This window comes from Bufo gargarizans, chromosome 6, assembly GCF_014858855.1.
Source record: "Bufo gargarizans isolate SCDJY-AF-19 chromosome 6, ASM1485885v1, whole genome shotgun sequence".
Lineage (NCBI taxonomy): Eukaryota > Metazoa > Chordata > Amphibia > Anura > Bufonidae > Bufo > Bufo gargarizans.
The window spans coordinates 333608433-333680521 of NC_058085.1; the positions used below are offsets into that span (position 1 = coordinate 333608433).

Consider the following 72089-nt stretch of genomic DNA (forward strand, 5'->3'; position numbering starts at 1 on the left):
ATCCATCCAAATCTATAGGCCTATGCAAGAAGCACTGCTCATCAGAGAGAAATATGGCATATAGCATGGCTATCTGCTTGAGGCCATAGGGTGTATTTACAGATCCGAGTTTCGGCTGTATCACCACGGCTTTAACAAACCCAAACTCACAGCATCATAAATCCTTCAGATGTGAGCTTGGGTTAGTTAAACCTGTGGTCAGGCCATGACGCGATGAGGGGCCATGAGTTATACGGTTGTATAATACGTTCAGAGTGTGAACATGAGAATCCAGCCTTAAAGCCATGACCTGTAACTGTGCTATAGTAAAGCCAAAAAGCATACATACTAAATAAACACATCATATTAACAACCTATATCTGAATATTATATGCATTTTTTATATATAAAAAAAAAAAAAAAAAAACACAGGTGAATGTTTTTTGGGATATAATCGTTTGAAGTCGCTCCATGTATTATACTTCCTGTCCTGGCTCTTTAACTTCCTTTTTGTTTGGACTTTTACCACAGCAGACCATCACTGCGGCCATGGGAAGCCCTCCTTACCCCCTGTAGTGGCTCAATTTGAGTATCACACATTATACTAATAAATGCAATGGTCTTCTGCGGACATCTTTATCTGGGCCTGTCCAATAGAGCCGCCATACTGTTATACCAATTATACACCTACTATTCCCATGGGGATTACCCTGTAGACATACCTTTTCCCTGACAGTGGCAGTAAACGGTTACTGGAGTACCTATCTATATAAGATGTGTTGCCTGCTACAGAAGGACAATATTTTGTGTAAAGAAATACCCCTTCCTCATGCAAGTGCCCCTTTAAGTGAAAGGATCCTATCACAAAGTCTCTTTGCAAACGAAATCCCTTAATGAGCATCTGTCTCCTCTCCTGACATGTCTGTTTTAGGAACTACACGCATTCCCCATGTAATAAAAATTCTTATGACTATTGTGCCATTCCTTTATTATTCCTGCTAGAAGTTATAAATGCACTGGCAGTTTGTAATAAAGATCCGCTTGATCTAGTTGGGGGGGGGATCCCTGCAGTCCGACCCTCTACAATCAGTGCTGCCAGTGTCAGACTATAAGGAAGGAATAATAAAAGGAATGGCACATAATAGTCATACAATTCGCTGCTCCACAATTGTTATTACATGATGAATGCAAGCAGTTACTAAAACAGAGATGTCGGGGGAGGTGACCGGTAGAGATGAGCGAATTTCCGGTTATGAAACTCGTTTGCGATTTGTTTACTAGTAAAAGCAGAATTGCCTTATGGATTCCGTTACCACGGACCATAACGCAATTCTATGACTGAATGCCTTTAGGCTCCATTCACACATCCGCAATTCCATTCCGCATTTTGCAGAACGGAATTGCGGACCCATACATTTCTATGGGGCCGCACGACGAGCGGCGCCGATCCAGAATTGAGGACCTGCACTTCCGGGTCCACAATTTCAATCCTGAAAAAAAAAAAAAAAAACATGTCCTATTCTTGTCCGCTAATAGGCATATTCTCTTAGTGCCGGCAATGTGCGGTCCGCAAAATGTGGAACGCACATTGCCGCTGTCCGTGTTTTGCGGATCCGCAAAACACACACGGATGTGTGAATGGATCCTTAGAGACATTCCGTTATAATAGAAGTCTGTGGGCTGCATAACGGATCCGTTATGCAGGAGAGGACTCCCCTGCATAACGGAAATGGGACGGATCCGTTTTGCAGCCCACAGACTTCTATTATGACGGAATGAATAACGGAATGTCTCTAAAGGCATTCAGTCATAGAGGTAACTGAATACACAACGCAATTCACCTTTTATCAGTAAACGAAGCGTGAACGAATTTCAAAATATGAAATTTGCTCATCCCTAGTGACAGGTGCTCGGTGAAACAGGATCCACCAGAACGGAGGATTAGGATAGAGGTTATTGATATTTGCTTATTATATTATAACCTGTCCAACTCCACCCAAAACTTTCTTTTATATTCTGAGACAGAACAGCCTCTAAAAAAGAAGCTGCGGACGGGTAGATTTCACAGCTAACACTCGGTGACACAGGGCTGCCGACTGAACAAAACTGGAAATATAAGAATCCACATTATGCACGAGCGCGATAACGCCCAACGAGAAAATCCCGCTCTCCAGTGCCAGTATGTCTACCTTGTAGAGTGTAAGCCCTCGTGGGCAGGGCCGCTCTCCCTCTGTACCAGTCATCTCGTTCATGCTTAGTGCAATTGTCTGTACTATGTATGTGCACCTCTTAGCATATGTACAGCGCCATGGAGTTAATGGCGCTTTAATAATAATAAATAATTTTAAGGAGTACCATTACCCATCGCACACTTATGTGAGCAAAAAAACATTGCAATTAGAGCTCATACACACGGTCGTACTACGGATCGGTATGGCGCCTTAAGCCTCATTCACACGTCACGGACTAGTGCGGTACGTGTTCTTCACGGACAGCACACGTCCCCATTCATTTTAATGTTTGTATTCACACATCAGTGTTTTTAGCACGGATGCATGCTCTATTTTGTCTGTGTTCACGGATCCATCACGCCCATTATAGTCTATGGGTCCTTGAAAACCACGGATGCCACGAATCATTAAGAAGAGATGCTTTGAAAATTATTTTTCAGCTGTTCAGTGTCAGTGAAACACAGACTGCAAAAAATAGACACACGGACCCAACACGGGTCCTTCACTGACCACCTGCTCACGGATTTGAGCACGGACGTGTGAATGAGGCTTTAAAGGGGTTCTTCACTTTCATTTAACTGATGATCTATCCTCTGGATAGATCATCAGCTTCTGATCGGCGGGGGTCCGACACCCGGGACCCCCGCTGATCAGCCGTTTGAGAAGGCAGCGGCGCTCCAGCAGCGCCGCGGCCTTCTCACTGTTTACCGCCAGGCCGCCCGCCCACTGACGTCACGACTTGTATCAACTAGAGTGGGCGCGGCTAAGCTCCATTCAAGTGAACAGAGCTTAGCCGCGCCCACTCTAGTTGATACTAGTCGTGACGTCAGAGGGCGGGCGGCCCGGCGGTAAACAGTGAGTAGGCCGTGGCGCTGCTGGAGCGCCGCTGCCTTCTCAAACAGCTGATCAGCGGGGGTCCCGGGTGTCGGACCCCCGCCGATCAGAAGCTGATGATCTATCCAGAGGATAGATCTTCAGTTAAATGAAAGTGCAGAACCCCTTTAACGATCAGGCCCGAAAATGCCTTAGGGGGAAATTCTGGTTTCATGATATTGATGACTTTCAGGATAGGTCATCAATATCTATTCTGCGGGGGGTTCAACTCCCACCACCCCTGCCAATCAGCTGTTAGAAGGGGCCTCTATGGGAGGGGAAAAAAAAAAAAAAAAAGGAATTAATTTTTGAGTACATAACAATTGTGCAACTTATATCATTTTTGGAGTGGAAATATAGAAAAACAAAAGATTTTCAGCATTTTATTTATTTTTTTAATTCGTACGCTCACCCTGATGAGCTTATAAAAATAAATTCTTCAGGCTTTTATGATAGATAACCAATAAGTGTACGCTGTTTTTTTTTTTGGGGATGTATGCACAATAAGACGCGTTTTACACTAAACAATAGGATTTGTATATTATTTTTGCAGACGTTTTCTATTACTTTATTTTTATTACATTCCATGGATGGATTACTATTTGACATCTTTATTTTATACGGGGCAGCTGGTCAGGCACGTAATACGTTAACGGGCAGCACACGTTCGTGTGCAGGAGGCCTAACAAAGGCTTCTATAGAAATAAAAACATAAATAAAAAAAGTATGCCAAAAGTGCATAAGTTATGTCTAGTTTTTTTTGTACTGGATGGGAAAGCAAAGATGTTTGTGCTTTTCCATCCAGCGCTTTCAGTTGCAATTGGGCAAAAAAATAAATAGATAAATAATCAACTAAAAGTGAAAAGTTAAACTGACTGCATACAATAGTGTTGGTTTAACCAACAGGATTGAAAAAAAGGAAACAAGACTGTCCCCCCCACTGATACACCCCTTGTCCAAAAATTTAACCAATATGGTCCATTGCCTTGTTTCCAAGTATTTTTTTTTTAAATGTATCCATTTTCTCAAAAAAAAAAAAAAGTTTATGGCGAGTATCTACTAAATCTATTAAAATAGACGTTGGGCACATTTTCTAATGTATTTTTGGGCCACTATTCTTTTTAGCAAGAAAAGGCATGCGCGCCTGAGGCCGGCTGCACACACGTGCGGGTGAACAACACACAAGATCTGCACAAATTCCCGTGTGGATTTATCTGCGTTTCTACACAATGTCTACAATGTCTAATGGACGCGTTTCAGCATATTCAGTTTTCATCAGCAATGAAAGCTGAATATGCTGAAACGCGTCCATGTATTTATTGGACATAACATGTATTTATTGGATATACGGTAATATGAAATAATAAAACCTTGAAGTTTGCTTACAATCACCCGCTGGGATAGGTTTCACTAATATTGTGGTCTCGTGTCCACCCCGTGCAGGTGGGCCTTGTGTCCAGGTGCTGGCTATTCCTTGGATTAATGGCAGATTTAGGTGCGGATTACATGCAGTTTTGTCGCAGATCTCGCCCTTCCATTGAGTGAAATCTGCAACTAAAACCACAATCATAATTGGCGAGCTGCGGATTTGGAAATCTGCACGGCAAGTCAATTTCTGCACAGAAAAAAAAAAACTGCAAAGCTTACGTGAGATTTGTGTAATTTCATACACTTTGCTGGTACTGAATTACACTGCAAAAACGGTGTGTATTACGCAACGTGTCCAGGCGGCCCGATTCCGATTAGACAACATGGTGCACGCACAATGCAGCGCATGTCATCTTCTCATTAGCGCCCAAGTGGAGAAGGAGGGGAGAGCGCCACCAATGAAAATGTAGAGCGATGACCTCAGCAAGCCACAGTAGCAGGTGGTCAGTGAGCTGAGGTATACCACCGGCCTCCAGACACTGCCCGGTGGTATACCTCATATGTCCTCATATGCTTCCAGTGATGAGCTGCGCATGCAGACCCTGTCATAGGCGTGAGCACAATGGAAGAACTAGGTGTGCAGCAGTGTGAGGATGAACCCCAGTAGTGACATGTGCAGCATATCACCTGGAACAGTTTATTTCATACTTTCTTGAACCAGCTCTATCACCCGGTGACCCAGGGAGTAAGGGATGGCTCCATGGCAGTTGTATATATACAGTACAGACCAAAAGTTTGGACACACCTTCTCATTCAAAGAGTTTTCTTTATTTTCATGACTATGAAAATTGTAGATTCACACTGAAGGCATCAAAACTATGAATTAACACATGTGGAATTATATACATAACATAAAAGTGTGAAACAACTGAAAATATGTCATATTCTAGGTTCTTCAAAGTAGCCACCTTTTGCTTTGATTACTGCTTTGCACACTCTTGGCATTCTCTTGATGAGCTTCAAGAGGTAGTCACCTGAAATGGTCTTCCAACAGTCTTGAAGGAGTTCCCAGAGATGCTTAGCACTTGTTGGCCCTTTTGCCTTCACTCTGCGGTCCAGCTCACCCCAAACCATCTGGATTGGGTTCAGGTCCGGTGACTGTGGAGGCCAGGTCATCTGGCGCAGCACCTCATCACTCTCCTTCATGGTCAAATAGCCCTTACACAGTCTGGAGGTGTGTTTGGGGTCATTGTCCTGTTGAAAAATAAATGATGGTCCAACTAAACGCAAACCGGATGGAATAGCATGCCGCTGCAAGATGCTGTGGTAGCCATGCTGGTTCATTATGCCTTCAATTTTGAATAAATCCCCAACAGGGTCACCAGCAAAGCACTCCCACACCATCACACCTCCTCCTCCATGCTTCACGGTGGGAACCAGGCATGTAGAGTCCATCCGTTCACCTTTTCTGCGTTGCACAAAGACACGGTGGTTGGAACCAAAGATCTCAAATTTGGACTCATCAGACCAAAGCACAGATTTCCACTGGTCTAATGTCCATTCCTTGTGTTCTTTAGCCCAAACAAGTCTCTTCTGCTTGTTGCCTGTCCTTAGCAGTGGTTTCCTAGCAGATATTCTACCATGAAGGCCTGATTCAGTCTCCTCTTAACAGTTGTTCTAGAGATGTGTCTGCTGCTAGAACTCTGTGTGGCATTGACCTGGTCTCTAATCTGAGCTGCTGTTAACCTGCGATTTCTGAGGCTGGTGACTTGGATGAACTTATGCTCCGCAGCAGAGGTGACTCTTGGTCTTCCTTTCCTGGGGCGGTCCACATGTGAGCCAGTTTCTTTGTAGCGCTTGATGGTTTTTGTGGCTGCACTTGGGGACACTTTCAAAGTTTTCCCAATTTTTCGGACTGACTGACCTTCATTTCTTAAAGTAATGATGGCCACTCGTTTTTCTTTACTTAGCTGCTTTTTTCTTGCCATAATACAAATTCTAACAGTCTATTCAGTAGGACTATCAGCTGTGTATCCACCTGACTTCTCCATACCGCAACTGATGGTCCCAACCCCATTTATAAGGCAAGAAATCCCACTTATTAAACCTGACAGGGCACACCTGTGAAGTGAAAACCATTTCAGGTGACAACCTCTTGAAGCTCATCAAGAGAATGCCAAGAGTGTGCAAAGCAGTGATCAAAGCAAAAAGGTGGCTACTTTGAAGAACCTAGAATATGACATTTTCAGTTGTTTCATACTTTTTTGATAAGTATATAATTCCACATGTATTAATTCATAGTTTTGATGCCTTCAGTGTGAATCTACAATTTTCATAGTCATGAAAAGAAAGAAAACTCTTTGAATGAAAAGGCGTGTCCAAACTTTTGGTCTGTACTGTATATATCTGTGCATATTTTTATAACTGTCGTGTTTGGCCTGATGAAGGGACCTTCCACTTCAATAATTCTAATTTTCTATTGTCTAAACCTGGGGTGCGTCTTATAGTCTGAAAAACAGTGTTTTTTTGGCACTTTGTGGTATTAAAAAAAAAAGTTGCAAATTATGGAGCTCACCACATTTGCTGCATTATTTTCACTGTTCTTGCTACTTGTGAAAAATAGCCACAACAGCAGGAAGAGCCTGACGGGAGAGGCATGGCCTCCGCTGCCTAACATATTTACTATAGAAATTGGCGTAAATCTGAGCTGACAAGTCCTTGTTGCATATGTTACATTTACACCAGATTATGAAATGGAGAAAATTGGGGCAGATACTGACGTTACAAACACTGGTCTTAGGCTACATTCACACGAACATGTGACAGCCGTGGAACACAAACCGTGGATATGCAAAAAACACGGCCACTGGACGCTTGCAACCCGTATGGCGGTGATTGACTTCAATGGCTCTGCAATCCGCAAGATGCGGCGAATGATCGGACATGTCCTATCGTTTACAGCACAGAGGCACAAAGCCCGAAGCACACAAAAGGGCTTCTGAGTTTCCATGTGCTACCGGACATGTCCTATCTTTCACTGCATCCTAAGCATCGCAGACCTATTGAAGTCTATGGGTGCTCACCGTGATGCAGGGTGCAAACGGCCAGTGCCCGTATTTTGCAGACCCAAGGTTTGCTGTCCGCAACACGGGCATGACCGTCCTATGGTTGTGCGAATGCGGCCTTAGAATACATTCCCATCTTAATAAATTTAGCGCATTTTTAAGCAGTCTGTGCTCCAGAAACTAAAGTCTACAACAGCTACGAGCCACGGAGTAGATCTGAGCCATCACTTCCACCAATTTCTGACATAAAAGATAGTAAATCTGCTGGACTGTGGAAGGACGCACCTCCCTTGCTAACCTATGCACAATTCTCACCACATCTGAAAAGTGGCAAGGGAAGTAAAAAGTTGCAAATGACGGAGTGCTCCATGATTTGCAACCTTTTTACACCTCAATATAAACTATTTAAACTAGAAAATGACATAATAAAAAAAATATCCAAACCAAATAGCATTTAAAAATAAAATAGTTTACTAAGTTTGGGATAAAATCAGCCAACAGTCTGCAAAACATTCATGTACATTGAGTGAATCTATGAAATTCACATTAGGATTTTAAAAATAAGAAAAAAAAAAAATCCCTAAAACCGTATGTTAAATAAATACTTTGAAAAGACACTTTCCTTTGGTAGAGATTTCGGAAAAGAAACGTTTTGTGCAGAAAGAAACATACCGATGTAATGGAGGACACGTCTATCGAGTAACCTCATGATCCTTATTCCGTTTAGGTTTTTTTAGGCTTTGATTAAATACGTCTCTGTAGTGTTAGGTTTCATAGCTTTAGTCTATTACCTGTAAACTAAGCAGCAGCAAGATTCAAATTTTTTTTTTGTAATTTAAACAAAAAAATAAAAAATAAAAATGAATTTTAATAAATAAATAAAGTTGAATGTTCCTAAGCCCCCTCTATAAGGTAACAGAGCAGGTTTAATGTGTGGTCTGATGTCCAGGAGCGCTCCATGTGTCAGCTCTGTGACCAGGCTCCTAGTCCACGGTGACGACCACCATCCTTCACAGATGATTGGAAAGCTCATCTTGCAGACGAGCGGACGCTGTACGAGTCTCCAGGGAAGCTTGACAGGATGTTTATAGGCGTCGTGAAACTCCGGAACAGCTGTGTTCTGATCCGCTTATCTAAAAGGAAGGGAAACATAGGTAATATATGTGTGGTCATGCAATAACCATCGCAGTAAGACGCTGCCGATTATACATCCCCCAATAAATCAATGATTGGGTATGCCCCAGGGAGAGAGGTCATGGTAATGTCACTTTTGCACAGCAGTCCTTTTTTGAAGAGCGTGGTCAGGCCGATCTTGCGGATTAAAAAGGACACCTGTATGGCAAAAATTTGTTGCGCCGTTCCAGAGGTAACAAGATTTTTTTTTTTTTATATGCAAATTAGGGATTCAGTGCACCAAGGGGTGGACCCTAGCATCTGCCAGGCCCCCCATCCATCATCCCTGTCCTCTTGTGCGGCCCTGTAGATTGGCACCTGCTCAGTACATCCCCCCTTGGGGTTCCTCACTGCTGAGAGGATTACTGCGCATGCGCCGATGATAGAATCTCTGGTACATTAACGGGATTACAGAGCCAGGCAAGAGGATCATGATGGCACCTAGCCCCGTCAGTAAGGGGGATGGGAGTGGCAAATGTAGGAAAGTCGAGGAGCAGAGGTGCACCAAGGGCGTAGGGCCCGCGCCTCATTGGCATATAGAATAAAACTGCTGTTCTCTGGAAAGGGGCAACAGATTTTGCCACACTGGTATTGTTTTACTCAGCAGTTGTCAACCCTATAGCGGAAACATACACTGAGGTCTAAGCATTGTCTGCTTTGTGATGATTAAGGACACATTTAAATGTGCAGATTATGGAGACAATCACCGATTTGTGGCTGTTCACCTAACAAATGACCAAATCACTTATCTGCAGAGACGCATCATTTATGCAGCATATAAAACCATAGTTTGTGGGCCGCTCATTGCCCTGTGTCACCAGGGATTTGATGCCAACAATAAAACTCGATAGGGATGAATGATCGTAGTAACGATTATTCATTCCCATACCAAGGGGATTATTAGTGCAGGTGAGCAAGCTGCCAATGATCTAGAATGAACGGTTTCTTCCTGATAAATGCCCCTAGTATCAGCTCATGTAAACAGGCCCTAAACAAACACCTCAAAGGGGTTGCCCAGGTTTATAACCTCTTAAATTTGGCCAGTACTGCGCTGTAGCAAAGAAATAAATAAACTCATCTGCGCCCTGCCTCTCCGTTCCGGAGAACCAATCTGCGCTCCTTCTGGAAAGGGTCATATGCACCACTGGCCCCAGTGAAGTATCCCCAAGAATCACTTGAACTAATGGTGGCGCGCTGCTTGGGAACACGTCACAGCTGAGACCAGTGATAGGCGGCAGCAGTGCACTTGACCCTATCCAGAATGTTACAGGTTGCGACCAGATGGAACACGGATTGGACTACTGGCACTGGATCAGAGGAGTATGTTTTTGTATAGTTAAGGCGCAGGACTGGCTAAATGTAAAAGGGGTTATAAAGCTGGACATCCCCTTTAAAGCCAACTCTTTTGTAAGCTCAGTCTAAAATGCCACTTATAATGTGCCTATAGGCTCCTGAGATGCAAGTACAATGCCGCTAATGGATTATACATTAATCTGACGCAACAAAAATCCCTGATTGCAGTGCAGCATAGAGCCGGGCACTATAAGGACTGGTAAGGCTGTTAGGGATGTGTCAGTCCACCATAATTGAGCAACTGCAGACAGAAACAGGAGATAGTTTCCTGCAGCACAGATCGCTGCAAGATACGTAAAGCAACTTGCAAAATTGCTCAATTATTTATGCAAATTTGTATCATCAGGAAAACCCCCTTCATATGCCTTACCAGCATCCTGTCCATATTGCTTCACCGCTGCTGATGCAAGGTTGCTCCAGATGCAAGGTTGCTCCAGATAATAAAGTACATAATTTATAGCCTAATCTACATCCCTCTAAAAATATGAATAATCTCTAAAGGCCAAGTCTACACGACGACATGTGTCACGCAACACATAGGGGACAACTACACTGCAACATGGGTCGCACAACATTTGGCAATTTTTATAATAGTAGTCTATGGTGTCTCAATGCGACATTCTGCGACATCATAGACCATCATTATAAAAATTGTCTCGCAACAAATGTCGTCGTGTAGACCTAGCCTAAGGCCTAGGGACACGTCTAGTTCGGTCCACAAAAAATGTATCCGAAAAATACCTTCCCTGTGCATTTGTATTCTTCTCACTTCTATCACCAGAAAAGACTATTCTTGCTCACAATATGGACAACAACAGGACACGTTCTATAATTTGAGGAATGGCCAGGCAGATCCGAAAAAGATGCCCTATAGAAATGATTGGATCAGTGTGCTATCCGCAGATGTTACAGCTGGGCCTGTAGATCCTGCACACTCGTAGGTTGCTGAAGCTGATGTCCCAGCTGGTGCCCCAAATGCTTGATTGCCCATAAATATGGAGACCCGGCTGGCAAAGCTAGTGTTGTAATGTGGTGGAGACATTCTTGGAAAACCCTTGATGTGCAGGTGAGCATTATACTGCTGAAAAATGCCAGTTGGAAGCCCTGCCATGACAGGTAACATGTGGTGGCAGGATGTCCTGCATATATCGCTGAGCTGTTAGTGCCCCCCGTATCACTACTAGGGGTGACCTAATGTCGTGTGCGTTGGCTCCGCAGATCATCACACCAGCAGTGGGGGCAGTGTGTCGCTCCACAGCAAAGTTAGGGTTGAAGTGCTCACCATGAGGCCTCCAGACTAGAACCTTATTGTTGTCAGATCTCACACAGAACCTGGATTCATTGTTAAAGGGAGTAGTCACCACATTTGAGCATATTAGACTGATCAAATAGCGTTATATGTGCCACCGAGAACTTAAAAACGGTACCTACGAATTTGACCGCGCAGCCGCAGTGGAAAAGGAGAGAGGAGGAGAGTAAACGGGCGGGCAGAGGCGCACGGAGGGCGGGGTTATGAGCCGCTGAGGAGGTGCTGCCTGGGGCTCGGACGATTGAGACGCCGCCCTGGGCACTTGAGAGGGCGCATTTACAGAATCTTAAAAGTTCATTTTTGGCTGAAAGAAAACTCCATTAGATACAACAAAGGTACCGTTTTTAAGTTCTCGGTGGCACATAACGCTATTTGATCAGTCTAATATGCTCAAATGTGGTGACAGACTCCCTTTAAAGACAATACGTTCCAGTCCATAGCAGTCTAGGTTTTTCATTCATGACACCACTGCAAAAAAAGGCTACGTGTCCTGTCTGTCAGTAGCAGGACATTATGGGCGCCATGACACCAAATTTCCCCCTGATAAGCGCCTGGAAATGGTCTGGGCAGAAACATGGGAGTGTAAAGAAGGTGCCACCTGTGTCTGGATGGTAGACAACAAAACTGTGGGAGCTGCTCGTGGGCGGATCAAACGATCCACTCTATCGGTGGTCTGTCTGGAGCGTGTGGCCCATGTGTGCGTGCCCTTAGGCAACCACTGCTCTCAACACCTCCTAAAAGCTAGGTCGGAACTTGAAGAGCCTAGATGGCAGGTAATTCATAGAAATGACAACTCTGCTTCTCTCAGTCCAAAAAGTCACCTTCTCTCAGTCTGTCAACTGGGCAAAATGTCTTTGAGTGAGTCCTAGAGGCATGTCTAGCAGTCAACGATCTCCCACCAAGAGGTACAGTACTCAAAAGTAGCCTCTGTGAGACTTTTTATAGGGCAGTGGGGGAAGTACTTTTATGCCAAGACCCATTGTCTAATCAGACCAAACCTGCAATCATTTACATATCTGCCCGAGACATAGTTCTCTCTGGAGATGTTATTTAGATATACGTAATCCATCTATATATTTACACTCATGTTGTGCAAGTCTCAGTTTTTGCTGAACATAAACTTTAAATCACCACCCAAACATGACACGTGGCTGCGTCATAGAAGATCCCAGCATGACGACGATGAGGAAGAATGAGCAACTGGCTATAAAATCATCTCACGAGGTTGTGGAGCCATCTTTTAAAAGGGAATTGTTTAGATCCATAGTCTGCAGAGTGCAAAACATTAATTGGTTATAGATTTAAATAGAGTTAAAATAAAACTATAAGGGTCCATTCACACGTCCGTAATTTGGGTCCGCAATTTGCGAACCCGTTCACTTTCAATGGGGCTGGAACGGATGCAAATCCACATTTCCTGGATCCGCATCCGTTTTTTCGGGATCCGCAATTTCGTTCCTGAAAAAAATAGAACATGTCCTATTCTTTGCCCGCAATTGCGGACCAGAAAAGGCATTTTCTATTATAGTGTCTGTGATGTGCGGTCCACAAATTGCAGGTGTCCGTGTTTTGCGGATGCACAAAACACTTACGGACGTGTGAATGGACCCTTAATGTGATACAATAACATAAGAAGAGATACTTACCCCCTTGCTGCTCCCAGCAATGCGCTCCAGTCATGCATTGCTGACGTAATCTTCCTAAATACGGGTGTGACATGTCGTGCACACAGGCCACAGTGCAGCCAATTACTGGTCTCAGCAATATACGGGACATCACTGCTGAGGCCAACGATTGGCTGCAGCGGTGACCCAGGTGCATGGAACGTCACCACTGTAGCCAGGAAAACAAGAACAGTCGGGGAGGATAGGAAAACATTGGTAGAAGAAGCAGGGATAAAAAAGGGGAGTGTTGATTCTTTTTGCTATTTTGTCACATTTGGGGCTCATTCAGACGATGGGGCATGAAAGAGCCAGCATCCGTTCCGCAATTTTGCGGAACAGGTGCAGACCCATTCATTTCAATGGGGTCGCAAAACAGTCGTTCCGTGGCTCCGCAAAAAAAGATATAGAGCATATCCATGTGCAGTCCGCAAAATTAAGAAAACGCACATGGGCCGGTACCTGTGGTTTTGCGGACCACAAAATATTACGGCAGTCTGAAGTAACCCCTGAAGCTGCTGCCTGAGTTTCTATTTCACTGGGACAACCCCTTCAAGGGAAATTTCAGTCCGTGTGACAGAAGTATTTTTTCCGCACTGAAAACTGTTCTTGTGATCCGAAAACGTGGCATTATAACGATTTATAATGCTGTGCGTTTTCCTGCCCAAACTTAACTCTAATGAATTGTACTCGCATAATGTTGTCAGTACAATTCATTACAGTCGGGCAGGAACACCACATTATAAATCATTAACATGCCGTGGATTAAGGTCACAGGAGCTGCGTTCAGTCTGGGAAATACTGCACTTTTTACCCCCCCAACATATTCATCAAGTGGTTGGGGCTGAAAGGAAAGGTGGTGGTCCTGAGATGCGCCATTTTGAGCAAAAAGTTTGGCGTAAAAATCTCTCAATGCAAGCCAACCAATAGTTGGAACAGAGTCAGAGAAAAGGGTCTTTCCCTGCACCACAGGTCATCCTGAGCCCCTGTGATAAATCTGGTGCCACCTTTAGGACTAGGAAATCTGGCCGGTGTGTCTTACCACTAGCGGTTTCTTCATGACGCTTTTCCCCTAGAGAGAAGGTAATGTGAAAATGCTTGAAAAATGCCAAGAGCTGCAGCATGCTGGATTTTTGAACAGAAGCCAGAGAGATAAAAAATAAAATAAAATAAAAACTATAGACCTTCAGCTAACACCTGAGGGAGATTTTACGGCAAAAAAATAAATAAAAAATAAATGCTACAGTGCAGAATAATGCCAGAAAAAAAAACCTTATATAAGAAAATATTATAATAATATAATAATAATAATAATAAACAGATCAGTCACTAAATATATTGAAAGTCAATGGGTGACAGATCCGTTTTAAGGAACCTAAAAAAAAAAAAAAAAAAAAAAAAAAAATCATCGGGTCCGTCACCATTGACTTACGTTGTTTTCCGTTTTTTAACCAGACACAAAACAGCAGCTTGCAGCGGTTTTGTATCCGGTCACAAAGCGGAATGCTGCCGGAACGGAAGACGTCCTGATGCATCCTGGACGGATCTCTTTCCCTTCAGTACGCATGAGGAGTAAACGGAAACATATTTTTCTGGCACTGGGATCCTCTGCCGGATCTCAATACCGGAATACAATGCAAGTGTGAAAGTAGCCTTATGCACATGACCGTATTGTGGACCGCAAACCACGGATCCACAAAATACGGAACCTTCCGTGTGCCATCCGAGTTTTTTTCATTGCCATCACTAGAAAGGAGTATTATTTTTTGCAAAACAGGTTCTATAATCCGCGGCACATGTGACATCAATGTGCTGGGATTTTATTTACATTTTTTTCACGGACCCATAGAAATGAAAGGGTCCATGTATGCAGATTGGAGACGGATGCAAAATACTGTGGTGTGCATGAGGCCTAATACAAACCAAAGACACTAAACACACAGTATGACAATTACTAAACACACAAAAACACTACAAAATGCTAATTGGCCTCTGTACACCGCTGTAGATTATCAGCAGTACATTTGCTAGGAGACAGATGTGAGAACGAGGAAAAAAATTAAATAAAATGCACGGCTGTGGGTGCGGCACAACAAACGACGCAATCAATAATAGGAGAGAACATGATTAGACCCTAATCAGCAGCACACAGCCTCACCCCCACCTTCTAAAAACACATGACTGATCGCTCTGCTTGGCTCACTTAAAGGGACACTCATCCCCAAAAAAATTTAAGTCACTCCATGTATTTTACTTCCTGTCCTGGCCCTTTAAGGCTAGGGCTACATGACGACAATAAGTCGCGCGACACATAGGGCAACAGCTACACTGCTACATGTGTCGCGCAACAATTTTTCTGTGATAGTCTATAGTGTCGCACTGCAACATGCTGCAACGCAAAAGTCACAGAAAAATCCATCTTTGATGGATTTTTTGCTACTGTCGTGTCGCAGTGGTACACCATAGACTATCATTGTAAAAATTGCCGTGCGACACATGTCGTCGTGTAGCCCTAGCCTAACTGCCCTCTTTGGAGTCTCTCTTAGGGCTCATGCACACAAATATATATTTTGTCCATGTCTGTTCAGTTTTTTCCTTTTTTGCTGCCCGTATTCAGAACAATTCATTTCAATGGAGCCGCAAAAAAAATGGAAAGGACTGTGTGCATTTTGTGTTTTTTTTACTCCTGCAGAAATGTCTTTTTTTTGTCTGCAAAATGGATAAAAATAGGACATGTTCCATTTCTTTTTCAGGGCTGCGAAAAGGACTTACGGTTGTGGAGAGCATGCAGGTGTGCTCTCCACATCTTTTGCAGTCCCATTGAGATGAACGGGTCCGCACCCAATCCACAAAAAACAAGGATCGGATGCAGACCAAAACTATGGTCGTGTGCATGAGCCCTAAGGCTGGGTTCAGACCTGAGCGTCCTGACCTGAGCGCTGTGTATGCGCGATTCTCCGGCGTCTCACCTACGCGGCTCCAGTAGTATGCGAACGCCCATTGTCGCGCGTTCCCGGAAGTCTATGTACGGGAACGCGCGACAAGACGCCCCAAAGTCGCTCATGTACTTTTTTGAGCGTCGGGCGTTTTACAGCGCGATCGTACGCGCTGTAAAACGCCCAGGTGTGAACCATTCCCATAGGGAATCATTGGTTTCATCCTTGTTGAGCGTTTTACAGCGCGTAGGAACGCGCTGTAAAACGCTCAGGTGTGAACCCAGCCTAAGGCCTCTTGCACACAAATGTTTTTTTTTCCAGTTTAAGTTTCCTTTTTTTTTTGCATTCTGTATACAGAACCCTTCATTTCAATGGATCTGCAAAAACACTCTGTACTCTGTTTTTCCGTTCGGTTCAAAGATAGAACATGTCCTATTATTGTCCGCATAACAAGGATAGGACTGTTGTATTAAGGGCCAGCTGTTCCGGTCTGCAAAAAACGGAATGCACACGGATGTCATCCGTATTTTTTGCAGACTGCAAAATACTGAAAAAGCCATACGGTCGTGTGCAAGAGACCTAACTCTCACTTAGGCTAGTTTCACACTAGCGTTCGGCTGTCCGCTCGTGAGCTCCGTTTGAAGGGGCTCACGAGCGGACCCAAACGCTTCCGTCCAGCCCTGATGCAGTCTGAATGGATGCGGATCCGCTCAGACTGCATCAGTCTGGCGGCGTTCAGCCTCCGCTCCGCTCAGCAGGCGGACACCTGAACGCTGCTTGCAGCGTTCGGGTGTCCGCCTGGCTGTGCGGAGGCGTGCGGATCCGTCCAGACTTACAATGTAAGTCAATGGGGACGGATCCGTTTGAAGATGCCACAATATGGATCAATCTTCAAGCGGATCCGTCCCCCACTGACTTTCAATGTAAAAGTCTGGACGGATCCGCTCAGGCTAATTTCACACTTAGCTTTTTTTTGCAAATATAATGCAGACGGATCCGTTCTGAACGGAGCCACCGTCTGCATTAATATGATCGGATCCGTTCAGAACGGATCCGATCGAACGCTAGTGTGAAAGTAGCCTTAGATCATTCAAGGCAGCCAGAGAGGGATGGGGGATGACAGAGCATTACACTGATAAGTGCAATGTTCTTCCGTGGACATCTTCATCTACAGGCTTAGGCCTCATTCACAGGGCCGTTGTTTTGGTCCGCATCCGAGCCACAGTATTTGTGGCTTAGACGCTGACCCATTCACTTCAATTGGGCCGCAAAAGATGCGTGTGCTATCCGTGTGCCGTCTGCATCTGTTGCTCCGTTCCGTGGTCCGCAAAAAAAATATAACCTGTCCTATTCTTGTCCATTTGGGGACAAGAATAGGCAGTTATATCAATGGCTGTCCGGGCCGTTCCGCAAATTGCGGAACGCACACGGACGCCATCTGTGTTTTGCAGATCCGCAATTTGCGGACCGCAAAACACACAACGGTCGTGTGCATGAGGCCTATAAAAATGAATATAAAAAAAAAACAAAAAAACTAACATACTTTTTGATGGAATAATATTTAACCCTTTTCTTGGCGCTTACTAGATGATAGCAATGCAGTTCCTAAAGTCTGATGCAAAGTACAGTGCCACAGGGATGCAATGGTAGGGTGTCAGTGGGCAGAGACATCCCATGAGGTACAAGATATCCTGGATCAATGAGAGACAGATTCCAAATGCGGCCATGTGCGCATCACCTACTGGTGTGGAACAGGTTGGTGACAATCTTTTTAGCAATAACCTGGCTACGTCTTAGGCCTCATGCACACGACCGTTGTTTTATTCCGTGTCCGTTATGCCGTTTTTCAATGGGTCCGTTGAAAAATCGGCTAATGCACCGTTTGTCATCCGCGTCCGTGATCCGTGGTTCCAGTCCGTCGAAAAAATATAACCTGTCCTATTATTTTCGCGGAAAACGGTTTGCAGACCTATTCAAGTCAATGGGACCGCTAAAAAACACGGAGGCACACAAGATTGTCATCCGCACGTCTGGTTTTTTTCCCATCATTTGCATGGCAAACCTGTCTTTTTTCTGATTATTATTTTTTTTTACATTCCTTCATGTCTGGTGATCCTCCAAAAATAAAGGAAGACACACGGAAACAAAAACGGAAGCGGATCACGGAACGGAACCCCATTTTGCGGAACGGAACACAACAACGGTCGTGTGCATGAGGCCTTACTGTGAGTAAAAATTCAAAATCTGAAGAGGTTGTAAGAAGAAATCAAATGGCGCAAGACACGGCAAAAACAACTATTATTAGCTGTAATTACACAAATCAGTATCTTAACGAGTGAAGCAATTTCCTCTGTGATGGTGTATATGCCTGACTGAGGAGACCGCTCTGTATATAGTCCTACGGGAATAGGGTGGCCAGACGTCTGGTTTTAGGCCCGACAGTCCGCTTTTCTGACTTCCTGTCCTCCGTCCGGCGCAGTAGCTCACGCTCAGGCAGTAGCATTGTGCCGTCTGAGTGTGAGCTACAGATATATTCTGACTACTACTCAGGCAGGCAAATCCACTACTCAACTGCAGAACAACTGATCCGCAGGGTGTGGGACCCCCATCTATCAATGGGAAGGAGTAGATTGAGTATAGCTGCTCCTTCCCATTGACGTGCATAGGATAGAGGAGCGGCAATTACACAGCTCGACGCTGCAATGCCGACAGTGGAGTAAACAGCGAAGAGAATGCAGCTGATTGGCAGGGGTGCCGGGACTTGGACCTGAGGATAGGTCATTAATATAGAAAACTGATCAACCCCTTTAAGAAGTCACTGATGTCACGGGCTTCTTCACTTACGGGACTGCAGGAGATGGCGCCGAGTGCTGTACTCCACAGCCCCATGGTGAAGAAGTGTCGTTAGTTGGAATACCACTTTAAGGATAGATAGTCTGTAAGGAATTACTGGTTGTTTGGCAACACAAATCCTTTAAGAACAAAGATAAAGGGCATGTCAAGGATCCTGTGACATGAACGTGTACAAGAGGATATCCTGATACCAGCTCTTCATATGCCAAGTCATGTGCAGTTACTGTTTGTAGAGTAAAGATGATAGAGAAGATAATAAAATAAAACTATGCACTGGAGACGTGTAGCTATGTGTGACAGATTTCTCCAAGCCTTAGGCTTCATTCACACGGCCGTGGAACACGGTCCGTGAGATACCGGACTGGCATCCTGCTAAGTGCAGGAGCGCACTGCCTCATTGGTTGCTATGACGCCATGCGCTTTGTGCCGCCGCAGTACGGTAATACACTCATATGATCTATGCGAGTGTACTACTGTACTGCGGCGGTGGCACAAAGAGAACGGCGTCATAGCAACCAATGACGCCGTGCGCTCCTGCTCTAAGCAGGATGCCAGTCCGGTATCTCACGGACCGTGTTCCACGGATGTGTGAATGAAGCCTTATACACACACACACACACAACAGTATTAAAAGGGATTGTCCCATAAAGACAAGTTATCCCTTACACACAGGATAGAGGATAAGTGTCTGGTTGGCGGGGGTCTGACTGCAGGGGCCCCTGAAGATCAAAATAATCTCCCCGTCTGTATGGAGCGGCAGTCACCCAAGTCCACTGGTGCTCCGCGCAGCATCCTACAGCTGCCAGAGATAGCCGAGCGCTTGTGTTCTGCTATATCCGGTAGTCCCATAGAGATGAACAGAGCGGTGGACATGTATGCATGTCTAATGGTCTATTCAAAAGGGACAGTATTCAGCAGGGGCCCAGCGGTCGGACCCCCGCTGATCCGACACTTCTAACCTTTCCAGAAGATGAGATGATTCAGGGGACAACCCCTTGAACATTCCGTTTTGTAATGTGCCACTCCCATAGTGGTGCTCTACTGCACCTCCATGGGCCTCTGATCTCATATGGAGGCGTTTTAGGTGAAATTCAATGGCAATTCCAGAGAAGAAAAACAATTCAGCTGTTTTCTGGGGTCATTATTTCTGTACGTACAGCACCAGACAGAACCTGTATGGCAGCCCAACCGTATTATGGAGGGGTGCTCCGATGAAGCCACCAACATCCATCCATTTATAGTCAGAGACATGAGAGGATCCTGAAGACTGGCTGTGTACAATGCACTTGAACCGCTCAGCTGGGTGATCACAGGGATTGGCCCATCACGCACTTTAGTGACGTATCCCTAGGCTATACCACCACCCAGAGGTGGGACCTGCACCTATCTCTAGAACGAGTGAACAAGGGTGCACCGCACAAGCATGGTCACCCTCCATACACTTCTATAGGAGTTCCGAAAAGAGCCAAGCACACGTGCTGGGCTTTTTCTGGTTTTCCCCACATGAGGTGAATGGAGAGGTGGGCGCGCTTGCGCAGTGTGCTCTTCATTTGCTTCCACGGTTGTTTTGAAAACAGTTGAGGATGCTCGCTCTGCTCCTTTTAGAACTCCATTTGAAGTAAATGCACTGTCCTTCACTACGGGTACAGCTCCCATTGGACATTGGTGGCGAGATGGGCCAACCCCTTTAAAAGGCCCTTTTATATGGGCTGACTGACGGGCAACGAAAAGTTCATCACATGAACAGCAGCACATTAATACAAGGCAATTTTTGGGAATGAAGGATTGTATAAACATTCATCTCCCAATAACTGCTCTGACCCCTACTTCATGTAAAATGGCCGTTACACAGTTAGATCTTAGCTGCTAGGTCACCAAGGTTCCTCTGGGGCGGGGTGGCGGTGGAGCAGGTCAATTTTTGATTGGTTTAATGTTATTTAGTGGTGAGTTTCCAATTAAATTACAGTAAATTGGGCACTTGTACAGTACTTGTTTGGAATAGACGGAGGGTGGCTCCTCAGAGTTATTACTTCTAGAAGGCCCAAGGCCCTTCATTCCGACAGAAATACCAGAAAACAGCAGCCTCACTTTGCAAAGAATGAAAAGCAGCTAAAGTATTTAGCACTGTACTTTTCAGACTATAAAATGCACATAGGATTTGGAGGAGGAAAAAATTAAAATAAAAAATTATATATACATATTTATTTTTTGCCCCATCAGACCTCAGAGCAGACGCCCAAATCAGATCAACAATCCTTATCAGACCACCCTCCTTCTTCAGACATCAGATCAGACCCCAAATTCAGATCTCCAAGCTCCATCAGCCTCAGTCAGACCCCTCCACCTCCATCAGCCTTAGATCATACACCCACCCCAGCCTCCAATCAGACACCCATCAGACCCCCCAGCACGTTCAGACTCCGATCAGACCCCTAGCCCCAATCAACCTCAGATGGGACCCCACAGCCCCCATCAGACACAGATCTGATCTCCTTCCCTATATTAGACCCCCTCCTGGTTTTGGCTTATAAATACTAAAATCACTGCAAAAGGTAATAATATGCTACTGACAACACTTGGCGTTAGCAGCGGATCACATGCGGAGGGATTGCTCCCCGGGTATAAACACGCCACAGTTTGGGGTTTTCCTCCCATTTAGGCCACTTCATTCTGTGATTTAAATAAATACTAACCAAATACTGCCGCACGATCACATGTACTTTCCCGAGGCATAATGCTTCATATACACAGTCAGCAAAACAAATCTTTACATAAGTTATGCATCTCCAAGATCACAGTTTACGAAGGAATGAGGCAGATATTCTTGCCCTACCGATCCTGTAAAACAAGCATAACATCAATTGTCTCAGCGGCAGCGAGTACACAAAAAACATTGAGATAGATCAATCAAGCCATTTAATCCCTTAAAGAGCACCTGTCTGCAGTATCAACCCTATTAAACCAGGAATACTGCCTGGTAGTTTGAGCCTGCTGATGAAACCTGTCTTGTGAAAATCGGTTGTGGTGAATCGGAGACAACAACAACAACAAGTTTTATGCAAATGAGGGCTTCAGTAAACTGAGGGGAGTGGCCAGCCCTGAAAAGCTGAGGAGCGCCACCCAGCCCCACCCTTGGGTGCACTGAGGCCCTCAATTGCATAAAAAATTAAACTCTCTCTGGAACAACTCAACTGATTTTCACAAGACAGGTATCAATTTCAATAGCAGAATCAACCCTACCAGGTTATATTCCTGGTTTAATAGGGTTGATTCTGCAGAAGGGCGACTCATTGGTGGGGGTCCTATGGCAATCATGAGCACGCATGCTGCTGCTCCATTTAACTGTATGGGATTGCCAGAGATAGGTGATCCATTGTCAGTTCACTGCTGCTGTGAGGGGAGGGTGTTCTCTGAAGGGTAATCCTCATAATAGCAGATTAGTAGAATTGGGATGACAGCTCTATTGTTCTCCATAGGCCTAGATAAAGATGCCGACAGAAGAGCATCGTCAGTGTAATGTGTGATGCTCTCACCACCTTCCCTCTCTGAAAGAGTTAAAAGGTTACTAAATTTTCACAAAACTTGATATGTCATAAAGACCTAGCAAAAGTTGTGATCGGTGGGTGTCCGAGTCCTGAGACCCCCACCGATCCCTATCACACACTCTCTCTCTCCTCACTGCATGAGACGGACTGTGCAGAAGTCTATGGGCTGTCTTGATTTCATCCTTGTCCCTCTTGGTCAGACGTGTCAGAGAAAGCTTCTTACCCGCTTCCTGGCGCTCGCTCCCGCTCCTTTTCTCGCTTGCCCTGGCTGCTCCACTGCGCTCCCATGATATAAATTTTTGTTTTAAAGCCGCTGCAGCCAATTCCTGGCTGCAGCAGTGACCTGCGATCCTTGCGTCATTTGACCATTTGTCTAGATGCCAGGGGAGCGTGTCACCCCTGTGGCCAGTGACTGGCTGCAGTGGCGTCAAAATGGACGTTTACATCCTGGAAGCGCAGTGGAGCAGCTGAAGAGAGAAGGAGCGGGAAGCAGGCAAGTATCCAAAAGGTGCTCAACCCAGTTCCTTGTGTACTTTGTGTTTAAAGTTAAACTGGCATTATCACTGTGTCTCCCATCAGATTATTAGGCTACAGTCACACGAATGTATTGTGCTTCCGTGTCTGTTCCGTTTATTTTTTTGCAGATTGGATGAGGACCAATTCATTTCAATGGGTCCGCACAAAAAGCGGACATCCATATATCCGTTCCGTATCCCCGCAATAAATATAAGAGCATGTCCTATTCTTGTCTGTTTTGCAGGCAAGGATAGGCATTGTTACAATGGATCTGAAAAAAAACGGATGCAAAGCGGATGCCAAAAGGACGTCATCTGTATTTTTTGTATGTTTTGTGGACTGCAAAACACAAAGTCGTGTGAATGGAGCCTTCGGCTCCATTTACACGTCCATAGTGTATTGTGGATCCGCAATACACCCGGCCGGCACCCCCATAAAACTGCCTAGTCTTGCCCGCTATTGTGGACAAAAATAGGACAGGTTCAATTTTTTTCCCCAGAGCTGCGGACCGGAAACGCGGATGCAGACAGCGCACTGTACGCATCCATTCCTGCCCTATTGAGAATGAATGGGTCCGCACCCGTTCCAGGTAGTTGCGGAATGGGTGCGGACACATACTACGGACGTCCGAATGGAGCCTTACAGTGATTTGCAACGCTGGGGTCCTAGGTTCGAATCCAACCAAGGACAACATCTGCATGGAGTTTGTACGTTCTCCCTGTGTTTGAGGGTTTCCTCCCGCACTCCAAAGACAATAGGGAGCTTAGATTGTGAGCCCCACTGGGAACAGCTTAATACTAATGTCTGTAAAGTGCTTCAGAATATAGTAGCGCTATATAAGTGCATACAACAAATAAATTAGACATGTAATGTGCATTAAGCGCACAAAACCTTCCTTCTTATGAGGAACATCCCAAACCACTGGCCCCCTGAAGGAATCATATTGATTAACGCAATAGAATAAGGCTGCAAACATACATGACCCCCGGGACCTCCGCCGATCCGCTGTCTGACAAGGTGCTCCTGTCAGCGCCGCGGTCTTCTCGCAGCTCACCAAGCACAGCGCCGTACATTGTATAGCGGCTATGCTTGATATGACCCCCATTCACTTTAAGGGGGCCGAGCAGCTCCTAGGCCATGTCACCAATGAACGTGACGTCACATGGCTTAGGGTAAGTTGCGAAAAGGCTGCAGCGCTACTACGCGCGCCGGTGCATTCTCAAAAAGCTGACTGGCCGAGGTCTATGGGAGTTGGATCTCCACAGATCAGATACCGATGGTCTATCGTGGGAATCCCAGAAAGCCCCTTTGATGTATGGATCCATACCAAGATGCCCATAACCTAGAAGGGGTCCAATACTGTACCTCGTGAGCCTCAAATTTTATACAGAGGCACACTGCGGTTTCTCCACATTTATACAATATCAGAATCGGGCCGGGTGTCATTGTATTTTTGACGACGACGACGACTTCGGAAGATGCTATTCTTGCTGTCAAAAAGCAATGGAAAGGTAAAAACCACCAGTGTGAACACAGCATTATTCTTCCCACGCAGAAGAGGTTTCTACTTGAACACGGCTTTCGAAAATAGTTTCTTAACTGAGAAATGCTTCAGCCTTTTAACCCATTAAACGGGGAAAAAAAAAAAAAAAGGTGCTATAAAAATACAGATGACTGCAGCTATGTAGGACGTCATACAGGCTCCAGGGCCCTCGGCTCATACGCCTCATGTCAAAAGCTTCAAAACAGCAAAAATGTGCAACTCCGTGCCATAGCCCCGAGCATGGGAGTCTGCATGGCGTACAATGGAAGTCGCATCATAACACTAATCCATTACAAAGTATCAGGGGAGAACGCACGCAGGTCACCCGCAAAACCCGTCGGATTTACACGCAGATTTCATCCTTTGGGCCGCACTTCAATCTATGCTGCGGATCTATCTGAAGGATGGGTCAGCAATATCAGACCAATGGAGATTCAACTCCTGGAATCCCCGGCTATCAGCTGTTTGAAGAGGCCCGAGGTGCTCCGGGGGAGCGTGGCGGCCTCCTCACGGCTTACCAAGAACAGCGCCGTACATTGTATAGTGGCTGTGCTTGGTATTGCAGCCCAGCCCCGTTCACTTGAATAGGGCTGAGCTGTAGAAAGGTCACATGACTGACAGATGTGATGGCTAACAAGTGCAGACCCCCGAACGGATATTGATTCTGAATTCCAAGAACCCCTTTAAAATCCCATCCACCTCGCTGGTACGGAACCGTAAAATGGGGTGGATTTTTCTGACCCGATTAGAAATCTTCCGGTTCCCAGTTGATGCCACCCATGCCACTCCCAAACAGGACGGCCACCTCTACAGCAGAAAAAGAGAGGTCACCCTCAACCCAATACTCCTTCCAGTGTTTCTGGAGAGGGAAGCACCACACAAGATCACACGTCCCCTGTAGAAGAGTTGTCAGGGGTTGTCAAAGAGTCGTGACTCTAGTATCCCTTGAACGGCCTCCCCAAACACATAGATCAACTTTGTAACACACCCGCCATGATATTTTGGCTTAGGTCAAGTGACTGCAGACGCGGCGATGAATTTTCCTCAATCACTTTAAAGGGGTTATCCTGTATGTGAAAGAACCATCAGATCGGTGGGGGTCCTACCGCTGGGACACCCACCGATCACGAGTACGAGGGCCCCGTAGCCCCTTTGCTGCTCCTCCGAAATGACCGATGTGAGTTCTGGAGATAAGCGAGCGCTGTACTCATCGATCTCCCATAGAAATGAATATAATGGCCGAGCACATGTGCGACCGGCCTCTCCAGTCATTTCAGGGGCCCAACAGGGGGCCTCCAGAGGGTACAATGCCCCCTTTCTTGCGACTGGTAGAGGTCCTAGCGGTAGGACCCCCACCGATCTGATAGTTATCCCTAGAGATGAGCAAACTTGTGTTTTCAAGTTCGGCGTACAAGGTTCGGGTTATCTAAGAATTCAGTTATGGATTCCGCTACCACGGATTATAAGTTATGGTCTGAGGTAGCGGAATCCATAACGGAATTCTTAGATAACCCGAACCGTGTACGCCGCATACATGTGTGTGAACAGAGACCAACTAAAACCTTTGCTTTGGGCTGCAATGGCTGTGCAAGGAGACAACCTGTACACGTAGTTGGTTATATCAAGTACAGAAGGCAAAAACTGATAGATCAGACGGAATTTTGTAAATATCTGCCATATAAAAAGCATCTCTGGCCATTACGCAAAGAGCACCTGGTAGGGTAGATCCTGCTGATGAAAACAATACCCGTCTTGTGAAAATCGGTTACAAAATGAGGAGGACATCAGTGCACAAGGGGCGGGGCTTTGCTCCTTAGTGCACCACAGATTTCCAGCGATGGCCACACCCTTTGATGCACTGTACCTCTCAAATGCAGAAAGAATAAAAGTCCCATTTTCTTGGGAACGCAGCAACCAATATCCACAAGACAAGTATCATTTTTATCAGCAGGATCAACCCTACCCGGCAGAATGCCTGGTTTAATAGGGCTCATCCTGCTGATAGGTGCTCTTTAAATATGCAGAACAAATGGTAGTATAACCTGTAAGGCTACATGCACACGAACGTTGTTTGTTTCCGTGTCTGTTCTGTTTTTTGTTTTTTTTTGCGGATAGGATGCGGACCCATTCATTTTAAGTGTCCGCATCAGTATGTCCGCTCCGTAGCCCCGCAAAAAAAAAAAAAATTGAACATGTCCTATTTTTGTCTGTTTTAGGATCTCCAAAAAAAGTTCAATAAAAATAATGGCATATGGATGTCAGTTTTTTTCTTTGTGGATCTGCAATTTGCGGACTGCAAAACACATACGGTCGTGTGCATGTAGCCCAACTGTGACGTGTGTGTATACCCGAGAGATTTCCAAGAACGAACATTTCCAAGAGAAAATCGTCTCTCTCTCGGAATGGTCACAAGGACACTTAGCGTCTCTGCAGCGTGGTCGACGTGTTTCTATGTACACAAACAGCGGGAGGCTTTTCATAGGAGTACCTTGGCAACACGGGAGCGGCTGCACAGCACGCCGCTATGTAAACACTACCTGGTGTCCTCACAGTAATTGCAGGCTCCCATTCAGACACCTCAGCAAAAAAACATTAAAAAAAACAAGACAATGCAGGCAAAAATATTAAAGTCCAACCTCAGGGCCCGTTCACACAGCAGAATCTGACTACTGCCGCGTGGTCTCTGCCTCCCATTGTTTGCTGCAGTTCATGATAGGTTATCAGTATCTGATCGGTGGGGTCCAACACCTGGGACCCCCGCTGATCAGCCATTTGAGAAGGCACCAGAGCTCACAGTAGCGTCACGGCCTTCTCTCAGTTTTCCCTTGGCCATGTGATGTCACGGTAATCGTCCACGTGGCCTAGAAGCAGCTCAGTCCCACGGAAGTGAATGGGGCTGAGCGCAATACCAAGCACAGCCACTATACAATGAATGGCGCTGTGCTTGGCGAGCTGAGAGAAGGCCACAGCACTCACAGGAGCACCGCTGCCTTCTCAAACAGCTGATCGGTGAGGGTCCTGGGTGTCGGACCCCCCCGATCCTATCCTGAGGATTCACTGGATTTGAATGGAATCCAACACAGAATACACAAAATTAGAGGCATTCAGAGGTACTGACGAGGAATCACAGACCTCTACGGGAGCCCCCATACTGCTCTGTACAAAACCCATAATACTGCCATGTGCATAAACCCTTAGGCCACACGATAACGTTGCCCCATATGGCGGTACACAGAATGCTGTTGTAGGATGCCTCCAAGAGGAAGCCATTATGGGAGAATACCGCTGTGATACCGAATGCCATACTGCAAAAAAAATATATATAAAAACATTTCTCTTCTCAAATCTGTCAGAAAAAAATAAATAAATGAAAAACCCAACTTCATATTATTAGAGGAGCAGACTAGGCAGGGGCCGCAGTGCTGGATATAAAAGTCACCATTGTTAGATGCATACGTTTTTTTTCTTTTACATTTTTTCCTGGCTTTTTTTCTGTAAAACCGCCAGCTCCAGGTGTTAGCCAAAGGTCTATGGGAAATATGACACACAGGACACGAGTGTATTTTTTTTGTTTTTTTTATTTCTGGTGATTTTGTTCATTAGGTGGCTCTTTCTTGGCTTGAATGGGTCCAGATTCAGTGCGGGTTCAGTGCGGGTGCAATGCGTTCACCTCCCGCATTGCACCCGCGCGGAAATCTCGCCCGTGTGTGAACTCAGCCTTAAAGGTGTTCTCCAACATTTTTTTTATAATAATTAGAAAGCAGGGGACTGTTCATTTTCACATGGCTGCTGCAGCCAATTGCTGCATTCAACAACAAGTCCAGGAACGGCACACGTTACCCCCGAGGCCACCGATCGGAACGGCGGGGGACTGAGCAGCTGGACATTTGGGGTGTATGCACATGGCAAGGTCCTTAGCAAGGGGTACAATCTGCACTGAAAATCCCCACGAAAATTTATATTCTGACGATTTCAAATTTCGATTCCCACGTGGAAAATGTCTGCACCATGTACAGCAGATTTTGAAAATCTCATCTACCTAGCTGGCGCTTTTTATGCACGGTGTGCATGTGGCCTTACAAAAAGAGGGTGATTTTTTCCCCTTTGTTTTATAGAGCTACCCTATGGCACGCTTAGAAAAAAAAAAAATTCGAAATCCCCTTTAACTCCAAGACACACAAGTGTTCTAGCCCTGAAGACTATTACATTTATCGCATGTACATTGGCATTTTCCAGAAATAATGAGAACAACGTTAATCTACAATCAGCAATAATCTGGTTGTTAAGCGCATTTTACCCCGGGCAATTATGATTCCGATCACTTGGAAACACATGATTTCTAACCATAACCTGCTCCCTTTCGTCCCGATTGTTTGATATCCTCAGTTCTCTGGTAGCTAAGGCTACTTTCACACTTGCGGCAGCGTGAGCCGGCAAGCAGTTCTGTCGTCGGAACCGCCGGCTGGATCCGCCGATCTGGATGTGACTGAAAGCATTTGTGAGACGCATCCGGATGCAGATCCATCTCACCGCTTGTCATGCGGACAGACGATCCGTCTTGTATCTTTTTTCACATTTTTACTGGTCTGCGCATTCAGTATTTTGAATGCCGTATCCGGCACTAATACATTCCTATGGGGAAAAATTCTTTTTTTTCCGCCAGAAATAAAACCGTAGCATGCTGCGGTTTTCTCTTTTGCCTAATCAGTCAAAATGACTGAACTGAAGACATTCTGATACATCCTAAACGGATTACTCTCTATTCAGAATGCATGGGGATATGCCGGGTCAGTTCTTTTCCGGTATAGAGCCCCTAAGACGGAACTCAGTGCCGGAAAAGAAAAACGCTAGTGTTAAAGTACCCCAAGCGCAGGGTTCCCAAGTACACCCTAGTGAAGGGAGTCCCTGGTGAAACAGACAAAACCTCCCAGGACCACTTCAGAATATGGATTTTACCGGAGGTCACCCCAAACTGGTCAAGCTGCTTCAGACAACCATCAATTATAATAAAATGGGGCTTCAAGATGAAAGCAGAACCTAGGTACTGCACAGTTATGAGATCCGGATGGTGTGCATGAGGGTCAGATATATAGACTGTTGTAGGTCAGGACCATCTAGAGAACAAAAAGGATTTGGAAAGGAAAGATTGGGGAAAAGAGATGTCCTGATCTGTGTAACAGCAGGAGACGTGTCACACGGAGCCTTCACCAGCAATGACGGGTGAAAGGAGCAAGTCACCACCTTAATGAAAACCTGAACAATGGCCTATAATTACTTCTTGGAAATTTCCAGAAATTCACAATCTGACATGGATCACGGTGGCATGACAGACAGGTTAATTAGGACGCCAAGCTGTCTAATTAACACATATATAGCCTTCATTAAGTGGGACCCTCCCAGTCACCAGTAAGTGGGGAAGCAGAGGATGGCTTGAAGGCGCTGACAAAAAAACTAACAAAAAACCACACACATGAAATCTTAAAATATTTTTTTTTCTCTCTAAATATTGTGTGCGTGTAATATATATATACACACACACACACATACATATACATACACAGATTATTGAGAGTTAAAAAGGTGACGGATAATTTTAATTTTTTTAAACACAAACAAAACAAAAACAAATCAGAAAACCAAACAGGAGTGTGATGCCAGCCTTAGGCCCCAGTGTACCCACAGACTGTATGGCGGCACATAGTGTCTACGTATCGCTGCGGATTAGCTTCGGGTGTAGAGAATAGCTCCGTAATACGATATACAATGGAACACTGCACGATCTGTTCTTCTCGCAGGTTCAGGAGGCCCATCATGACGGCTCACAAACTGCACAGCAAGAAGCAGCCAATACAAGCTCAGCGCTTCTACTTGGTCAACAAGACAGAGATAGGAATTCACTTCTAGGACGCACAGGGGCAGATTTATTACAGAGCACCCGTCAGCAGAATCAGTCCTATTATACAAGCTACACTGCCTGGTAGGGTGGATCTTGCTGATTAAAATTAAAACCGTCTTGTGAAAATGAGGCGTCCCCCGAGAAAGACTTTTTATTCCTCACATAAATGGGCTTAACCCTCTGTGCACCTCAGCTTTCCAATGCTGGCCACGCCCCTTGGTACACTGTAGGGCTAATTTGCATAAAGAATAAAAGACTGTGCTGTGCTTGGTAAGCTGGCGCTGCTGTGAGCGCCACTACCTTCTCAAACAGCTGATCAGCGGGGGTCCCGGGTGTCTGACCCCCACCGATCAGATATGGATTACCTATCCAGGTTATTGGTATAAAAATGTCACATTCGGATTCGGCGCAGTGAGGGAAAGACGCTCGCAGGCTGCCAGCTTCCTCGCCGCGCCTGCGCAAGATTTCACCAGAGCTCAGGGCTGGCGGACAGATACGAGCGCTGCCCGGCCCTGTCAATCAGGACTTGGAGGGAGGCGACAAAGGTGGGAGAACGGAGCCTCTAGGAGCAGGAACATCACCCCCCCCCCCCCGCTCCTAGAGGCTAATAAGCATATTTTAGCAGTTAGATTTCTGGGGCATAGATAAAAGTAGGAACAGACTAGTTAGGTTTAGCTGACATAAGCACATTGCTAATGTCAGCTAGCTTAATAGGGTTAATTCTGGTGACCGAAACCCTTAAATTCAACAGAGATATGGCCAGCACTGGAAAGGTGGTGCGCCAAGGGGCTAAGCCCCACCCCCCAGGGCACTGAAGTACAAATTTGCATAAAGAAAAAAAAAAAAACACCACAACAGATTTTCATAAGACGGGTATTATTTTAATCAAGGCCTAAATGCCTGGTTTACTAAGACTGATCCTTAAAGGGGTTCTGCACTTTCATTTAACTGATGATCTATCCTCTGGATAGATCATCAGCTTCTGATCGGCGGGGGTCCGACACCCGGGACCCCCGCCGATCAGCTGTTTGAGAAGGCAGCAGCGCTCCGGCCTTCTCACTGTTTACAGCCGGCCTACTGACATCACGACTTGTATCAACTAGCGTGGGCAGGGATAAGCTCCATTCAAGTGAACAGAGCTTATCCCCGCCCACACTAGTTGATACTAGTCGTGACATCAGTGGGCCGGCGGTAAACAGTGAGAAGGCCGCGGCGCTACTGGAGCGCCGCTGCCTTCTCAAACAGCTGATCGGCGGGTGTCGGAAGCTGATGATCTATCCAGAGGATAGATCATCAGTTAAATGAAAGTGCAGAACCCCTTTCATTTTTTTATTTTCCCATCGCTCGCATGCGGAGCCCTTCACTATACACGGCTTCTTCTATACGACCCACGTTAATGCTAAATGCTTCACATTCTGTCATGCCCCTGAAAATTCTGCCTACGTATTCACAAAACTATTCAAACCTTTTCACGGAGCGCTTTGAAAAATTGTGGTGAAAACTGAAAAGCATGTTGCAACGCTCTAGATATATTCAGAAGTAAGGAAATCTTCAATTTCCTGAATCACCAAAAATAGAGACGACGCATTAGAAAAATAAGTAAGCGTCCCCTGCAGGAACGACAGAACTGAAGGGCCTTTACCTAGCGAGAAACACATTACTATCGGGCTCACTTACTTGCCATGGAAGTTACGTTTCACACTGCATTAAGAGTTCCCTAATTTCTGGCGTCAGGTGACTGGTAGCCTTGGCCGCTTCTGTAATAGCTTTACGGTAGACTCCTTTCTTCTTCCGGTTGAACCTCAGTTTGAAAAATTCCGCGAAAGAAGAGAGTTTTGAAACCGACAAACTAGAGGTCGTAGGAGAACCAAACCATGAGACCGTAGCCTCTTGCCAAGAAGGATCACCGTTTTCCTTTTGGTTCACATTAATACTTAGAATACGTGCAGGCCACCATGGAAAGCCGTGAACTTTCCCCCACACGATATCGCCTACTGAAACAGTCTTTCCTTCGACAGTGATACAATTGGACACACTCTTAGAATGCAGTCTAACCGTTAGCGGTGGCACAGTCTTTTGCTCATCTTTGGAAGAGGACACCGAAATATCGTCGCCTGGCATATCACAAAAATCCATCCTGTTTAACTCCAGGCAAGAAGAAGATTTCGACTCCTCCAAACTGTCGTTACTACACAAGGATGCACTCGAAGAATCAGCTTTTCTTTTGCGGTAGTTGCCAAGCAGATTTAAGTTATGTTCTTCCTGGTTGTGTGGAAATCCTTTAAAGTCATCATCTTCTCCCGAGCTTCCCAAGGAGACATCATGATAGCTTCTTTCTGCTGCATCATCCATATAAAAAGCAGAAGAATCCGTTCCAGATTGCCTGCTGTTCTGAAGAACATTTATCTCATCGATTAGCTCGGATTTATAGATTGAAACGCTTTGTCCGTCACTAATCCTTTGGGGCTTTAGTCTAATTTTGGGCGGTGGAACATCTATGTTGGAATGCAATGGCTTAATTAACTTTAACTTTGGAATGGAAGCCATCTGACTGTTCGTTGATCTGTCCATCAGACGTTTAGGAGTTTGACAGCTGTCTACATCCTTCGACATGTCATGGTCCCCACTTCCATTTTCTTGAGTTTTATTTGGACAAAACGGTTCAACAGAACCATGTACACGTGAAGGAATCTTCACCACTTCCCCTTTACCTTGTGGTGTACTATAAGAGATCTTAATGACTGGACTTCTGGGCACCAAGTCTTTAGTGGGGCTCTTATGGACCAAGTCTCTAGATGCACTGTTCTCCTCCCTCCTCTCCTTCCCCATTTTCTTCTCTTCAGGATCCGACTCCACCTTATGAGGTTCCTTATCCTCGCCTTGAAGCCTCCTACTGCTTCTTAGGTTCTGTTTATCTTTAGTAGCCTCCTCTGAATTTATTGTGTTTTTGCATTTCTCACAAAGGACCTGCCTAGGCCGTAGCCTTATCGTACTCATTATGAGCCGCCCGGGGTCCCTGTTCCTCGACATCCGTCTTTTTGTTCTTTTGATGTTGCGAGGTGGAGGCTGAGCTACCCACTGATTGTACGAGTTTCTCAACCATAGCGGAGGGGGAAAAGGAGCACCTTCAAAGTAAGGAGGATAAGATGGCGCAGTCCCAGGAGGTGGAAGGAGTGGAGGAACTTGATCAGTGTTACTTGTTACAGGGAGACCAGTGTCTTGCTTAGGCGTTTCAGGTAAAGGGTGCAAAAAATTGGCATCTCCGAGAATACTGTTACACGAACTATTGCACGGTGGGTCGTCATTTTTTGGAGCGGAAGCTGGTGGCACACAGAACAATCCGGACCTAGTGGAGCAAACAAAAAAACAGTGTGATTTGCTGAGGTAGACAAGTTCTGAAGGACATGTTTTATTTTATTAGTGGACATACTTTACTATAGCCTTGTGCAAACTAGCAGGTTACTGTGGTATTTAAAGGGAGCAAGTTGCATGAAGGCGACTCATGCAGAACACCAGGGCTTGTTTATAGTTACACTTCCAGGTAATAGGAGAAAGGGGCTTTTTTTTTTTTTTTCTTTCCCTCTTACAAAAAGTTGACCATGCAAACAATGCGACCTGATCAAACCATCGGGGCCCTTTGTCTTACTTGACATGTATATTATAGAAGTCACAGTTTAACTGCAGGCAATGAGCATTTTTGAGACTTTTTACAGGCATTTTTTTGTTATATTTTGTACATGTTTTTTTCTTTCTCGTTAGAAATCCTATAGAGATTCTGTCCACAGGAAAAGCAGAAGAAGAGTGCACTGCATTTACAAAAAAAAAAAAGAAGGGGGACGGGGGGCACAGATTCCCAAAAGTAAAGATGAGCAAATCCATTTATCTCATCAGATTTCTACACCTGTGAAGCCAAAGCTAAACTCACTCCTGGTGCCACTTGATTGCCAGTGCCAGCCCTGTCAATCTTGCGCCTGCGCTGACACGCCTAGCAGCGGCACAAGCACAGAGGCTCTGCTCCTGCTACTTCAGCAGTGACTGTGCAATCACTGCCAGACATCCGTAGAGTGGCGCATCAGGGACTCATGCCCACGAGTGTACTTGCTCAGTGGCCGTATCACGGATGTGGGCCACTTGACTTGAATGGGTCTGCATCTGCCAGATACAATCGAGGATGGGGCTTTACCTATGTTTTTACAGTGCTGAGACACGGATCGGAAGCCCACAGAAGAACCACGGAACACTTTCGTGGGCTTCTGATCCATGTCTCCGCACCGCAAAAAATATAGAACATGTTCTATCTTTGGCAGTATGTTGCAGATTGCAGAGCCATTAAAGTCAACGGATGCACATCTGCATGCGCAGGGCACACGGCTTGGGCCCATGCATTGCATGCCAAAATTTGCGGTTTGCAGCACTGAGCAAATACACTCGTGGGCATGAGCCCTAATATAGCAGCAGAAACGTTTCAAAATCTCACCTATGGGTGCGGAAATTTTGTGCGCTGAAAGCCTGTCCACTGTTCGTTGGGATTTTCAGTGTAGATTTCACTCTTTGCAACACAAAGGGTGAGATCTGGGGCAAATCTTTATCGAAATCAGCTGAATTTTGTGCAGATTTGGTGCGGAAATGCTGCAAAAAAACTAAAATCTGCACAGAAAACCCCCATAACTACACTGCAGTGTGCATATACCTGTAGGCTACTTTCAAATCAGCGTTTTTGCTGGATACGGCAGAGGATCAGCAAAAACGCATCCGTTCAATAATACAACCGTCTACGTCCGTTGAGAATGGATCTGGTTGTATTCTATCCACTGTCAGGCTCCATTCACACGTCCGCAAATGGGTCCGCATCCGTTCCGCAATTTTGCGGAACGGGTGCGGACCCATTCATTCTCTATGGGAACGGAATGGATGCGGAAACCACACAGTGTGCTGCCCGCATCCGCATTTGTGGAGCGCGGCCCCAATCTTCGGGTCCACAGCTCCGCGAAAGATTGAACATGTCCTATTCTTGTCCGCAGCTGCGGACAAGAATAGGCATTTCTATAGGGGTGCTGGGCGGGTGTGTTGCGGATCCGCAACACACCACGGACGTGTGAATGGAGCCCAAGTCTATGGGGGCTGGATCCTTTATTTTGTGTCCGAGTTAATGGATACAGATTAAGACGGATCCGGCATGAAGCACAATGTAAGTCATTAGTGCCGATCCGTCTTGATCAGTATCCCGTGACGCACACAAAAATGCGGCTTGCGGCGGTTTTGTGTCCGGCATGGGAGCACAACAAAATGGGTCGGAACGCGTTCTGGTGCACTCCGTTCCAGTTTGTTCAGTTTTGTCCCCATTGACAATGAATCTGCAGGATCTCAAAACCGGAAAGGAAAAAAGCAGATGCCTTAAATCGCAAGGAAAACTCCTGGAAAAATGCAGCAAAAACGCTGTGTGTGAATCCAGCCATATGTCACCCACTGAAGCAAGCCGAGTAAACAGAGGGAAGGACAGCAGATCATTTGAAAGCAGCCTGCACCCCTCCCCCGCGTCACCGTGCAAGGCTTACATTCATTAAAGCTGATTATACCCAAGGCCTCACCAGCTGCTTTTTTTGATCTTCCCCTGTCCGGGCGGCCTCTATATAGATGCAATACCTACCCGAAGTTCTACGCCCCGTGTCTGTGTGACATGAAGAAGTAGCTGCCTATTGTGCGGACAGCTCCTCATACCCTATAAGGCCACGTATCACACTCCGGTCCAAGGACTGGGAAATCTGGGAGAAAGGAGCATTTATCTGCGCTGCCTTATATAGCACAGCGCCATCGGGAAGTTACCGCGGATCCTTCCAACAACCCCCCGGGAAATCATGCACATTTCTATTATCTAAGGCACTTACTACTGTACAAGTACAATCTCCGGGCGATTCTAATGTCCTTTTCCCCATTTTATTGGAAAATAGGAGGAGTTTATTCACAAACAAATGGTCGGGGGATGGTCAGTTGGCTATCAATGGGTGATCTGCTCCAGACCACTCCTTGCCCTTATCTGTAGAAGGGGACAAATGACTATCCCCTATCCACATGCTCTATTAGGGCACATGGACAATAAGGGCGTGCCCCTATGCACATGGACAATAAGGGCGTGCCCCTATCCACATGATCTATTAGGGCACATGGACAATAAGGGCGTGCCCCTATCCACATGATCTATTAGGGCACATGGACAATAAGGGCGTGCCCCTATCCACATGCTCTATTAGGGCACATGGACAATAAGGGCGTGCCCCTATCCGCATGCTCTATTAGGGCACATGGACAATAAGGGCGTGCCCCTATCCGCATGCTCTATTAGGGCACATGGACAATAAGGGCGTGCCCCTATCCACATGATCTATTAGGGCACATGGACAATAAGGGCGTGCCCCTAGCCACATGATCTATTAGGGCACATGGACAATAAGGGCGTGCCCCTAGCCACATGATCTATTAGGGTACATGGACAATAAGGGCGTGCACCTATCCGCATGCTCTATTAGGGCACATGGACAATAAGGGCGTGCCCCTATCCGCATGCTCTATTAGGCCACATGGACAATAAGGACGTGGCCCTATCCACATGATCTATTAGGGCACATGGACAATAAGGGCGTGCCCCTATCCACATGATCTATTAGGGCACATGGACGACATAGGGGTGCCATTTTCCACAGGCTTTATTTGGGCACATGGGTGACACAGAGGGTGGTCGTTTCCATGCCCTCTACTGAGGCATACAGATGACATGGAGGGTGCCCCTATCCATATGCTCTATTAGGGCACATGGACAACATGGGGGGGGGGGGGGGCTGACCCTTTCCACACGCACTATTAGGGTACATGGACGATATGGAGCGGCCCTTTCCACATGCTCCATTAGTACACATGGAAGAAATAGAGGGTGGCTGTTTCCATGCACTCTATTGGGATATACGGATGACAAGGGGGGGGGGGGGGGCACACAGCCTGTACGGCAGCATATGGAGGCTGAACGTCTCCGTGCCAGTGTGCATGAGGCCCTAGGGAAAGGACCAGCAACCTGCACAGCCATTCTGAAGCCGGAGGCAATAAAAATGGATTCCTTCTCATCTCCTTGGTCTAGGTTCAGTGGCCATAGATCACAGGAACGTTCAAGAATCGCCGATGATCTGTAAAGGGGGTAAATCAAACTGTACAAAAGAAAAATGGCCGCCCCTGCTTCATGACAGTCTTCCAAGGACATGGGGGGTGGGGGCATATTTATCCAAACTGGTGTAAAGGAAAACTGGCTAAGTTGCCCATAGCAACCAATCAGATTCCACCTTTCATTTTTCAGCGCTCCTTTGGAAAATGAAAGGTGGAACCCAATTGGTTGCTAGGAGCAACTAAGCCAGTTTTCCTTTACACTAGTTTCCCCATTTATCATCTGGTCACCTGATATGGGGGGGTTCAGACAGTTCTTGAGGGGGGTGGGGAATTTATCATAGAGCAGTGTTTTATGCTGGTCCGGTCTACTATATCCCCTGCGCTGTTGGAGAATGCGCCTAATTTACGACAAGGCACAGGATGTGCGCCTAAATTGAGATCTACGTCACCTAGGAGTGAGCGTGGATTTCAGTCTTCTTTTAAATAAATTAAAAAAAACTGGCGTAAAAGAAAATAAATGTGTGGGGTCCACTGGTCACACCCCCTCCCTTTATAGGAAAATTGCAAGGGTGGCGCAGAAGAGGTTAAAAAAAAAAGTTTGCAACTTTTTTACACCAGAAAATGAATCAATTCCCCACTTTTCGCTTGGATTTTAGTGCAGATTCCTCCTCTCAATAGTTTTCCCATTGTTGCTTATGCGACGGCGGTTTATTTACGCACGTTTTTCCAGTGTCATAAAAAAGGACACGTCCTTTCTTGGCAGAAACTTCGGCGGGTGACTGCTCGCCACCCTGAAGGGGCTAAAGTCACAAAGCAGATCCGCTGCATTCAAACTGAAAAACCACAGCTTTGTATTTGGCGCAGTTTTAGTCGCGGAATTTGTGCCAAAATCCGGGAACAAAACTGTGTGAACGCGCCCTAAGAGACCTCTTATCATCATGAACACGTAGCTAGAGAACAGATCTACAGCAAGGAGTAAGCGGCCTCCGCCACTCCAGCTGTTGTGAAACTACAACTCCCAGCATGCTCCATTCACTTCTATGGGAGTCCGGAAGACAGTTGAACAACTGTGCATGCTGGGAGCTGTAGTTTCAGAAAGGTTACTGACCCCTTGATCTACAGTAAGATAAGATTTCGGCCATTTTGAGGTGGATCCAGGAGGAGGAGGAGAAGCCTCAGACCTGCCTTTAGATTTCCGCAGCCCTGGGACGTGTTCACACGTGACAGATACGCGTCCGGTGGAAAATTCGCAGTGTTGTGCAGCAGCAGCATTTTTAAGAAATCTCATCCAAGTCAGCCGTCAGCGCGGATCTCCACTGCAGTTGTCACCCTTTGCAATGGAGCGGGATGGCGAAACCTGCAGCCGACTTTTCCGCCATATTTACGTCCCATGTACAGTAGCAGCAAAGTCTATAAAAGAGTTAAATCTCCTCCGAGCGATGTATAAAAAAAAAAAAAAAAAACAGTGGCGATCCGCAGCGTACACCTCACCTCTTTGCCGCAGGTCAGTTTATGCTGACGATTTCTTAACGTTTCATCCGCACCATAATCCACGACGCATCCGCCACGTGTGAACGTACCCTTCGAGTGGGGTGGCTAACCCCGGGGACCTTTTCTACAGACCGCCTAGCGTGGCCGGACCCACGCTGGTAATCATACTTACCTGATCCCCAACGCTAGGTTCCGGCTCCATCGCTGCAGTTCCCGGATCTCCCCGCGTCGACATGCGGTTTAACGCTGGGTCACATGACCGCTGACGCCAATAACTGGAGTGTCACCCGTTCCGCACTTAGCCCAGTGTCATGATGCATGGGTGACGCGCCACCAACCGGATGTTGATGTGGGAAGACCAGGGACCTGTGGGGCAGAGATGGAGCCAGAACCCGGCGGAGGGGGCGATAGCGCATGTTGATGGCAGGATCGGCTGAATTCCCACTTGCCATGGAATCTGCTTTTATAAAACACGGACTCCCTGGTCGGACAGTTTTGTTGGTGCGATCATTCCTATGAATGAACGATCCCATGGATGACTGATCGGCTGCAATGTGGCCGATCATTATCTCATAGGTATGGTCAGCTTTAGGGGCAGGGGGGCGCGAACAACCCCTATAAAGTGTTTAACCACGTCCTTGCCACCAGTGTATTCTCAGCATCAACCAACACACAGCCATGCGGCAAACACATTACGGCTCTACAGCGCAGAGTCTACACCGTAACACCACGCTGGTGAACAGAGATTTACAAGATCCCATTCACACACAGATTTTTCGTGGAATTGTCCCAGAAAACATTCAGCCGCAACTGTAGCGAATGGCCCCCGCCGCAACAATGTATCAATACCTAGAAGAATATGGGGGCCCCTCAGAGACCTATAGGAGTCCTCGGGACGTCCTTTTAAAGCTGTAACTGGGAAAGCTGGATGAAGACCAGTATGGCAGTGGTGGGGGATCAGCTGTCCAGGACTCTTGTGGAGCTGTGATGGCAGCCATGTTGGCTCTCACCCATCTTTCCAAGGATCAGACAGAAGTATGTAAGAACTTGCTAGAAGTGGACAGCCCTGAGAGTCCCGGGTGCTAGGGACGCGTGCAGACGGTGCGGCAGTGTACTCACTTCTTGCTGCAGTCCAGCAGGACGCCGGTATAGCTCCTGTCCCCGCAGCTCAGAGTCACCACCAGGGTGTCATTCACCACCTGCTCCAGCAGGACCGGCACCAGGGAGCCGACCCGCAGCTCCTGCCCGTCCTCGGCCTCCATGCTTCCGGATGCCAGCTCTGGCCCTCCCTCGCTCCCTGCCGCCGAGGGCCCGCAGAGTGCACAGCGCCCCCTGCCCTCTCCCGTCTGACCTCCGCCGCCTCCGTCGCTGCTCTGGGACTGCGATGACGACACAACCGGGCTTCCCCGCCCCCCTCCTAGTCTTCCTTCCCACCGGCTATTGTGACGTCACGCTGGTGCCTGCAGGCTTTGTGACGTCACGGCGAGGGGGAATCCTGTGCCGTGTGATGCGTTTCGATTTCACTGACGCGTGGTTTCCATTTACATGCGATTTCTTTGTAGGGTGAGCTTTACCACACAGAAAAAAACGCATGCGATTAGAGCACAATCAAAATGACGCAGTTAAAAACGCAATAGCTCGTGGTCCAGTGTGAACTGGCAGTGAGATTATGTCCTCCCCTTCTTGCTGTATTATATGGCATGTGTTTTCTGCTGTAGTTCACACAGAGGTTTTTCAAAAACGCTTTCAATTCATCTCCATTGGTTTCAGTGGAAGGAACCACTTGTTCATTCCTATGGGGCTTTTTTTTTTCTTCTTTTTTTTTTTTTTCACCTGCAGTTTTTAAAAACCACGTCCAGAAAAAATAAAGCGTCCTGTCCGTTCATGACCCTGAAATCCGCGTCCAGACGTCTAATGGAAATGGCAAAACTGTATTTAAAAAAAAATGCACCAGAATAAAAACTGCATCCAAAAAAACACAAGGAATCCTGAATCGGAGGCCACACCAAGTTTTTTGACATTTTTGTTTCCAGCACAGAAAAAAACTCGGTAGCTGCCATGGAGTCGCACCGACATATGGGACATGATAATATATAAGGCGCTGCAATAAATTGGTGTCATCTTAAGGGCTCATGCACACGACCGTATGAAAAAAAAAAACGGATGATATCCGTGTGACTTCCATGTAAGGGCTCATGCACACGAATGTATTTTCTTTCCGTGTTCGTTCCGTTTTTTTTGTGGCCCGTATGCGGAACCATTCATTTCAATGTGTCAGCAAAAAAAAAACCTGAAGTTACTCCGTGTGCATTCCGTTTCCGTATGTCCGTTCCGCAAAATAATAGAACATGTCCTATTATTGTCCGCATAACGGACAAGGACAGGGCTGATCTATTAGGGGGCAGCCGCTCTGTTCCTCAAAATACGGAATGCACACGGACGTCATCTATATTTTTTGCGGATCCGTTTTTTGAGTGCCGCAAAAAATATTTTTTACGGATCCATTAAAACAATGCCCGTCCTTGTCCGCAAGAGTAGGACATGTTCTATTTTTTTGCAGCACGGACTTACGGATACGCAATGTACACGTTATGTAATTTCCGTTTTTTTGTGGCCCTATTGAAATGAATGGTTCCACATATGGGCTTCAAAAAAAAAAAAAATGGTATGGGCACGGACAAAAAATACTGTGGTGTGCATGAGCCCTAAAGGCAACATGCACACGGTGCGGATTTGTGGGCAGAAAATGCGCATAAAAGCAGCATCAAAAAGGCTCAACCCCCCCCCCCTCCCCCTAAAAAAAGCTGCTGTTTATGTTAATGACCCCATTGAAGCCCGTGGGGAAAACCCCCCCTACAGCAGGTGCGGAGTCACACAGAAGTGACAAAATCCGCATCGCGTGCAGACCCCCGAGGGAGCTTGCACACATGTCACACACCGGATTGTGCTTTTTGGGTCTGTGGCCTTTTTTTCTCTTTTTTTTTATGCAGCACGCTGAAGCTTTTGATGTTTTGTCTGGTGCTCTGACATCGTAGAGGGTAGATGGCAGCTCATGCACACGACCGTAAGGGCTCTGTCCCCGTATTACGGACTTTTGTCGAGCAGAGGCACGAATCGGAAGCCCACGGAAACACTCCGGGTCGGGGCCTCCGCACCGCAAAAGATAGGACATGTCCCTTCTTTTGCTGTATCTTGCCGGTCGCAGACCCATTCAAGTCAACAGGTCCGCGCCATAGAATGCACACGGCCGGTGCCCGTGCATTGCGGACCACCATTTGCGGTCTGCAGCACGGGCACCGAGCCCTTACGCTCGTCTGCATGAGCCCTAAGGCCGGGTTCACATGATTAAGCGTTTTATGTTCTTCTGATCCGTCAGAGGAAGAGAAAAAAAAAAACGGATCCTGTATTTTGGGCATCCATCATCTTGCATCCATTTTTGTCAGTTCCGTTACAGATCCGTTATTTTAGCCAGGAGGGACAGTTCTCCGCAGGACTTTTTCACCCGTCTAAAATAACGGATCTCTGACATAACTGACAAGAATGGATGCAAGATGAGCACCATGAATGCCCAAAATACAGGATCCGTTTTTTCCCCCTCTTCTTCTGACTGATCAGAAGAAGAAAATGGTGATGTGAAACTGGCCTAAGGCCGGCTGCACACGAGTGCTTGTGAATGCACAGAAGATCCGCAGTGTGGATTTATGTGTGTTTCTGCAGCATATCCGCACCAAAATCCGCAATGTCTAACAGCAGGTTTTGCCGCAGATCTCACCTTTCCATTGAAAAGGGTGAAATCCGCAGTTAAAACTGCCAACTAGTGTTGAGCGAGCATGCTCAGCCAAACAGCAGCTCGGCTCGAGCATCGCTATGCTCGGCACATCGCAGTGTTCGGCCGAATACTGCGTATGCTCGAGCGCGATTGAACACAATGAAAATCAATGGGAGACCCGAGCATTAAACCAGGCACCCCCTGCTCTGAAAAAGAGAGGGTCTCTGGTTCTCAGAAAAAGGTTAGAAATTTATGGAAACACCACTGAAATGGTTGGGAAACAGCATGGGGAGGATGTCTGGATGCATCTTAGACTCCTATTACCTACAATAGACAACCACACAAAGGCTATGTGCCAAAAACCGGGTATGTGCAAGCCAACAATCTATCCATGAGACAGATACAGCCAGCATACCTTACAATGGCAGCCTTGTGCGCTATGAGACATTCCAAACCAGCTCTCATCTGACTGAGAGCCAGTAAGCCTCAAAGTTGCTTCATACCTGTTGGATGGCTTGGTTGGACCTGCGCACCTAGATCATTATCATTAGGGTGACAAACAGTTTTGTCATATAAACTCACTTGCATAATCATGGGCATATGGGAAAGACATGCAAATGAGCAGAATCTGCCTTGTTTTTCAGCTGAAAACCATTTGCATGGAAAATTTGCGATAAAAACGCGCGATTACAATATTCTACAGTGCCGTCTATTAGATTAATAGTCTTGTCATAAGACTATGAAACCAGTAACATATAAAGCATCATCAATCCTTACATAAAGACGCACTACCATGAGACTACACGGCAATAAATCCACGTGAACTCCGAAATGAGACACTGTATACCTCTAGGAATACCTATAATAAAAGAAAACTTTAAACCACATCACCTGTATAGAGACTGTATCAGTCTCATGGATAGGTTGTTGGCTTGCACATACATGGCTTTTGGCATATAGCCTTTGTGTGGTTGTCTATTGTATGTCGTAGATAATAGGAGTCCAAGATGCATCCAGACATCCTCCCCATGCTGTTTCCAAACAATATCAGTGGTGTTTGTATCAATTTCTAACCTTTTTCGGTAAACCAGACACCCTCCCCACTTCAGAGCAGGGGGTGCCTGGTTTAATGCTTGGGTTCTCACATTGACTTCCATTGTGCTCGGGTGCTCAATGTGTTCGGCGGACCGCAAAATACATACGGTCGTGAGCAAGAGGCCTTAGGCTGCGGTTTTTCTGCATAGGAATCCACATATTCTGAAATGTGTGCAGGTCGCCTAAGAGTGGCTGCTGAAAATAAGCATGAAATCTGCACCAAAACCGCATTAAAAAAAGCGTATAATCGGCATTGTGTACAGGTAGCCTAAGGCCAGCTGCACGCGTTTTTTCCCTTGTGGATTCTCGTGAGGAAGAACCGCAGCGTAATACAGTACCTGCAAAGTGTCTGAGATTACACTAATCTCATATACACTTTGCAGATTTTTTCCTTGCAGAAATTGACGCGCTGTGCGGATTTCAATATAAATAGCTTGTCAATTACGTTTGCGGTTTTAGCTTCAAATTTCACCCTTTTCAATGCAGCAAAACCGCACCAAAATCCGCAATTAGACATAGATATGCAGCAGAAACGCACATAAATCGGCATGGGAATTAGTTCGGATCTTATGTGCGCTCACCTAAGGCCACCTGCGCACTTAGCGCTTTATCCGCAGTGTAATACGGTACCAGCAAAGTGTATGAGATTAGAAAAACCTCATGTACACTACGTTTTTTTTTACGGATTTATATCTGCAGCACGTCAACCAGGGCACTTTCACACGAGTGCTAGTGAAAGCACATAAGATCCGCACACAATTTCTGTGCGATTCTGCACCATGTCCTCACCAAAATCCGCAATTTCTGACGGATTGGATGGAGTTTTGCCGCACATCTCACCCTTCATTGGAAAAAGGGGAACACGGCTAAAACCGCAAATGTAATTGTCAAGCTGCGGATTTGGAAATCTGCACGGCAGGTCAATTTCCGCACACAAAAAATCTGCAGTGTACATGAGATTTGTGTAATCTCATACACTTTGCTGGTACTGTGTTACACTGCGGTTTTTCCACACGGGAATCCGAGCAGAAAAAAACGCACTTAATCCGCAACATGTGCAGGTGGCTTTACGTTTGCTGTTTTAGCTGCAAAACAACATCAAATCCGGACCAAGAATCGCTATTAGAAATGACAGATATACTGCAGAAACGCACATAACTCCGCACGGAAATTCATGCGGATCTTATGTGCATCTACCTGCAGTTGTGTGCAGGTGGCTATAGGCCCCTTTCACACGAGCGAGCTTTCCGTGCGGGTGCGATGCGTGACGTGAACTCATAGCACCCGCACTGAATTCTGACCCATTCATTTTAATGGGACTGTGCAAGTTTTTTCACGCATCAGTTCTGCGTTGTGTGAGAATCGCAGCATGTTCTATATTCTGCGTTTTTCACGCAGCCCTGGCCCCATAGAAGTGAATGGGGCTTCAGTGAAAAACGCATTGCATCCGCAAGCAAGTGCGGGTGCGATGCGTTTTTCATTGATGGTTGCTAAGAGATGTTGTTTGTAAACCTTCAGTGAAAAACGCATCAAAACGCATTGCACCCGCGCGGAAAAAACTGAACGCAATCGCAGACAAAACTAACTAAACTTTCTTGGAAAATGGTGCGAGTTTCACTGAACGCATCCAATTCATATCGTTCGTGGGAATGGGGCCTTACGGTGCTTACACATACAAATTTTGCCTTATGTTGAAAAATGACCCTAAAATATATATGAATAAAAAAAACAAGCCACAAAAACACTTAAAACTCAATTAAAAATGCATAAAATGTAAGCAAAAAAAAATCGGCAAAAAGCTGTGTGAATAAACCCTCAGTGTTATATATATCTCTTTAAGATAATCTCACGTCGCATGTGATACCGTGGCTGTGTATAAATCACGTGTACACTCGAGAAGGCATTGCATGTGATACGGCAGCATGTGATGTCATTGTTTCCTGTGGGGAGGGGTGTAGCTGGATTTTGAATTGATCACCAGTAGATGCGATCAGCTGGAATGATTGATGACTTTGCGACATTTTGTAGCGCGACGGATTGATTTTAATTACTGGACTACAGCTACAGTCCAAATAAATGTATTCAGATGAATGCAATTGTTTGGACGGCAGCTGTCACTCAATAGTTAAAATCAATCAGTCGCACTACAAAGTGTCGCAGTGTAGCCCAGGCCTAAGGCCTCGTTCACATTTCTGTTTTTCACTGATGTGTGCTGTCTGGATTTTCCACGGACAGCACACTTAGGCCGAATGCACACGGCCATGTGCGGTCCGTGGAACCACGGGCTGGATTCCTGCTGAGAGCAGGAGCGCACGGCGTCATTGGTTGCTATGACGCCGTGCGTTCCCTGCTGCCGCCACAGTACAGTAATACACTGGTATAGATCATACCACTGTACTGCGGCGGCAGCAGGAAGCGCACGGCGTCATAGCAACCAATGACGCCATGCGCTCCTGCTCTCAGCAGGAATCCAGCCCGTGGGTCCACGGACCACTCACAGCCGTGAAACACGGCCGTGTGCATTCGGCCTTATCCATTTATTTCCATGTGTCTGTTCACACACTGCGAGGCACTTCTACTAAGACCGGCTTTTTACACCAGTCTTAGTTTCCACCATTTGCGCCACCGTAAGATTAATCCAATTCATGATTAGGCTCATCTGTGGCAGTCGTTGCGCCTAGTGTAAAAACTAAGCCATCGCCTGGCACAAAAACTAAGCCAGTGCCTGATGTAAAAACTAAGCCAGCGTCTGGTGTAAAAACAAAGGCAGTCCCTGGCATAAAAACTAAGCAATCGCCTGGCGTAAAAACTAAGCCAGCGCCTGGGTCCCTAATGCATGGGCATCGTCCGTGGTTCCAGCAGAAAGGATCAGTATCAGTCCTTCCCTTATATTTCATATTCCCTTCCAAACCACTTCTAGCTTTGGCTGAAAAATATGCATCAAAAACTGCCACAAAAACCTATGTGTGACCCCACCTTAAAGCAATGTACACAAATGTGTTCTGACATTTATGTGATGTTTCAGAAATGGGCGAGAGAGGATTTGTGGGTGTATTATAGGGTTAGCGCTGTATTCAGGTTTGTCAGAAGACTGCTGTAATTACATTTAATGAATCTTTCTCATTATGTTGTAAATAGTCAGTGGCGGTCTTTACCACCATCCAAAATACATAATTATGTACAGGCGAGTCACTCAGCGCCACAACCAGGGCCTCAGGCGGGATGCAGGTTCACCATTCACACTCATAGACCTCAGGCTCTTCCATACTGGTCCAAATCGATTCTACCTGAAATGAAAGCGCTCCAATTGGCCTGAAATGTTTTGTATGACACCGAGAGGTCTCCTAGGACTCATATTTTTCTCTCTTGTGTCACACTTTTAACATTTTAACACAAATTTTTTCTCTCTTTTCTCCCTCCCCTCTCCCTCTGTCTTCTCCTCCCCTCTCTCTCTCCTTTCTTCTTCTTCTTTCCCTTTATCGCTCCTCCCTTCTCCCTTTCTCTCTCTCTTCTGCTCCCCCTCTTTCTTCTCCTCTCCCTTTCTCTCTCCTCTCTTCTCCTCTCACTTTTTTTCTTTTTTCTCTCTTTTACTCCTCTCCTAACTGGGGTGCCGGCTCTGACGGGGGTGCCACTGCCAGGCCCAGAAGCAATGAGCGCTTCCATCAATACAGATGGAAGCGCTCATTGCTGAAGCATTGACACCCACTTACAGGCGTGCGTGATGACGTCATCGTGCGCGCCTGTGCCGGGACCCAGCAGTACAGTGCCGGAACTCTGCGAGGTAAGTATTTAGCTTTTAGGTTTTTATTTTTTTTTTTTTTTCTTTTATGTGCCAACTTTGGGGGACATGAGGGGGACCGCTGCTCCATTCAAATGGGGACGGGGGGACGGGAGGACATGGAAACCCTGCTCCGGTGAATGGTGGGGACACTCCCTCACTGCTGTCCGCTGCCTAGGCCGCTCTTCAACAGAAACTGAGACCGGGGCCACCCTGAGACTGCGCACCCCGTAGTGGCTGCTATGGTGGTCCTACCGTAGAGCAGTTGTGCGAACCTATGGTACGCGTGCCAGAGTGGGCACTCAGAGACCTCTCTGTGGGGGCGCGCAGCTCTGTGTGGGCCGTCACCTGTGCACTATTACTAATGAGCACTTCCATTGTGAAGCGCTTATTAGTACAGCCTTTGCCCCCCCCCCCTCTTCTGCTTGTGTTAAAAAAATGAATTAATTAAACTCACCTCATCCATTTGATTGCGCCACGTGGAACACTCGCTGCTCCCTGGATGCGCTCCAGCGGGATGACGTTTTACTGCATTTCGCAGCAGGAAGTGTGAAACATCATCGCGCTGGAGCGCAGGTCTTATCCTGCACATACACTGAGCAGCAAGTGTTCACCACAGCGCAATCAAATGAATAAGGTAATTTTTTCATTTTTTTTGTTTGTGGGGAAGGGGGCATTAATAATACTGTGGCCTCTAATAGGGGAATTATTAATACTGGGGCCACTACTGGGGCATTATTAATACTGGGGGCCACTAACAGGGACCTTATTAATACTGCGGGCCACTACTGGGGCATTATTAATACTGGGGGCCACTAATGGGGCATTATTAATACTGGGGGCCACTAACAGGGACCTTATTAATACTGTGGGCCACTACTGGGGCATTATTAATACTGGGGGCCACTAATGCAACATTTTTAATGCTAGGGGGCGCCAATGGGACTATTCATTTTACTAGGGCCCGTGTTAAGCCACACGCCACAGATAACTTGGCTGGTATTTTTCAGTATTCAGGTTAAATTACCATGTTGGCACTTTGCGATACATAAGTGTGTTTTGGGTTGTACTTTGGGCACTCAGTCTCTAAAAGGTTCGCCATCACTGACCTAGAGGCTCCATTCACCCTCCTCTGGCCACGCCAGTTTTTTTGTATATTTGCAGTATTGGCAATGTCTGTTTTTAATTTGCGTCTCATTTTATATCCTTTCATAAATCAGGTTTTTCTTCTTTGGTTTAAGTGAGCTAAAATTAGGTGCACGTCTCCATGGAAGTAGGCAAAATGTAGAACAACTCGTCACTCAAAACAGAGACAGAAAAGTACGCCAGCCCTAGAGTGGAGTAGAAATGTAGACTGTTTTTACGATTAAATTAGGCGCAAAATAAGGTGCAACTGCATAAATAGGTCGGAAAATAAGCGCAAGAGTTAAGAAACGTCTGAATTAGTCTTAAAACTCAAAATAGGCGCCACAGGCACAAATGCCTCCAAACCAGATGCAAAAAAAGTTGGTGAATGAAAAATAAGACAGTCGTAAACAGGCTTTTTACTGAAGAAAACTGGCGCAGACACCATAGTAAATGTGTCCCAATGAGTTAAGTGTCAAGTTTATGTTTGCCACATCAGTAAAATTCTGTATGGGCACTGTGGCTGGATTTGTGATGGTCCAAAATGGTTGACACTATAGGAGTCAGCTACTAATATCATAAAAATGTCTGAAAGTGCGTCAGAGCTCCTCAGAACTGGAGACGTCTCAGAGACTGAGTTTTGTCTGTCTTCTCGTTGAAGACCACCATAGTCAGCATCTCCCCAGCCTGAAGAGATCCCAGAATATTGGATTCAGCAAATGTAGTTCAGCTGCCGAAAAGATGCAAACACTGTTCAATGGCTTGTCCTTCTGGGACTCAATTCAAACTTCTAAGGAGAACGGTTCCTAGAAATGTTTATGCAGTTTTTTAAGCAATGTTTGTGTTCCACTGCAAAAGGGTTTTTATGTGCATTTCTTATGTGTACAAAGCAAATAGGATTTAGCATGTGTTTTCTTACATATTTATGCATATTCCTGTGCAAACGGCAGTATGGAGTTAACAGGCCTTAACAATGAGTTGCTATGTGGGGCTGTGCATCTCTCCCCATAAGGAGCAATGAGTAATTGTTAAGGCAGTGAGAGAGGAGGAGGCAGCTACAACACTGCCCTGGAGCGTGAACTAGCCAGAGAAGAGAAAAGTGGAGAAAAGAGCAGATAAGAACTGTACAAAGTAAGCCAGTGTTGAGAGGTGGTACGAGTTGACGCTCTGTGGAGAAAAGCAGTCTGAACAGGACTTTTCTAGTCTCCATAGCAGACATTGTTCAGGATATTTTTTTAAAAAATGTAGAGAAAAGTGGAGGAAAGAGCAAATGAGAACTCTACAAAGTACGCCAATGTTGAGAAGTGGTGCGAGTAGATGACCTGTGGAGAAAAACTGTCTGAACAGGACTTTTCGAGTCTCCATAGCAGACATTGTTCAGGATATTTAAGTCCTATGGTCCCTGAACATAAAATAGTGACAGAAATGCTGATGTCAGCGGTGTGTCACTCATGAGCTAAAAGTAAGTGGTTGCTGAGAACCAGCATCATAATCATTGCAATCATCCCAAATCTACCTGAGAAGAGTCCTGGTTATTCATAATCTCCTGCTCTCTACCCATCTGCTGATGACTGACAGTTCTCCCCTAGAGAGAAAGGGACAAAACTAGGTAGAAGACGGTCAGTCATCAGCAGGTGGGCAGGAGAGCAGGAGATCATGAATAACCAGGACTCTTCTCAGGTGGCCGGACTCTTTTCCAGGCCCAGTCTGCAATGATTGCGATGTTGGTTCTCGGCAACCACTTACTTTTAACCTTTAAATGACAGAGCGCTGAAATCAACTCACCTGTCTCTACTTTATGCTGCAGTTAGTATGGGTAGCATAAAGTTAATGAGAGGTTCCCTTTAATCTGATGTTGGGGTCTACCCTGTGGTTGCATAGTGAGAAGTGGCGCACCCCTATTTCTGGATGGTTAGGCTTGAGAGAAAAGGGCAGTGTGAGGGAAATTACTTCAGAGAAAGACCTAGACCTGTTAACCACTACTCCAGCTGTGTAACCTGTAATAACTGTGGAGAATTTGGACCTTGTGTAAGAACTGCCAGTCCGTGCATGTCGAGAATTGTGACTAATGTACCTGAACTTAAAGGCTTTGTACACCTTCGGGGCAAATTTTTTTATGATTGCATGTTACTCATTTTTGGCTAAAAATCATTTTTTCAATTGGCCTTTATTAAAAATATTGAGAAGTTCTGTCGCAAAGGGTTAACTGTTTTTTCTAGCTGTGTGACTGGTACTTTCACTCTATGCCTGTCATCTAAAAAAACTTATCTCTAAGTTACTGAAGGTCATAAAGACTTGTTTAAGCCACATTCTTATGAGTAAGATAAGAGCTGAGCTATAATAAATGTTTATAATTTCAGAGAGCAGAGATAAGGAGTCCGTCTGCTCCTGGTCTGACGGAAAAGACAGAAAATCCAAATGAAGCTACTAGAGCATCTCAGCTCTGTTGTCACGGCTGAGGATGGGGAAAATCCTCAGCCGTGCGATGCCAGAAGATGTCCGGTCGCAACTCGGCCAGGGCAACAGAATTAGGGAGCAGGTCACCTCCTATTGCGCCCCTAACACTGACCCTGTCTCCTGTCCGTATGAGCCGACCCTGATGGTAGGAGGGCTCATACTCTGGAACCTAATAGTCCCTACAAGCCCTCAGGATGGCCCTGAACTAAGGAGCAGGGTAAGACGACCTACTCCTCCTAGGCACGGAGGAGCAGGAGTCTCACTGGCCAAGCAGCAAGAAAGAAGGGAAACATGAACAGGACTATGAACATGACAGGTGAACCCCAAACAGTTCCACACAAACCTGCCACAGCCTTGCTGACTGGAACACGTGCACAGAAAACGCTGTCCGCACAAACATAGACAAACAGCATACACAAAAAGACACACAGGAACCAGGACGTTCATAGCTGCAATAAGAATCAAAGGTAACGGACATAAACTAAACATCAGGGATATGGATACTTATGACCGGAAGGGTGGCCCTTACTGGAAGATGGTATTCACAGGATAACAGGAGGACGACTCCAGCAACATGCCTGGAGTACCCCACCAGAGAACTGATCTGGACTGAGACTTTATAGCCCAGGTAGCCACACCCCACAGTCAGACACACCCAGTGACTCACACACACACTGGGAAGGGAGTTAACTCTTCCAGCACCAGGGAAGGGAAACACCACTGAAAGGGGAAGTGCACACAATAACAAAACCTAGTGCACACATACACACACACCTAACAGAAAGGTTGCTAGGTGCAACCGCATGCACAGCATAGCAAGCTGCCACATACATACTGTTGCCAGCGGCAACCACAGGTGAGGCAAATACCACTGCCCTCACCTGTGATTGACAACCAAACCAAACCGCTGACAACCGCAAGCGGTTCAGGAGTCACGGTCATGGCCATGGCCGTGACATCTGTACAGTAAAAGTATGCCCAATTTTTCTTTAATAAAGACCAATTAAAAAAAATATTTTTAGCTCAAAATGAGTACAATGCAATAATAATAATACTAATAATAAAAATTGCCCCCAAAGGTGTACATAGCCTTTAATTCTTCCATAAAGAACCATTATGCTCTTAACTTGGCCTCATTATTTCCAGCACCATTATCATTATCCTCTGCCAAGGGATCCTGCTTTGCAGCTCACAATTCATAACCATCAAGAACACTCGAACCACCATCAGGCAGAACCCCAGAAACAGGGTGTGCCCCGAAGGGAGTAAAAGATGTGCCCCTCCTGTCGCTGCACGGCCCAGGAACCATCCGTACAACAACTCCCATCTTACACACAGCCCCTGCAGCTTGCTAAAAAAAAGTCACTGCATTCTTAATATCCTCAGGGAACATAACAGCTGCGTCGAGGATGTCACCACCAGTCCTTGGTGTATTGGTAATCTTCATTCACAAAAGGATTGAGCGAGGTCACGCATGGCTGCCTTAAACGCCACTTAACAACAGTGCCTGATAGGAGTTCTTGTGGTAAACAGCAAAAGAATAGATCAATGAGGAAATTAACTGAACTTTCATGTGGACTCAGAAACCCATATGACTTTCATGTCTGTACTGTTTTCAAAGTGACGTTTTCTTAAAAAAGTAATACAAAATCTCAAATGAAATGTTATTACAATATACAGAAAAATAATTCAAATATTGTTCATTTTTGAGTGCACATGACATTTTCTCTCTTGTAGCACCCTCTGCTGTTTATGTTCAAACATATTTTATAGAATTTTGATCTTTATAATTCAACGAAAAAAAGGATTACATTCCAATTCAGCTAAATACTTACAATTTAGGTATATAAGTACAGGTAATCTTCCCAATACCTTTCTGTATATCAAGAGCTAAATGATACATCAAGTATAATAAACTGCACAAGTATGTCATATGATGGATCAGTTTAGGAACAGAGATCGAAAAATAAAAAAGAGAAAATTAATAACAGAGAATAAAGAAGGAAGAAAGAGAGAAGAGAGGAAGGAGCGGGGGTAATGATATGTGTCTAACAGGAGTGACTCCGCAAAATCGTGACTTATCCCACAAAGGTCTTCAAATCAGAAGAATGAAAGAATGAAATTCTGGGGAATCCTGTGAATCTATCCAACATGCCCATGTCTTTAAAAACTTTGCGGACTGATCCAATGCCACTGAAGAGATCTCCTCCATTCTGGCAAAGCATAAGATTTCCTGAAACCATTCCCTCATAGTTGGTATGTGTGTTGTGCGCCAATGTCGAGGAATAATCGATCTAGCTGCTGTAATGCAAAATCGCCATATACTTCTCTTTTGAGAGGCAATGGATCCCGGTAGGATGGAGAGGAGCGCTATCTGCGGAGTATTGTCCACTGTTTTCCCAGTGATACTATGGAATATTTTAAAAACCGCATCCCAAAATGGTTTTATCCTTTCACACCCCCAGCAAATATGTAACATAGCGCCTCTATCTTTGCCACAACGCCAGCAGGAATCTGAGACCGTAGGAAAAATTCTATGTAGTCTGACTGGGTATCTGTACCAACGTGACGTGACCTTATAATTCTTTTCCCTGAGCAGAGCATGCCATGGGAAGTTTGTGAGAGAATAAGAATGCTTTTTGTAGCTCAGCCCGTTCTATTTCGGTATCTAGTTCTTTCTCCCAACCCTTAAAGTTAGGAGTTTCTTTATAGAGGTCTGTCGGTAAGTTCCGGTAAAGTTGGGAGATCAGGTGTGTCGGCGGAGAGGACTGGGTAAACAATTTTTCGGTCTCTGTTAAAGTGGATCCAAAGGAACACTGCTCCCCCTGGATGAAATGTATGACTTCAGTTGTTCATATTCCTGCCAGGAGATTCGTATATTAGGAAATTTTTATGATAACGCGGAGAGAGGTGGTAGGGGATTCCCCGCCAGAAGATGATGTAGACGGGGATCCTCTGAGGCATGCATACCTAAGGCGAATGCACACGGCCGTGAAACATGGACGTGAGCGGTCCGTGGTATCCTGGCCTGGAATCCTGCTGACAGCAGGAGCGCACGGCATCATTGGTTGCTATGACGCCGTGCGCTTCATGCCGCCGCTGCACTACAGTAATACACTCATATAGATCATACCAGTGTATTACTGTAGTGCAGCGGCGGCATGAAGCGCACGGCATCATAGCAACCAATGACGCCGTGCGCTCCTGCTGTCAGCAGGATGCCAGGCCGGGATACCAAGAGTCCCTTCCAGTACTAGTGGAAAATGCTGGATTATAAAAGATTGGGGTAAGTGGACTGATTCTTCTTCCGCCAATACTCTTGAGAGTTAGGGAATCCCATAACTGAAGGGTCTGTCGGAGCAAAGAGTTTTGTCTGTTTAAGTGTGGACGAGCTTCAGGTGCGATCCAAGGTAATTATTTAAGTGGCAGAGAATGTAAAGTCTGTTCCAAACAAACCCATTATTTCGTTATCCAATTATATTGCCAGTCCAATAGTCTGACAAGCAGGGGTGTAGCTAGAAGTGACTGGGTCCCACAGCAAATTTTTGTATGGCCCCCCCCCCCCTCGCGCGCACTTCACAACTCCCTCCTCCTGTGTAAACCCCACTCCTTTGGCTAGTCACAATCTAGACCAGACCAGGCTGCCACACAATCCTTTTCCTATATAATATATGTATGTATATATATATATATATATACACACACACACACACATTGTCTGTCATGTAGTGTAGGGTGGGGGGCACAGACAAGGGCCGGGGGGTGCAGATAAGGGCCAGGGGCTGCACTGAAAGGGCCAGGGTGGCGCACACAGGAGCCAATGGGGCACAGACAAGGGCCAGGGAGGTGCACACAGGGGCCAGGGGTGAGACAAAGGTCAGGGGGGACACAGATAAGGGCCACGGTCGCAGACAAGGGCAAGGGGTGCAGACAGTGGCCATTGCGGGCCAGGGGCGTAGCTAAAGGCTCATGGGCCCTGGTGCAAGAGTTAGGCTTGGGCGCCCCTTCCCTCAGTGCTTTGTGTGTCTTCTTATGCAGCACAAGGGTCTTTGGGCCCCCTCAGGCAGTCGCTACCTCTGCACCCCCTATAGCTACGCCCCTGGTGCGGGCACAGACAAGCCCCAGAGGGGCACAGATACAGTCATGTGAAAAAATTAGGACACCCTTTGAAAGCATGTGGTTTTTTGTAACATTTTTAATAAAAGGTTATTTCATCTCCGTTTCAACAATACAGAGAGATTAAAGTAATCCAACTAAACAAAGAAAACTGAAGAAAAGTCTTTTCAAGATCTTCTGTAAATGTCATTCTACAAAAATGCCTATTCTGACTGAGGAAAAAGATAGGACACCCTCACATGTATTCCCTCTTAAATTGGCTCAGATCTCACACAGGTATATCACACCAGGTGCACATAATTAGTAGATCGTTACTCTGCATGTTGAATGAGGCTTGCCCTATTTAAACCTCAGACATTTAGTTTGGTGTGCTCCTGACTGTTGAAGTGAGAGTGAGCACCATGGTGAGAGCAAAAGAGCTGTCAGAGGACTTCAGAAAAAAGATTGTAGCAGCCTATGAGTCTGGGAAGGGATTTAAAAAGATCTCAAAAGATTTTGAAATCAGCCATTCCACTGTCCGGAAGATAGTCTACAAGTGGAGGGCTTTCAAAACAACTGCCAACATGCCCAGGACTGGTCGCCCCAGCAAGTTCACCCCAAGAGCAGACCGCAAGATGCTAAAAGAGGTCTCCAAAAACACTAAAGTGTCATCTCGAGAACTACAGCAGGCTCTGGCTACTGTTGATGTAGAAGTACATGCCTCTACAATCAGAAAGAGACTGTACAAGTTTAACTTGCATGGGAGGTGTGCAAGGAGGAAACCTTTGCTTTCCAAGAGAAACATCGAGGCCAGACTGACATTTGCCAGAGATAAAGTTGACAAAGACCAGGACTTCTGGAATAATGTTCTTTGGACAGATGAGTCCAAAATTGAATTATTTGGACACAACAGCAGAGGACATGTTTGGCGTAAACCAAACACAGCATTCCAAGAAAAGAACCTCATACCAACTGTGAAGCATGGAGGTGGAAGTGTCATGGTTTGGGGCTGCTTTGCTGCAGCAGGACCTGGTCAGCTCACCATCATAGAATCCACGATGAATTCTACTGTGTATCAGAAGGTGCTTGAAGAACATGTGAGACCATCAGTTAGAAAATTAAAGCTGAAGCGGAACTGGACCATGCAACATGACAATGACCCAAAACATACTAGTAAATCAACCAAAGATTGGCTGAAAAAGAAGAAATGGAGAGTCCTGGAATGGCCAAGTCAAAGTCCAGATTTGAATCCCATTGAGATGCTGTGGGGTGACTTGAAAAGGGCTGTACGTGCAAGAAACCCCTCAAACATCTCACAGCTGAAAAAGTTCTGCATTGAGGAGTGGGGTAAAATTTCCTCAGACCGATGTCGAAGACTGGTAGATGGCTACAAGAACCGTCTCACTGCAGTTATTTCAGCCAAAGGAGGTAACACTCGCTATTAGGGGCAAGGGTGTCCTATCTTTTTCCTCAGTTAGAATAGGCATTTTTGTAGAATGACATTTACAGAAGATCTTGAAAAGACTTTTCTTCAGTTTTCTTTGTTTAGTCGGATTACTTTAATCTCTCTGTATTGTTGAAACGGAGATGAAATAACCTTTTATTAAAAATGTTACAAAAAACCACATGCTTTCAAAGGGTGTCCTAATTTTTTCACATGACTGTAAGGGTCAGGGGCTGTGCTGCACTGCTGCTGTTGCTGTGAAGGGGCCCGGCCCGAAAAACTTTATTAGTTAGATGAATGATCATATTATAAGACACCAAGAAGAAACTGTCACGCTGCAGGGCCCCTTGTCAGCCCGGGCCCCGAAGCAGCCGCTTCCCTGGTACTTACGCCACTGCTGACGAGTGATGATGCCGTGTGATATAATTTGAGGTCCAGAAAAGTAGAGAAGCCAATTCGAGGGCAAAGGTGTCCCCATATAAACCTTGTGAATGCTGTTTTTAATTTCCTGAAGTAGTATGAAGGTGGTGTTAATGGGATAGCTTGAAAAATTTATAAAAATTTGGGTAAAATATGCATTTTTAGTACATTCATTCGTGACTTTTTTTTTAAATTAAAGCTAGCAAGCTCTTTCAATGTCTTGTCTAATAGGGGGAGATAGTCTAGTTTGAATAGATGAGCCCCATCTACTGGTAAACATATTCCCAAGTAATTAAGTGAGGATGGTTGATGCCGAAACTGAAATGAGGTAAAGAGTCTGGTAAACTCAGTCTGAGGAATGGTTATATTGAGTATTTCAGTTTTTGTGTAGTTAACTTTAAAATTGCTTAAGTGGCCGAATCTCTCAAATTCATTAAGTATCGAAGGGGGGGATATATATGGTTGGGTAACGTATAGCAGAAGATCATCAGCATATAATGCTGTTTTATATTGGGAGTTCTTAATTGTAAACCTATGTATTGAGGGATTGTTGCGGAGTGCATTGGCAAGATGTTCCATCACCAAAACATATAATAATGGGGATAATGGACACCCTTGCCTAGTCCCATTATGAATCGGTATAGACGGTGACAGGAGCCCATTCACCCTTACCTTGGCCGTGGGATTAGAGTAAAGGGCCTGAATTATATTAAAAAACCTCCGGCCCAGCCCAATCTGCTTCAAAGTGTAGTCTAAAGAAAGTCCAATGAACCCTATCAAATGCCTTTTCGGCATCAACCGATAACAGGCATAGGGGGGATGTGGTACCTCTCGCTACATTGGAAAGAATTAGAGTCTTGATCGTGTTATTTCGTGCTTCCCTGCCACAGACAAAGCCTACCTGATCTGTGTGAATTATATTCGGTAATATAGGCGCCAATCTATCTGCAAGGACTTTAGAGTATATTTTAATGTCAATGTTAATCAAAGAGATCGGTCTATAATTTGAGGACAAGGAATGATCTTTGCCGGGTTTCGGTAATACACTAATGTGCGCTTCTAATTGTTTAGTGAATGTGGATTCTGGGCCAATGCTGTTGAAAACTTTTGCTAGGAAGGGGGAGATAGAGTCACTAAAGCGTTTGTAAAACCGTCCGGGCCTGGGCATTTCACAGACGGTGAATTCTTAATAATAGTCTGCACATCCCCCTCAGAAAAGTCAGAATCTAGCGTCTCTCTATCCGCTTCGGGTATTTCGGGTAGTGCCGTTTCTGAAATGTATTCCTTTATGCGTGTAGCTAAGGAGGTAGGTGACATGTCTGACCTTTAATTTTATATAACTGAGAACAATATTCCCTAAAGACTTCCAAAATCTCCATAGGGTTGTGTGTGCTTTCCCCGTTACCTTTGTTAATATGGGGTATAAATGTTTGTGACGATCTGGGATGTATTAAGCGTGCTAGCGGCCTACCGCATTTATTAGAATATTCGTAGAAAAAACAACGTCTCCGATCTCGGTATCTTTTAAATTGTTGGTCAAGTAAGGCTTTGATGGAGTCCCTAACCTTGAGTAACTCTATATGGGTGGCTGGAGAAAGTGTTTGTTTATGTAACTTTTCTAAATTATGGGCTTCTGAAAGGAGGTTGGTAAGTTTAAGTGTTCTTTCTTTTTTAAAACGTGAGACATGTTTTATAAAGGTTCCTCTAAGGACGCATTTGAGTGCCTCCTATTGTGTTGGCAATGGAGTATTGTCAGAGGAGTGTATCTGTAAAAAATCTCTGATTGTGTCTTGGATGTCGGCTGAACAGGCTAAATCCTTGAGGAGATTGTCGTTCAGCCTCCAATTCCAAGGTTTAGATGTTTTAGCAGGTAGCTCTTTGGCGAAGTAAATTGGAGCGTGATCTGATAGCAAGATATCCCCAACAGAGGCTTGTGGTTTCCACGCCAATGTATGATGGCTGACTAAGAAAAGATCTATACGACTATATGACTGGTGTGGAGAGGAAAAAAATGTATAATCTTTACCTTGTGGATGAAGAACCCGCCACACATCTACAAGCTGAAGAGAATGAAGATAAAAGAGTAGTGGTCTTAATTGCCGATTAGAAGCAGCGTTCTGGCCCGCAGTAGAGTCTAAAGTTGGATCCAAGGTAAAGTTGAAATCTCCACCAACAATCACCTGACCCTCCAAGAAATCTGATATTTGGTTTAGATATGACCTGCAAGTAGAAAGCTGTCTCTGATTAGGTAAGTACCAATTAACCACCGTGAATAAACTAGGGTAAACCCTCATCTTTAGGATAATATAGCGCCCCTCCCCATCCATCTTGACATCCACCACCTTACCTTGCAGGGCCACTGAGACTCCCTTAGAGCGTAAGTCTGAGTTTGGATTATGGTACCATTGCCTGAAATACCTATCTTGCAACACTGGCACATGCCCTTTCTTAAAATGAGTTTCTTGTAGGAGTAAAATTTGTACTTTCTGTATATGCATGTGATAAAGAATCTGTGACCTCTTTTGTGGTGTGCTAAATCCACGGACATTTAGGGATCCGATCTTCAGTGAAGTCATCTCTGCCAGACACTAAACAAATAAGGAGGGGAAGAGAGGATCGGGTAATCTGGTATTAGGGAATAAAAGGTACGAGGTGAAGAAAGGAAGAGAAAGAAGGAATGAAGGCAAATATCAGCAAATACAGGTGAAACTCGAAAAATTTGAATATCGTGCAAAAGTCCATTTATTTCAGTAATGCAACTTAAAAGGAATTGCATTAATGCAGCTTAAAATTAGAATTTTGTGAAAAGGTTCAATATTCTAGGCTCAGTGTCACACTCTAGTCAGCTAATTAGTCCATACCCCCTGAGCAAAAGGGACCTGAGATTGTGACTGGGGTTCCATAAGCTGTAAGCCATAATCATCCAAATTATAACAAATAAAGGCTTGAAATATCTCGCTTTGCATGTAATGAGTTTATCTCATGTGTTAGTTTCACCTTTTAAGTTGCATTACTGAAATAAATGAACATTGCTCGATTTTCTAATTTTTCGAGTTTCACCTGTAGATATTGCTGCTGAGGATAAGTAAATAGAAAATGAGTAATAGTAATTTTAGATTACAATCAATATCAGCATTAAGAGGCACAATTAGAAGAGGGAAAGAACTTATCCCACATCAAGGGAGATGTGGGTCCCTTTACAGAAGCGAGATTTCAATAGAGGACTTCTGACCGCCAGCTATAAGCCACTTCCTCTACATCCCGAACCGTCTGAATTGGCTGAAAGGGCAAACAAGAAGGCTTAGAGTCCTGAGACAGCTTCAGAATGGAGTTTGTTGGGTAGGTTTTGGAGAAAGTCAACGTCTGGGACCTGATCACTCTACTCCGCAGGAACTTCAGCTGTTTCTCCCAGTAGACCTTGACCTCTGGTGGTACGCTGGATCTCATGTCCAGCCTCCCTAGCCTTTTGCATAATGGTTGCTTCCTTTTTCTAGTGGTGCACCCGGCATATGACATCCCTTGTTTTATCCAGACTGGTAGGCTTTTGGCGCGATGCGCGATGTGCCCTGTCTATCTCTAAAGGTGTATCTTGGGGGACTCCCAGGAGAGTATTAAAGATGGAATGCAGTGTGCTGTCCAAATCTCTAGGAGACCTCTTACTCTATTATTCTGCCTTCCTCTATTTTCCATATCGTCTATCTTGTCAGCGAGATATTGAATCTGGAACGTATGAGCTTCTGAAGCAGAGTCCTGTGCTTTTTGTTTAGCAGCCATAGCCTTGACTGATTGCTCTATCTCTGACACTTTTCCTACCAGTGAAAGCATTTCTGATTTTATGTTATTAACTTCTGCCCGGTATACTTTCTCCAATCTGGATATATAAACAGATTTTACACCTTTTTTTTAGTAGGTATGGAAGAGATCTGAGCATAAATGTCCCTTAATTCTATGGGGATACATTTCCCCTCTTCATGTTGAGGAGTAATATGGGACATATCTTTTGTTCCGTTCTCCGGAGATGCAGGGGAAGCCCTATTTGTCAGAGAGTTGGAAATATGGGGCTCATATAATGGAGAGTTCTCCCACTCCTCCCTGCTCTGCTCGCCTGGCGCTGATAACATAATGGCGGTTTCCCGCGCTTCCCGTGATAGGCCTCCTGGCGATGCTGCATGTGTCCCGTGTACCGGCCTCCTCCCTGCTACCTTCTCTGTCAGCTCTGCGGAGCATGATACCTCTACCTCCCCGTTTTGATAATCGGATTCCTGAATGTCCGCTTCTGTTTCTGTGTGAGCGTCAGGCCCGGTGGTTTCCGCAAGTTCAACTGAAAGGGACTCGCAGGAAGATGGCTCATTTGCATACCAAATAAACTGGATTTTCAGAGGATAAAAAACATCTATTGCTGGAACAAAGGCACATCTGGAAATAGGGTGCTAAGTGCTATTAGGCCATGGCTTTACTTCAATAGCGATTATCCTGGTGACAGATTTCCTTTAAGTCATTTTTTATCATTACATATTCAGAACTTAAAACCTTTAAAGTTTATTAGAATATCTGGTGGATATTAGTTCCAAGATCAGTTCCAAATTATCTTATGCTAGACCTCAGGGTCCCTGTAGTATTAGGGGCCCCTTATTGTGTCAGAGCTTGGGCCCACTGGTACTCTGGTGGGCCAGTCCAACCCTGTGGCACAGACACTTTTCATTCATTCATCCCTACTTCTAAATGTATAGAAATATATAGCTATATCTCTAGACTGTGGAGAAGGAAAATGGTTGGGACGATGGGGGCATTGCATGCCATAGTGCTATATATTAGTGGACTTGCTGGGAGTAGCGGTTTTTGAGCCCTTTTGCCCCGTCTATCCCACAGGCGACCTTGATTAGGTGGTACATTTAGCTTTGCATGCTCTTCCTCTCATTTGATGGTTGGTTCTCACAGAGGTAACAAGTAGCAGCACACTATGGGGGTCATTTATTATACTGAAATAGGCCTATATCAGGGTTACTTCAGGGGCAGATTGCAGTGCAGCGGCTCCCCGCTCACGCCAGATCTAAAAAAGTGGCTGTTAGGTTCCGTCTCATTTACCATTTTCTAGAAAAAGGTCTAAATGTAAGACAGTTAGGAAGCTGGCCTACATTTAGAACTGGCGCCTCTTCATAACTTCAGCGGAACCACCGCCAGCTTAGGGGTTTATTAAGATCGGCATCTAAAATGCCGGTCTTATTAAATGTGCCCCTATATGTGTAGGGTCTACTCTCCTGAATGTAGATGCCCAACGGCATAGAGATAGGTTTAGAGTAGGTTTAGAGTGACTGAGGTCACCTTGGCGCGGGTAGGCAGGCATAGATGTGTTTTGATCAAAATATATTGGCTAATGTTCTGTTCAGGAAAAAATTGAAGGTTTTGCCCTCAAGTTGAATGAGTTTTGTCTGCGATTGCGTTCACTGTTTCAATAACACTCTCCTAGCATCAATCAGTGAAAAACGCATTGTATCCAGATGCCTTCCTGTAATGGTGCAGAACCCCAAACAACCAGACAGAGTTTAAACAATGGTGGATTTATTAAATGATGGCAGTACAGTCCAGACCAGAAATCATAAGCAGGTAATCAATCCAAATAATAACTTGTGCAGGAATACTTACAAGGGACAGCCAGACCAGGCCAAAGTTCATATGCACAGAAATAGTCCCTGTAACATAGTACCTAGGGATGAGACATTTCCAGGGTCCGATCCAAGGTCCAACACGAGACAAACTGTTCCGCATAGAGGTTTCCCACAGGCAGTCTCTGGAGATGGATTGAGGAAGTCAGAGGTCATGGACAGATAGTCTGGAAGAATGTGAACAGCAACATACACCCGGGTTGTCAAAACAACAGTGGGCACTGACCAGCCAGGGAGATCACCTCTTAAACACCTGCTAGCCAATCACAGAGCGCCTTGTGTCTATTCCTCATAGGCCAGATGATTATCCTAATCCCTGACACTTGTGCGGCCTTGACTGGTCATTGATCACTTAACCCATGCCTGCCCTCTAATCTACTAGAGTTTATGTACAGGTATATTCCCAGTCAGTGGCTGGCATAGCGAATAAGATGCGCGTACGTTCGGCCGCGTAACCCTTTGCGAACTTCCTCTCAAGCGTGCACACGGATGTTCAAGCAGCCCAGCATGGATACGCGATTGCGTCAGCACGGATCCGCATCCGCATGCAAAGGAGTCTGAACCGAAGATTCCGCTGGCACATGCGTGACCTGTCCCGCTACTCCAATGGGTTCCCCCGCAGGCTGAGCTCCACGAGAATTCCTGGGGGCCACAGTGGACTGCGAAACAGGAGAGTGCCTTACACTTTCATTTTTCATTGAAGCCACATTCACTTCTATTGAGCAAGAGCTGCGTAAAAAACGCTGAATATAGAACATGCTGCGATTTTTACTGAATGCAGAAATGATGCGTTCACATGTGAACTCGCTCATGTGAAAGAGGCCTAAGCATTTCAAATTTTATCACATCAGAATATAATATTTGCATCTATTGTGTTAGTGCATTATTTTCAGTGATTTTTCTTTTATAAATGTAGCTGTGTACATCCATATTTATTTATCACATCGTGTGGGATGGGTTTTTTCCCCACTGATTTTTGCCCCTTAACCACCTCAGCCCCCCTAGCTTAAACCCTCTTAATGACCAGACCACTTTTTACACTTCGGCACTACACTACTTTCACGGTTTATTGCTCGGTCATACAACTTACCACCCAAATGAATTTTACCTCCTTTTCTTCTCAGTAATAGAGCTTTCATTTGGTGGTATTTCATTGCTGCTGACATTTTTACTTTTTTTATATTAATCAAAATTGACCGAAATTTTTGCAAAAAAATGACATTTTTCACTTTCTGTTGTAAAATTTTTCAAATAAAACTACATTTCTATATAAATTTTTCTCTAAATGTATTGTTCTACATGTCTTTGATAAAAAAAAATGCAATAAGTGTATATTTATTGGTTTGGGTAAAAGTTATAGCGTTTACAAACTATGGTACAAAAATGTGAATTTCCGCATTTTGAAGCAGCTTTGACTTTCTGAGCACCTATCATGTTTCCTGAGGTTCTACAATGCCCAGACAGTAGAAACACCCCATAAATGACCTAGACACCCTAGGGTATTCGCTGATGGGCATAGTGAGTTCATGGAAGTTTTTATTTTTTGTCACAAGTGGATTTTTAGCGTAAAATGATTTATTTATTTTTTATTTTATTTTTTTCTTACAAAGTCTCATATTCCACTAACTTGTGACAAAAAAATAAAATTTTACATGAACTCACCATACCCCTCACGGAATACCTTGGGGTGTATTCTTTTCAAAATGGGGTCACTTGTGGGGTATTTATACTGCCTTGGCATTTTAGGGGACCTAAAGCGTGAGAAGTAGTTTGGAATCCAAATGCGTAAAAAATGCCCTGTGAAATCGTAAAGATACTCATTGGAATTTGGGCCCCTTTGCCCACCTAGGCTGCAAAAAAGTGTCACACATGTGGTATCGCCGTACTCAGGAGAAGTAGGGCAATGTGTTTTGGGGTGTATTTTTACATATACCCATACTGTGAGAGATAAATATCTCTGTAAAAGACAACCTTTCCAATTTTTTTATACAAAGTTGTCAATTTACAGAGATATTTCTCTCACCCAGCATGGGTATATGTAAAAATACACCCCAAAACACATTGCCCTACTTCTCCTGAGTACGGCGATACCACATGTGTGACACTTTTTTGCAGCCTAGGTGCGTAAAAGGGGCCCAAATTCCAATGAGTACCTTTTAGGAGGGCATTTTTAGGCATTTGGATTCCAGACTTCTTCTCACGCTTTAGGACCCCTAAAATGCCAGGGCAGTATAAATACCCCACAAGTGACCCCATTTTGCAAAGAAGACACCCCAAGGTACTCCGTGAGGGGCATGGCGAGTTTCTCAAATTTTTTTTTTGGCACACGTTAGCGGAAAATGTTTTTTTTTTCTCTTACAAAGTCTCATATTCCACTAACTTGTGACAAAATTTTTACATGAACTCGCCATGCCCCTAACAAAATACCTTGGGGTGTCTTCTTTTCAAAATGGGGTCACTTGTGGGGTATTTATACTGCCCTGGCATTTTAGGGGCCCTGAAGAGTTAGAAGAAGTCTGGAATATAAATGTCTAAAAATTTTTACGCATTTGGATTCCGTGAGGGGTATGGTGAGTTCATGTGAGATTTTATTTTTTGTCACAAGTTAGTGGAATATGAGACTTTGCAAGGAAAAACAAAAAAACAAAAATAAATAAAAATATTTCCGCTAACTTGTGTAAAAAAAAAAAAATCTTTATGAAGTCGCCATGCCCCTCAAAAGTCATCTTTATAGCACCGCAGCGATTTTCCGGTGTTTTTGCAGTGATCAGAAAAAAAAAATTCTGCCACTGCGGTGGGGCGGACTGAACGCAAGTGTGCGCACAAGATCAGGCCTGATTGGGCGAACACTGCGTTTTTTGTACAGCCTATAGAACATGTCCTATTCTTGTACGCAATTACAGAGCTACCTGTGTCCTCTGGTGGTCGATCCAAGCAAAAGGGACCACCAGAGGACCAGGTAGCAGGTATATCAGACACTGTTAACAAAACAGCGTCTAATATACCTTTCAAGGGTTAAAAAAAATCGCATCTACAGCCTGCCAGCGAATGATCGCCGCTGGCAGGCTGTAGATCAACTGGTTTACCGTCCGATCACAGGAAATCTCACCTCCTCGCGAGATGACGCGCCGATGCGTCCAAGAGGAATAACCCGGCCGCCCGCAGGACGCATTCATGTAAAGGAGTCCTCTCACTTCAGCAAATGGCATTTATCATGTAGAGATAGTGAATACCAGGCACTTTACTAATGTATTGTGATTGTCCATATTGCCTCCTTTGCTGTCTGGATTCATTTTTCCAACACATTATGCACTGCTTGTTTCCATGGTTACAAGCACCCTGCAATCCATCAGTGGTGGTCGTGCTTGCACACTATAGGAAAAAGTGCTGGCCTCTGGTGGGCGGGACCATGGCAGCTCACATAGGGTGGTGCTTTTTGCTATATTGTGCAAGCACGGTAAATCGGTAAAATAAAATGATGGATTTCGCGCGGGAAACCAACTTAACCCTTTCATGACCAAAGGTCATTGATGCCCCAGTGTCCAGGTCAAAATTTACAAATCTGACATGCGTCACTTTAAGTGGTAATAGCTTTGGAACACTTTTACTTATCCACGCCATTCTGAGATTGTTTTCTCGTGACACATTGTACTTCATGACAATTTACCCAAAAATTGTAAAAATTAGCAATTTTCTAAATTTCAATTTCTCTGCTTCTAAAACAGAAAGTGATACCTCATAAAAAATGTATTACATAACATTCCCCACATGTCTACTTTATGTTGGCATCATTTTGGAAATGTTATTTCAATTTTTTAGGACATTACAAGGCTTAGAAGTTTAGAAGCAATTCTTAAAAGTTTTAAGAAAATTTCCAAAACCCACTTTTTAAGGACCAGTGCAGGACTGAAGTCACTTTGTGGGGCTTACATAGTGGAAACCCCCCATAAATTACCCCATTGTAGAAACTACACCCCTCAAGTTACTTAAAACCAATTTTACAAACGTTATTAACCCTTTAGGTGTTCCACAAGAATTAAAGGAAAATGGAGATGAAATTTCTAAATCTCACTTTTTTAGCAGATTTTCTATTTTATTACATTTTCCTAAAGGGAAGAAACTGTTATTTGCAACCTAGCTAACAAATCAACCATTTATAAAAATAAGACAATGTGGTAGTATGTCTCTTCTGAGGTCAGAGTTCTTAGCATAAACCAGATAATCAGGTAACAAGGGCAAAACTGGAACGATTAAATTGTTAGTTTTATTATAAAAAGTACACACAGAAATATACAAACCGGATTCCCAAAAAGTTGGGACACTAAACAAATTGTGAATAAAAACTGAATGCAATGATGTGGAGATGGCAAATGTCAATATTTTATTTGTAATAGAATGTAGATGACAGATCAAACGTTTAATCCGAGTAACTGTATCATTTTAAAGGAAAAATACGTTGATTCAAATTTTCACGGTGTCAACAAATCCCAAAAAAGTTGGGACAAGTAGCAATAAGAGGCTGGAAAAAGTAAATTTGAGCATAACGAAGAGCTGGAAGACCAATTAACACTAATTAGGTCAATTGGCAACATGATTGGGTATAAAAAGAGCTTCTCAGAGTGGCAGTGTCTCTCAGAAGCCAAGATGGGTAGAGGATCACCAATTCCCACAATGTTGCGCAGAAAGATAGTGGAGCAATATCAGAAAGGTGTTACCCAGCGAAAAATTGCAAAGACTTTGCATCTATCATCATCAACTGTGCATAACATCATCCGAAGATTCAGAGAATCTGGAACAATCTCTGTGCGTAAGGGTCAAGGCCGTAAAACCATACTGGATGCCCGTGATCTCCGGGCCCTTAAACGACACTGCACCACAAACAGGAATGCTACTGTAAAGGAAATCACAGAATGGGCTCAGGAATACTTCCAGAAACCATTGTCAGTGAACACAATCCACCGTGCCATCCACCGTTGCCAGCTGAAACTCTACAGTGCAAAGAAGAAGCCATTTCTAAGCAAGATCCACAAGCTCAGGCGTTTTCACTGGGCCAGGGATCATTTAAAATGGAGTGTGGCAAAATGGAAGACTGTTCTGTGGTCAGACGAGTCACGATTCGAAGTTCTTTTTGGAAATCTGGGATGAAATGTCATCCGGACCGAAGAGGACAAGGACAACCCAAGTTGTTATCAACGCTCAGTTCAGAAGCCTGCATCTCTGATGGTATGGGGTTGCATGAGTGCGTGTGGCATGGGCAGCTTGCATGTCTGGAAAGGCACCATCAATGCAGAAAAATATATTCAGGTTCTAGAACATCTGCTCCCATCCAGACGTCATCTCTTTCAGGGAAGACCCTGCATTTTTCAACAAGATAATGCCAGACCACATTCTGCATCAATCACAACATCATGGCTGCGTAGGAGAAGGATCCGGGTACTGAAATGGCCAGTCTGCAGTCCAGATCTTTCACCTATAGAGAACATTTGGCGCATCATAAAGAGGAAGGTGCAACAAAGAAGGCCCAAGACGATTGAACAGTTAGAGGCCTGTATTAGACAAGAATGGGAGAGCATTCCTATTTCTAAACTTGAGAAACTGGTCTCCTCGGTCCCCAGACGTCTGTTGAGTGTTGTAAGAAGAAGGGGAGATGCCACACAGTGGTGAAAATGGCCTTGTCCCAACTTTTTGGGGATTTGTTGACACCATGAAATTCTGATTCAACATATTTTTCCCTTAAAATAGTACATTTTCTCAGTTTAAACTTTTGTTCCGTGATTTATGTTCTATTCTGAATAAAATATTAGAAGTTGGCACCTCCACATCATTGCATTCAGTATTTATTCACGATTTGTATAGTGTCCCAACTTTTTGGGAATCCGATTTGTACATTAAAACTGATACCTGTAATACCTGCCAGTCAAACAGATTGGTTGGATAGAAATAAGTAAGAGATGAAAGGGAATAGAATGTCTGTAAGTTCAGAATTACCGTGGTAGAGTCCAGTAAAAGATAAAGTCTTTGCAAGGAATAATCCAAGATGGCAGGGTGCCCGTGTCCAGCGGGCAGTCATGATGTTTTTCGACTTCAGATGGTAGATGAAGGACCCCGACCTGAGTGGGTTACTGTGTTTTATCCACTCTGGAGCTAGGAGTGGCTATGACGAGCACGAGTCCAGCCTTCTGTAATTGGAAGAGGGGCAGTTCTTGCCCCAGATAGAGAAAATCTGAAAATCTGGCAGCATCCTTGCTTTGCCAGTTTCTCGGTACCCGTAGGTCAAATTAAGAAATATTTATATTCATATTTATAATCAGTAGAACTTTCCGAATAATCTGATACCAAATATGACTGGAAGACAATACCGTGTGCCTGAAAATCTCCGATTTGCTTGCAGATTTCCTAGAAATCAACCATTTCGGAAGAGATTGTTCATTCCGTATTTTCCTAACCCATGAAATATGAGGAAAATATGGAAAAAATATGAAATCTATAGATTGGAGGTGACTTTCAGGTCATCTTCCTTCTTGTACCAACCAGCTGTGTGATAAGGATCTGTCATTCTTCTCTGAAGTTTCTGACCAGGTTTAGGGTGTTAGGACCCCTGCTGTGCTGGGGCCGCTCAGACTATAGAGAGGGCACTTTTGTGGGGTTTTGTCAAGACAATATCAGATTGATGGATGTGTAATCCGGCAGGAAGAATCTTTGGCAAGGATTTGCTAATTTACCTCTGCTCTGTGAGCTGTAACTGAAAGTTTTAACTCTTTGTGTGAATGTAAATTTTTGTAATTTTAAAACAGAATGCATTCGCGATTTATTCGTATTGCCGAGATCGCGAAGCGTCACAGGCATATCGAGAGAAAACCCACACAAACACAGGGAGAACATACACATTCCAAGTCTGGTCACATGCAAACCCATGACATACATTCAAAGCTGAGGTACCACAGATATTTCTGAACGAATGTGGAATGTAGAGGCAAAAATGAAAAAAAAAAAAATATATATATGTTTTGACCCATAAAGGGGTTGTGTCACAAAACATATTCTACATTTTTTAAATCAGCACCGAGATCTGAATACTTTTGTAATTGCATGTAATTAAAAATTTTGTATAACCAGTGAGTTATTCAATAAACTGTATCTGTATAGCGCCATCTGCTGTTTGTTCTGTTCCTTATTTTTTTGTCTGTCTTTTAAATATTTAACTGCCACCAGCCATATGTTCTATTAGAAGCTGTGGCAGTTTCAGGGAGAGAGGTGCAGCAGAAAGTACACGCCCCTGAGCTGCCAGCTTGAAGTAAATCTAGCAAAGCAATTGGAGCAATGAATGGGAAGATCTCTGTATCCATGTGAGGTACAGGGCTGATTTTAGTTTTGTTCAAAAGAGATGGCCATGTACTATATGATGTCCGATTTTCACTTTTTACATCAATCATGGCATAACCCCTTTAAAGCGAAAATGGGCTTGTCCGCAATTTGCTCTTTTTTAAAAAATTCCACCTCCACCCTATATTACCTGTTAGGCCTCATGCACACGGCCGTTGTTTGGGTCCGCATCTGAGCCGCCGTTTTTGGGGCTCGGATGCGGACCCATTAATTTCAATGGAGCCGCAAAAGATGCGGACAGCACTCCGTGTGCTGTCCGTGGCTCCGTTCCGTGGCCCCGCAAAAAAAATATAACATGTCCTATTCTTGTCCGCGATTTGCGGACAAGAATAGGCATTTATATTGCCGGCGCCCGTTCCGTTCCACAAATTGCGGAAGGCAACACGGGCGCCTTCCGTTTTTTGCGGACCGCAAAAAACGGCATGGTCGTGTGCATGAGGCCTCAAGGGAACTATTCTTACCTGCTCCCTGGCACTTGTTTCCAGCTCTGTGGGTCTCAGACTGTCTTCGCTGCACAGACAGAGTCACTCTGCAGCCCATAACTGGCCTCAGCGGTGACGTGTCCCCAAGCATCTCATGACGTAGCAGTGACGTGGCTTCAATGGGTCTGCAAAAAAAACTTATGTCTGCATGGCTGTTTGGTAAAAAAAAAAAACATGTTCTATTCTTATCCATTTTGCAGACAAGAACAAAAAAAAAACGGATGCAACACGGAATTCACACAGATGTTATCAGTTTTTTTTTTGCGGATCCGTTTTTTGCAGACTGCAAAATACATACGGTCGTGTGCCCTTAGCCCTTAGGGTCTATTCACACATCCACAAAAAACGGACACCGCCCATGTGCGTTCTGCATTTTTCAGACCGCACATGGCTGGCCATGTGATAGAAATGCCTATTCTTGTCCGTGGAACAGAACTACGGATGCGGACAGCACAAGGTGTGATGTCCGCATCTTTTGCGGCCCCGTTGAAATGAATGGGTCCGCATCCGAGCCTCAAAATTACAGAACGGTTCTGGACCCATTCATACAGACGTGTGAATGGACCCTTTTTTCCCTAGAAAACTGTAATTTATATCAAACTTCTCAGCTTCTTCCTTGATTTGCATATTTCCAAAATACAGTATCTGTCAGCAAATACCGCTTTATGTGATCAACGTTTGAAGGCGCCATTCTAGAGAACTTCTCTGTGTGCCGCAGCCTGTCAATCTGTCACATCCAGACCTGCAAGCAGCAGGGCGCTGCCTGTAATTGCACCATAATGGCCGCGTCTTCCTATCTCCGGCAATCTCTCATGATGCAGCCATTATCTTCCTCTTCTCTGTTATATTAAGCTAAGTGGATACTCTAATAATAGAAGATGACAAAGTGATTTTGGATGAAAATACTGCGACTTTCCACGAACAAGAGATAACTTCTTCGTACCGACTTAAAAACTGTCAGTGCAAAGTTATTTTTATCCTAGTTCCCCCAGATTGCTGCTTTTTGCACAAATGGAAAAAAAAATCTGCGACCGACAGTGCAGAGCAGGCTATATCAGAGCCAATGATCCGAGGTCTTCTGTTAAAGGGGTTGTCCAGGGCACATAAATGTGTTCCTTTGTGTATGAAATTGTATATAATTGCATTTACTAATATATTCCATTGTTCAGATCTGCCCAATGAGCCGGTTTCTGGCGACTCCACTGCTGCATAGGTCTCGAGTCTCAGCACAGAGAGGTAGGTCCCATCCCCCCTAGAATCTGTGTTGACACATTACCCGTGAAGTGTTTGCACACAACCTTATTTTGGATCCGCGTCCGATCTGCATTTTATGCATATTGCACACGGGCCCATTCATTTCTATGGGCCAGTAAAAAAAAAAAAAAAAGGTCCACATCCATATGTCCATCTTGCAAGACAAGTATTACAATTTCTAAT

General features: G+C 45.0%; 1 protein-coding gene across 1 annotated transcript; it reads right to left on the reverse strand.

Moving 5' to 3' along the window:
* Positions 1-7972: 7972 nt before the first annotated feature.
* PWWP2B (PWWP domain containing 2B) lies at positions 7973-40300 on the reverse strand. Its single transcript, XM_044297292.1, has 3 exons — positions 40061-40300; positions 31979-33647; positions 7973-8649 (listed from the first exon to the last, which is right to left on the reverse strand). The coding sequence occupies exons 1-2, from the start codon at positions 40201-40203 to the stop codon at positions 31991-31993; spliced, it is 1800 nt and encodes a 599-aa protein (XP_044153227.1). The 5' UTR covers positions 40204-40300; the 3' UTR covers positions 7973-8649; positions 31979-31990.
* Positions 40301-72089: the final 31789 nt, after the last annotated feature.

What these genes read in the sequence shown, in the direction of transcription:
- PWWP2B (XM_044297292.1), bottom strand. Translation starts at nt 40,203, where the DNA reads ATGGAGGCCGAGGACGGGCAGGAGCTGCGGGTCGGCTCCCTGGTGCCG. An exon ending in CTGCTGGACTGCAGCAAGAA is followed by an intron (nt 33,648 to 40,060) that starts GTGAGTACACTG and finishes TTGCTCCACTAG; the next exon opens with GTCCGGATTGTTCTGTGTGC.